The sequence below is a fragment of the Pongo abelii genome, chromosome 2 (genome assembly GCF_028885655.2).
Source record: "Pongo abelii isolate AG06213 chromosome 2, NHGRI_mPonAbe1-v2.0_pri, whole genome shotgun sequence".
NCBI lineage: Eukaryota > Metazoa > Chordata > Mammalia > Primates > Hominidae > Pongo > Pongo abelii.
Window position 1 is genome coordinate 160,160,063 of NC_085928.1, and position 60,277 is coordinate 160,220,339.

At 38.5% G+C, this 60,277-nt stretch overlaps 2 protein-coding genes across 4 annotated transcripts; one reads left to right on the forward strand and one right to left on the reverse strand.

Moving 5' to 3' along the window:
* Positions 1-1,477: 1,477 nt before the first annotated feature.
* Positions 1,478-5,569, reverse strand: SERP1 (stress associated endoplasmic reticulum protein 1). Its single transcript, NM_001131280.1, is given in 3 exon segments — positions 1,478-3,808; positions 5,005-5,080; positions 5,355-5,569. Coding segments are annotated over 3 exon segments (201 nt in total). The 5' UTR covers positions 5,439-5,569; the 3' UTR covers positions 1,478-3,767.
* EIF2A (eukaryotic translation initiation factor 2A) lies at positions 5,388-43,560 on the forward strand. Of its 3 annotated transcripts, none has more exons than XM_024244376.3 (14): positions 5,388-6,139; positions 11,694-11,763; positions 17,738-17,812; positions 21,944-22,062; positions 22,918-23,017; positions 23,700-23,782; positions 27,068-27,141; positions 27,278-27,422; positions 27,555-27,671; positions 31,364-31,935; positions 35,010-35,123; positions 40,986-41,114; positions 42,516-42,581; positions 43,162-43,560. In XM_024244376.3, the coding sequence occupies exons 1-14, from the start codon at positions 6,112-6,114 to the stop codon at positions 43,225-43,227; spliced, it is 1,758 nt and encodes a 585-aa protein (XP_024100144.3). In that variant the 5' UTR covers positions 5,388-6,111; the 3' UTR covers positions 43,228-43,560. The 3 variants fall into 3 exon arrangements, with proteins under 3 accessions (XP_024100144.3, XP_054406944.2, XP_054406943.2); XM_054550968.2 differs by lacking the exon at positions 5,388-6,139 and adding an exon at positions 12,764-12,845; XM_054550969.2 differs by lacking the exon at positions 21,944-22,062 and having other exon boundaries at positions 6,002-6,139.
* The last annotated feature ends 16,717 nt before the right edge of the window (positions 43,561-60,277 follow it).

Sequence of the window (60,277 nt, forward strand, 5' to 3'; positions counted from 1 at the left end):
CTGGCTCACTGCAACCTCCGCCTCCCAGGTTCAAGACATTCTCCTGCCTCAGCCTCCCAAGTAGCTGGGATCACAGGCATGCGCCATCACACCCAGCTAATTTTGTATTTTTAGTAGAGATTGGGTTTTGCCATGTTGGCCAGGCTGGTCTCGAACTCCTGACTTGAGGTGATCCACCCGCCTCGGCCTCCCAAAGTGCTGGGATTACAGGCATGAGCCACTGTGCCTGGCCCAGAAGAAAAATTATTAAACAAAACTCTAGCAAAATAATTTTTAAAAATGTAGTCTTGAATGTATCACAGTGGTAACATTACTAACCCTTGCATTTTTGTGCTGTACAGGGAGCACCAATAGTAAATTTGTCACTAGTTTTTTTTTTTTAAATGCACCCATAAAAGGACAGATTCCTTTTTCCTTCTTTGAATTGGCAATTAAAAAAAAAATTAAAGAACTTCTGTGAAAGCAGAAGCAAAGAGCTCGTGAAAACAGAAGTGTTCTAAGTGTAAGTTTTGCAATCATTCCTATTACCATAAAGTACAAGAAACTTTGGTTTGTTTCTGCTCTCCCCCAATTAGCTCTGTGATGGAAAAAAACAAAAAACAACAAAAAAAATTTATCTGTTTTTACTTGTCCTTTGAAATACTTATTACAATTGTAGTTATGCTTTCATTTTGTCTGTTCCTTCTCTACTGGTCTGAAAGATATTTCAGTGTCAGGACTATGTATTCACAGTTCCATACCTGGCATATGTTATTCATTGACTAAAATGCATGTTTTTGTTAATCTGCGAATTGAAGCAGTTGGATTAAATTTTCCATGTCCCTTCTTTGTTTCTGTGACATATATTTACTTTGAGTTACCTAAGCCTAGGCAGTTAATTTTTTCCCTTTATTTCTAGCCTTTTATTGCTCATTAATCCTCTTTCTAAATAAGGACAGGTGTCTTAATTCAATTTGAAAATAAAGTGGTACAAGTAGCTACTGTGGTACTAAGTTTAGACAGGAAATGCTTCTCTGAGGGAGTGCCATAGTTTGCTGTTGAAGCCAACCAACTCCTACCTCTTGAAGTTAGGGTTTGCATCGAAAAAATAAAAACTAAAAAGGCAAGTAAAGGCAAATCAAACTTAAGAATAATTTCTAAATGGAGAATCTGATGCTCTAAGTTTTACAAATAAAGCACAATAAAGTTTTGCTGGTGAACCTGCTACTAAGCCCAGGAACATAATCCAGCTCTACATGGTCGTCCTTTGTACCAAAAGAACTCCAGTAACCTCAGTGAGAAGAGTCATGGCCCTGCAGTTGACTATCCACATTTCTTTAATGTAAGTCAAAGCCCATTACAATGCATCCTGTTACAATGGAAATCTTATTTTTGGAAGTCCACTTAATTATTTTGAGCAACATTATATACAACCCAACAGATAAGATAATTGACAACTTGTTGAAATGTTAGAGCTAAACCACAAAGAGTAACTGAGTAATGTTGACAACCCCAATGTTTATTCTCATACTGTGCTCAACATTAGATGATCTATAAAATTCAACTGGCAAAGGGAGATCAAAGAATTGTGCTTTATCTTGAGCTTGAATTGGATGACAAGGAGATTAGGAAATCCTAAGTGGAAAAATATTCAAATCATTGTGCTTTCTATATATTTTTCTTACTACCTATTTCCAGTTATAAATCTTACATCTGTGCCTCTGCATACCATTTAAGTACAATACTAAACATTCTTTAAAATCATTTTCTACTAACTATAAAAGGTACACTCAGATAACTGTAAAATCATTTCCTCTTAGAAGAAAAGCATCAAATATTCAGGGAACTTTATTTTTAAAGAATAAATCAAATAAGACACAGCTTTCGTTTACCTAAACATGCATAATCCAACCTGAATATAAAATGCACTTAATTGGTAAATTGCACATGAAATACAAAGGGAATGCAATTTTACATATGTAAAATGATTGCTAGCTATAGCAATTTAACAGTCAAATTTATCAGAACATTGTACATTAAAAAACACAAACAACAACTTAAAGCCAAATATCTATAGTAAACCAAGAAAAATTCTGATATGGAATGGTTTGACTCAAAGCAAACAGTAAGGCACCTGCTATGAATTTAGCGCAACCATAAAACAAAATTAGTTAACCAAGACACTTGTTTCAAAAAGGGAAACAAGTACAGAGATTGATTAACTGGGTGAGAAAGGCAAGTAACAATTTAGTTAAAAACCTGCTGGCCCAAGGTCAGTTGATTCATTTCTTATTCCAGAATAGTTAAGTTCCTGAAAATCCTTAACCACTCCGCTCCGTTACTATTCTCCGTTTGAGGGTATCAGAAGCCCCCTATGAGGTTCACACTGTGTATAGACTAGGTAGCAGATTTCCCTTCTGTTCCTCTTAAAACAGCTTATTTTAAAAGAAATATCCTGAGGCAATTAACAAAGCAAACACAAGCAGCTTTCCAACGCATTAATACATAGACACTGCTCAGGTTTTTTTTCACCAAGTTATGGCTAAGTATACAAATAGCCAATACTTGCAGTTTTCAACAGTACTAGAAAACCCAAAACCTGCCCTATGACCCTCACCCTTACCATTAGTAAAATGTAAATTTGATCAATCATAACCTATAAAGTCATATAACAAAGGGAAGACTAAAGACTGATCATTATCAGTAAATCCATTCAATTCCAGATACCACTTTAGGCTGATGTGTCTAGTACCCTAATGATTAGGTACTACCTAATGACTGAAAAATCATTAATCTAGAAAAAGCATTTCCAAACTAAGGATAACTTCGTAGTTGATGTGCCTTTTTTTGCTATTAAAAGTGCTATTTAACATGCTAAAATGTCTTATGGCACATTGGACTCAACAGCATGTTCTGATGAGGCATCCATTTTTAGCAGTATTTTTCCCTAGAATTTTGTTTGGCATAGTAAACCCCTTTCATATATTAAAATAGTTCTGGTGAAATCAATGTAACATAAACAAACCTTCCCTGACTGAATTCACCCCACCACGGTAGTTTTTAGTGAAACCACAGTAACTGATTAAGTCAGAAAATGATCAAGTTTTTTTTATGGCATCTTGGGTTACTATACTCACTCATGAAAAATCCAAGGTAGTGTAATGGAAACAATATTGGTAAAATAGATGTTGTGGCTATAAGCATCTCCCTTTATATTAGACATTTAGAAGCTTTTAAAAATTTTTAGATGCTAAAGGTTGTGGCAAAACTAGGCTGTGTAGTTGTTCCATTTATAAGCACCTTATTACAGGACAGTTACATGAACCTATAAGGGAGTGTGCTTTCAGTTCAAAAGAGTAATAAAGTGCCTAGCTATATAAAAACCACAAGACTTCAAATTGTAATTTAAGCTAACTGCATTTATACATTAGGGTTAACAAAATCTAGACCCCGTCTATGCAGAGTCAGACTAATTGTTCATACTGTTTTAATAACCACATAAAAAAACTTACTCTTAATTGACTGAATAAGTAGGGTCCACTACTGTATCTTAACAATCAAATTTTATTGCTTTATTCATGTGGTGTTTTTTGCAAGGCACTGTGGTATGGACTAGAAAACTTGGAATGACTCATGAAGAAACCTTGGAATGACACATGAAGCATGATAGGAAAGTCATTCTGAGGCAGGATGCTTTACTGAATTGTTTTCAACCAGGGTATCAAACATCAGGAATGAGTTCAAGTTAAAATTCACAGGAGAATGGAAACATCTTAAGGTCAGTCACTTCACATGCCCATCCTGATACTTTGAATAATCTGGAAAATTGCTGTAAAAAGAAAGAGCAAATATTAAAATAAGCTTTGAATAAAACAGGTCTGGTGACTAACAAATATTTATTAAGGTAGCTGAAGAATCCAAAGGTACTCTTACATTTGCAAATGGTACATAACTTCAGTATAATAAGAAGTGAAGACAGGCCTATCTGAATAAATAATGAAATATCCCTGAGTTATTTTTTTATCTTAGCTTCGCTGAATTTTATGTCTAAGTATCCAAGAGAACTTGCAGTTAAGTAATCATTTTACAAAGAACTTAAAGCACCAAAGCCAACAGGTTTTCCCAGCATAGAATTATTTTGGTTTATAAGCATCCTTTTAAGGCCTGGCCTGTAACACATGCATGTTTCCTCATTCTCACAAAGCTGAAATTCAATCATCTTCAGGTTATATAAACTGCTTGGCTCTCATCCATTTATCAGGAAAGCTTCCAATTGGTAAGTGCAGAAGAAAGGCAAAGTGAAACGTTAAACAGAAATCTCAGTAATTTTAGAAATGTGGAAAACAAACATCTACTTCAATATTAACAGCTTGCATATTAAGATGATAAATGAAGAGAAGACAGACCTTTTTTTTGTAATCTATTTGCAAAGGCAAGTGTCTGTTACTCTTAACAGCAGGCTGCCCCGACACTTTTTTTTTAAACCATGTATCAAACGTTTCTTTTATTAACCTAAAAACATTTGACTCACACATTAAAATGCCCATCAGGTCCATCTCCTCTATAGTGAATCAATTCTTTGCACAAGCTTTATTTTATAAAATATAATCAATTTTGAATTAAGACATTAGATTCTGGTATATGTTAAATCAAGTTCTAACATCTATATGTACATATTTATAAGTTTCTTTGCAAAGACTGATAATGGACTTACAAAACATTCTAAATTCTCATTCCGTTAGGTTTTGTCCGGTCTTACATTTATTCCAACTGGATCATTACCAAGACCTGACCTCCTTTCTGATCTCCTGTGAGTACAAATTAAGCTGGGAGAAGTTTCTGGAGCACCACCCTCTGTGCATATGTGGAACAAGTAATTTGGTTCAGATGAAACAGAATTATGTGGAGTCCTCAGCAGGTGGGTTGAGAACTACGCAGGTAGGACTCACTACTGACCGGTCACCACGTCATCCCAAATCCTTTCAACCCAAGACTCTATCTGATGGGAGCCCCCAAGCCACTTACCAGAACCACAGACAACAAAAATGAAGAGAGCCAATAACCAGGGTCCTACAGACGCCTTCTCTTCGGGGGCATTTCTCTGCAAAAGCGAAAATCCACCATTTCAGATGCAGAGAAACCACTCGGACCCCAGGCTCCCACAGCCTGCACGCCGGTCGCCGGGGCCCTCACCTCACAGGTCTCCCCTTCCGTTCCCGAGCCCCCACAGTCTGGCGGCTCGCAGACTCGGGCCCCTACCCCTCCACGGCACCAGCCCACGGTCGGCCGGATCCGGGAGAAAACGCGACGCGGCCTCAGGGACCCGGACTCAGCTCCGGCTGCGGAACGCAGAGGGGCGCCCGCTCTTTCCTTACCGAGGTCTTGGCGACGTTGCCGCGCTGGGTGATGTTCTTGCTGTGCTTCTCGTTGGCCATACGGATCCTCTGTTTGGCGACCATCTTCGCGGCGCCACCACCTGCCCCGGCCACCCCTCGGACTCGCTCACTCTCCTGCCTCCTCTGGAGCCGCTGCGAGGCGAGGATCGTGGTGCCCGCGCCGCCGGAGCGCCGAGGTTCTCAGGCCAGACGCTAGCTACGGCCGCTGGGCCTGGGCGCCGCAAGCGCGGGGTCTGAGCACAAGCCGGGCGCCGGCCGCCGGCCGCTGACTGACTGACCGAGCGGGGCGGGTGCGTAGGAGGAAGAGAACTGGCCACCGGGTCGTTCTCGCGCCGCCGTCGCCGCCGCTCTGGCCGCCGCCGGGAGCGCGGAGTGAAAGAGGAAGGAAACGCAACGCAACAACGGGAATGTGCAGCCCGCCGCCTCGATCTACTTTGGGTTCGGCTGCCAACGTCAGCACTAGACGGGCTCCGCCCCGCGGAAGTGCGCGCCCCTCCCGCTGGAGAAAGAGGGCGAAAGCCCGCGCACCCTCCCAAGCTCTGTCAAGCGTCGCCCTAGATTTGCGCGTGCGCGTTCGGGCGCCTTCCCGCGTCACTCCGTAACCGGAAGTGAATTGGCCCCGAGGCTGATGGCCCCGGAAACACCAATTCGCTGTCTCCACGCATGAGGAGACGTGTAGGGGCCGGGTTCGGCCCCGGTGAACTCTCACCCGACCGGTTTCTTTTTCCGGGACAACATGGCGCCGTCCACGCCGCTCTTGACAGGTGAGTTCTGAAGAAGCGAGGGACTCCCTTTCTTCAGACTAGTTTCTTATTTTTGTCTTTGCCTTTGAGAACTACCTGAGGAGCCGGGGAGTCTGATCTGCCTTTTCTTGTGGCTTGCGGAAAGGCCAGACTGTTGGCTTTCTTGATATAGCGTGGCAGTCGGAAGTGAAGTCTCCGCCTCTGGGCTTTCGTATTCCCCCGCCCTTTCACCCATCCATCATTCTTGCCTGCGGATTCATCTTCTACAGAAATAGAAGAAAGGGGAGAAAAACAGAATGTGCTAGTTGAAATTTGTGACACATGGGTCTGCAATAGTGGTGTTACACGGGCCCTTGTGAAGTCATTTAGGTCTACAATAAGAACAAAGACAAACATATGAGTTAGTCCTCTAGAATGATCACGCACTTTAAATACACCTGGACTTAAGTAATTCCAGATTCTGGCCTTCCTGCCTTAATGAGGTTTGTAGGACTGAATAGGGAGAGTGGAGCTGTAATGCAGGTTTCAAATGATGAAGGTGTGGTTGGGAGAGGGTGTAGCAGTGAGCATGATAGAGATATTCTAGCAACATTTGATTTTGAAATGGTTATGAGCATATTAGAAGTAGAACATTAGAGGACTTGAAATTTTGAAGCTAAAGACAGAGTGTGTAGTGTTGGAGGAGATAATAAACTTAGGTTGGAAAATGCTGGGGAAGTTGCTTTACTAGGATGTGGCTAAGAGTCTTTGCATATGAATATTACGTAAGGAAAACAGAGTCGGGAAGGAGAAGAAGGCTTTGGTTAAGTTCTGATAACTATATAGAAGGAAAAAGTCATTAAGAGAAAGGTTGTCTGCATTTAAGGAGGGAGGCTATTCCCTCCCTTTCCCCCCACCCCTTGAAAGGAACCTTAAAACATTTTTGCACTTTTTGCCAGTCTACATTTATATTTTTACATTTTAAAATCTTTGTTATTAAGCACCATGCCCACTGATACTCTGTCTTCTGCAGTTTAGTCATCATTTATCAAACGCCGACTATAATCTGCTAGATAATATGCCAGGCAAAGACTGTTTAAAAGGCAAAGTTACATAATAAATTTTTTTTAGGTTCATAAAGGTAGCTTGTTATTCACAGTTTTTAATACTAAATGCTTATTTGAACTCTAATGAAAAAATTACATTTTAAAATCTGATAAATAACCCCTCCTTTAAAAATGCCTACAGTAGTTAGTTCCTCTCTGCTTACAGGGTAGATTCCATCCTATGTAGCATAGTTATGTAACCATTTATAATCCTTGAATTGCTCTTGAGACTCATTTATTTCCTTGCCATCCCATCTTATTTTGTGCTCCATCAATACTGAACTGCTTCTGAGTCCCTTTGAACAACCTGTTTCTTCAGTCTAGTACTATCCTATGCTTCTTCTTGATTTGGCAAACTTTTTCATCTGTTGAAATTAAAATTCATTTTAGATATCATTGCTCTGTGAAGCCTTTCGTCACTCTACCCAGATAGAGTCAGTCACTTCCTGGGCTATTTTTGTACCTTAAATATATTTGAAATTTTATTTCACTTACTAAGTAGGATAATTAGACATTCACTTGCCTTTCTCCCGTGCTAGACTGTGAGTCCTTCAGTGTCAGCGACAGGGTCTTATTCATATCTATCTTCTCAGTACTAGTGCAGTGCCTGGTAGACAATAGATACTCTAAATCAGGGGTCCCCAACCCCCCGGGCCGGACTGGTACCGAGCAAGCAATACCACTTGAGCTTCCCCTCCTGTCAGATCGAGGGTGGGGGGGGGCATTAGAGCCTCATAAGAGCGCAAACCCTATTTTGAACTGTGCATACGAGAGATCTAGATTAGATTTGTCTGTTTAGACTATCCTTTTAAATTAATGAAGGATAGCCACTTTATAGTAAATTAACCAAGGATGACAATTGTCTTACAGTGCTTAAAATCAGGGACTTTGTAAGAGCTTAAATGTTGCCTGTTCAGTCTACTCTTCATATTCTCATATTCTTAGAGGCCCAGAGAGATGAAGTGGTCGGATTCACACTGCAAATTGGCAGGATTAGGATTATACTTATTCAGATTGTTCGACTCCGTGGTCCATTTTTCTTTCAGTAGAACAAACTGTTTGATCTTTTAAACATTCTCAATGTACATATTTCATTCAACAATAGATTATTTTACTTCCAAAATCTTTTGTTAAATTTAGACTCATGGGATTTTAGAGCTGTGAATAATTTGCAGATTAGCCAGTAAATTTTGTTAACCCCAACTCTTAATTGGGAATGAGAAGCCAAAGCAGGTGAAAAAGGGATTTTTTTTTTAAACTCGTATAACCTAAAAGCCTCAGTACTGCTAGATCCAGATACTCACATGGCTTCAGAAATCTGTTTTTCTTTCTTTCTTTCTTTCTTTTTTTTTGAGACAGTTTCGCTCTCGTTGCCCAGGCTGGAGTGCAATGGCGCGATCTTAGCTCACTGCAACCTCCACCTCCCAAGTTCAAGCAATTCTTCTGCGTCAGCCTCCTGAGTAGCTGGGATTACAGGTGTACACCACCACGCCCAGCTAATTTTGTATTTTTAGTAGAGATGGGGTTTCACCATGTTGGTCAGGTTGGTCTTGAACTGCTGTCCTCGGGTGATCCACACGCCTCTGCCTCCCAAAGTGCTGGGATTACAGGTGTGAGCCACCACGCCTGGCCAGAAATCTGTTTTTCTTCATCTGTAGGCTCTTGCTTTCTTCCAGATTAAATTCATCTTTAAACTGACATTCAACCAAATGCCCAGCTCCAAAGGAAAGAACGCATTTTTGCCAGTAGTCTCAGCAAAAATCTCAAGGCTAGCTGCCTTTGACTTTGCTTGGCTCACCTTTGTATCAGTCAACTTTTAATCATGTAGTCAGGACTAAATTATATTCCCACTCCTGGATACTCCTCAAAAGAAAATGAGCGCCTCCTAAAGAAGAGGAGCTGGGTGCTAGGCACATAAAACAGCAATGTCCATTATGTGAAATTCAGATTGTCTAATCTGCTTGACCAGTTGAAGTCACAGATAATTTATTCAAAATTGAGTCATTTTCCTAAACTAATACGTAGTTCAGTGAATGTAAGAGTTGGGAAAAGTATTGTATTTTAAAGATGACTACACCCCTGCCATGGGATCCTTGTTTATTGAAGCCCTGTGTTTTTCTCTCTCTAACTCAGGCCTAGAGCAATAAATAGTATATGAGTGTCTAAAAAGGCTAGTAAGCTTGGAAAAGATTATGTAGATATTTAATGTATTTCACAAAGCTACTGTGTGAAACTGGCGTTTATTTGTTGTTTTAATGAAAAGAACTGCTTGCATTCTAGATTTTTCTTTCTGCTAGAACATACTGCCGATCCCATTTGATTGAAGAGGGAAATCACTAAAAACAGGGAATCACACAAACTCAGAATACACTATATTAAGCTAACTACACATTGTATTTAGTTTCACAGATACTTGTCACTAAAAAGAATTCCTTGTTAGAAAGTTACATGTAGAAAAAAATTGTTTCAGTATTGAGAAGTTTTTTAGTCCCTATTTATTTTTGCTTTTATTAGTTTAAAACAGTTTATGTTCTGTTATGGACCTGATTTTGTGTTTTTTCTAATAAACTTTGTATCACAGCTTATCAGGAGTAAATTGAACTATATATGCTTTTCTTAAATTTATTTAATAAAAAAACTAATTAAATCTAGCAAGGCATCTTAGAAGTACAAAATGTCAGTTTGGGCCAGGTGGCTTACAGCTGTAATACCAGCACTTTGGGAGGCTGAGGAAAGCAGATTGGATTGCTTGAGCTCAGGAGTTTAAGACCAGCCTAGGCAATATAGTGAAACCTCGTCTCTACAAGAAATATAAAACTTAACATGGCTTGGTGGTGGTTGACATGATCATGGTTCACTGTGGCCTTGACTTCCCAAGTCCAAGTGATCCTCCTGCCTCAGCCTCTCGAGTAGCTGGGACTATAGGCATGTGCCACCATGCCCAGCTAATTTTTGTAGAGACAGCATCTCCCTATGTTGCCCAGGCTGGTCTTGAATTCCTGGGCTCAAGCCATCTGCCTGCCTCGGCCTCCGAAAGTACTGGGATTACAGGTGTGAGCCACCATGCCTGGCCTGAGCCCTATTTTGTTTTCCAGCTTCATCATCCTCTAGCCACACAGGCCTTCTTTCCATCCCCTTGACGCTCTGTCGTTTTTCTTTCCACGGGGTTTTTACACTTGTTACTGTTCTCCTTGCTTGTTAACTGCCATTGATCCTTTACATCTCAGTATACAAAACACTTAAGGATGCTTTCCCTAACCTTCCATTTTTAGGTCAAAACTCTCTTTTATACCCTCAGTGGTACCATATACCTTTCCTTTGAAGCAAGAAACACAGGTATACGATTTCATATATTTGGCTAATTATTTGATTACTATTTGCAAAGTTCAATGAGGTCAGAGACAAGGCTGATTTTCTTTCCTATTATTTCGCCAGTGTTCAACACAGGGCCTAGGAGGTAGTTTGTTTGTTTTTTTCCCACTAAGCATTTGTTGACTAAATGAATCTATTTATTTGGTTCAGCTTTAGAAGCATTTAATTCAACCATTTAAAAAAGTATGGTCTGGGCTAGGCGCAGTGGCTCACACCTGTAATCTCAGCACTTTGGGAGGCTAAGGAGGGAGGATTGCCTTAGTCCAGGAGTTCGAGATCGGCCTGGGCAACAGTGAGACTCTGTCTCTACAAAAAAAAAAAAAAAATAGCCAAGCAGGGTGGCACATGCCTGTAGTCCCAGCTACTTGGGAGACTGAGCCAGGAGCATCACTTAAGTCCAGGAGTTTGAAGTTGCAGTGAGCCTTGATCGTGCCACTGTACTCCAGCCTAGGTGACAGCCTGGGTGACAGCAAGACCCTGTTGCAAAAAAATTAAATAAATAAATTTAAACATAGAAATAAGTATAGTCTAGTTCTGTAGATGACTATTTAATCTTGAACTTTGTTTCCACTTAATTTTTTAGGCTATTACTGTCATTGGGGCCTTAATAAATGAATATGTCTCATTCCACTTGTTCTCTTAGTTTGAGAAATTGTGAATATATTAATATTGCCTTATATTTCTAAAAACTTTAAACATGTACTTTTTTAAATTACTTTATATAAAGCATACAGCTATCCTGTGTTCTAATATTTCCATTTTACAGATTAGGTCACAGATTCAGAGGTGGTAACGTATCCAAGGTTCCACAGGCAGTTGTAAACTTAGGTCAGGCTGTGAACTCATGTCCTCTTTACCACAAGACAGCTGCCTTTCTTTCAGTGGTGACAAAGTTTTGAGTTTTTATTTAAAAAGTTATATATTTCTCAGCAATTATATGATTTTATGTAACAGAGTAAGAAAATACGCCCTTTTCTTGCTAATATTCTATAGTTCAATGAAGTATTTAATGATTTCATTAATATTTTGACTAAAGCTGTTTTTTTAAAAAAGACATTTGTGTTAACGGAGTCTTTATTAACAAAGTAATTGTGGTTCTTTTTATTTTACTTCTTTAGTCCGAGGATCAGAAGGACTGTACATGGTGAATGGACCACCACATTTTACAGAAAGCACAGTGTTTCCAAGGTATGATTTATTTTGTTAAGTAATGTTATAGGGAACATACAGTACAATCTAAAATGGTTTTGTTGGTGGTGTATTTTGAACAAGAAAGGAAAAGAACAGATGAATTCATTTTTATTGTATAATATTAACCGAAGATGAAAAGAATACATATTCTCTATCAAGGAAAATGATCTTCAGATCTGAAAATAGTAACTTAAGACTATTTATAAGGTAGGGGGAACAATGCTAAGAAAAAGTGTAGACACTAGTGTGATTGAATACAAGCCTTTATTTTACAAGAGTTTTATCTTAAGGAATGAGAAAAACTTGCAAATTTGATAGCCAAATCACGGCCAGTAATCTTAGTGAAATCATAATGAAAAAGATATTAAAAAGGGAGGACATATATATGCACATAGTATATAGCTAGCTAGATTAATTTTTTTTTCCCCAAAGAAACAATGGACAAGTAAACCAAAAACTAGTTAAAAATGCTTATCTATAGGGGGAGAGAGTTACAGGATGCAGGGGACACATCTGTGAAAGAGCTTTGGTATAGTTTTGACTTTGGACCATATAATTGTTTTAAATTTAAAATTTGAATTAAAGGCTGGGCCCAGTGGCTCACGCCTGTAATCCCAGCACTTTGGGAGGCTGAGGTAGGCCAGATCACCTGAGGTCAGGAGTTCAAGACCAGCCTGGCCAACATGGCGAAACCCCATCTTGGCTAAAAATACAAAAATTAGCCGGGTGTGGTGGCAGGCGCCTGTAATCCCAGCTACTCTACTTGGGAGGCTGATGCAGAAGAATCACTTGAAACCCGGAGGTGGAGGTTGCAGTGAGCCAAAATCATGCCACTGCACTCCAGCCTGGGCAAAAAGATGAGACTCCGTCTCAAGAAAAAAAAAAAAAAGGGAAACTAAAATAAGTGATTCTAGCTTTATATCAGGTTGGTGGCATAACCATATGAAGACCTGCAAAATTCTTTTTTTTGAGACTGAGTTTTGCCCTTGTTCCCCAGGCTAGAGTGCAGTGATGCAATCTCGGCTTAATGCAACCTCTGCCTCCCAGGTTCAAGTGATTCTTCTGCCTCAGCTTTCCAAGTAGGTGGGATTACAGGTGCCTGCCACCATGCCTGGCTAATTTTTTTGTATTTGTGGTAGTGACAGAGTTTCACCGTGTTGGCCAGGCTAGTCTTGAACTCCTGACCTCAGGTGATCCACCTGCCTCATCCTCTCAAAGTGCTGGGATTACAGGTGTGAGCCACCACACCCGGCCTAATAGTTTTCTTTTTAACTGAAAGTTGATATTGTCATTTGAGTCTACTATAGGATAGAGTAAATTAATTGTATTAATGTTGTTAGGCACCAAGATTTTTCAGCATTAGGGTGAAAAGATAGACTTGCCTATATCAGTATGAACTCATGATTTCTTTTCATAAAACATTTGCATTTCCTAGTTCTGGCCAATGAAAAGGCCTGGAAGCAGCAATAACACAGTAGCAGTGAATACCCCATCCTCACAGATTGTGATCTTTAAATACAGTTCTTCACTAAAAGGAACCACTTCCTTGGAGAAGTGGTCAACTCTAGGTCTGGGACAGAAAATGTACAAGTTGAGGTAGCGACTTTTGTGCCAGAAAGCAAAGCTGTAAAAGACTAATGAGATTTTGTTAAAGGGTCGTAGGAAGCAACTTGAAGAGATTCACACCAACCTAAGATGGGAACATTAAGAATTATGAATAGAAAGATAAAGCATGTCAAATATATAAATGCTCCCCCGAAAAATCCCCCCTCCATTTAAACCTTACTGGTCAGCATTGGTGGTTGATGGAGTCCTCACTCATTACTTTGAAAATTGATAAATAAAGGGAAGGAGTCAAGCATTTATCTCGCCTTTCTTATACAAACTGTTTCTCAGAGTAACCAAGTGGTTGATGAGAAAAAGAATTTTATAGACGAATTCCAGTTAATAAATGGAGAATGGATGCTGGATCAGACAATTACCATTTTGTAATCCTCAAGAAATGTATCTAGGCCAGTGGTTCTCAAACTTTACCAAGCATCAGAATCGTCTGAAAAGCTCGTTAAAATCCAGATTGCAGCTCTCTTTCCAAATGTTCAGATTCATTAGATTGGTGGTAGGGCCCAATAATTTGCGTTTTTAACAAATTCCCCAGTGATACTGATGCTGCAAATCTGGGGACCCCCCTTTAAGAACCACTGATCTATGCACATGATCCTCAAAAGATGCTGAAACCTTTAGCTGAACTGTTTGATGACTGTTAATGGGGAACTTTATAATCAGGCTGTTGTCATCTGACTCTACTGACCAATTTTTATTAGGCCCAGTTCTCTAGAACCTTGCTACAGGAAGCATGGGCCCAACCAAGACCAACTATATTGGCATCACTCTTGAGCCAGTACAGAAATGCATCTCAGGCCCTACCCAACTTACTGAATCAGAATCTGTATTTTAGCTAGATCTTCAGATGATTTATATGCACTTTTTTTTTTTTTTTCCAGAGTCTTGCTCTGCCGCCCAGGCTAGAATGGAGTGGTGTAATCATGGCCCACTGCAGCCTCAACCTCCCAGGCTCAAACAATACTCCTGCCTCAGTATCCCAAGTAGCTGGGACTATAGGCACATGCCACCATGCCTGGCTAATTTTTGTATGTTTTGTAGAGATGGGGGTCTCACTATGTTGCCCAGGCTGCTCTCCAACTCCTGGGCTCAAGAGATCCAACCGCCTTGGCCTCCCAAAGTGCTGGGATTACAGGCCTCAGCCACCATGCCTGGCCTGTATGCACATTATTTATTTACTTATTTATTTATTTATTTTTTTTTTATGGAGTTTCACTCTTGTTGCCCAAGCTGGAGTGCAATGGTACAATCTTGGCTCACTGCAACCTCTGCTTCCTGGGTTCAAGCGATTCTCCTGCCTCAGCCTCCCAAGTAGCTGGGATTATAGGCGCCTGCTACCACACCTGGCTAATGTTTTTATTTTTAGTAGAGACGTGGTTTCACCGTGTTGGCCAGGCTGGTCTCGAACTTCTGACCTTAGGTGATCCACCCTCCTTGGCCTCCCAAAGTGCTGGGATTACAGGCGTGAGCCACCACACCCGGCCCTGTATGCACATTAATGTTTGAGAAGCACTACTCTAGAAAACCCGGTCTGGCTGGGCGTGGTGGCTCATGCGTGTAATCCCAGCACTTTGGGAGGCCAAGGTGGGTGGATCACTTGAGCCCAGGAGTTCAAGATGAGCCTGGGCAGTATGGCAAAACCCCATATCTATTTAAAAAACAACAAAAACTATGGCAAAGTTATGTGCTACACTTCATTAGGGTATGCATTCCCAGGGCTGCAGGAGTAGGGGAGAAAGGGAAATGAGACAGGGAAGGAGTTAAAGCAAATATGATGGGATATACTGAGCTGACCACAAATCCACAAAATATAGCCAACTTGCTTGGTCATGTGTGCAAAATGTCTCCAGAAAGGCTGTATGGAACATTTGTACTTCAGAACAGTTTGTTGTGTGGAGACGGGGTAAGAAGTTTACTGCAGCCTCTTAGCCTGTTTGGGTTGAATCTGAGTGCCAGAGCTCCTCTGTGTGCTGCTGCAGTGCATGGTGGAAGCCATGTGGAAGTATGGCCCTTAACTCTGCAGACTCCAAGACAACCAGTGGCGTTAGGAGATGAGGTCTCTTCATTGAATAGTTGAGGCGTGGCAGCAGGAAGAGTTAGGTAGATACAAGGAGGCACATGACTGAATCCAGTACAATCTCAGTATCACTAAGAGTAGAACAGAGAGATAGTTATGTGTCTCCTGGTGAGTTATTATACAGTAGGAACTGTACTGTACATATCTTCTACGAAAGTTAAAAAAACTTCAGACTCAGAATTTAGTCGGTCTTTTACATGAGTAGTTCTCAAATGTGGTTGCACGATAGAATGACCTAGGGAGCTTTTAAAAAACCCAGTATTAAATCCAAGTATTGGGTATTAAATGATATTAAGAAGTTAATTTTGTGAGATGAAGTGGCATGGTGGTGATTATGTTTTTAAAAAAATATACTCACTGGTTAGAGATGCATAATCAAGTATAGAATAATATGATGATGACATCTAGTTTTTGCGTTGGAATGTTGTGGCATGAAAGATAAAAGTGGGGAATAGATAAACAAAATTGGCTCTGAGTTAATAGTTACTTAAGCTTGATGATGAGTGCATAGGTGGATTATCATACTTTTTCTCTATTTTTTGTGTATGTTTGAAATTTTTCATTCAAAAAATTACACCAGAAGGAAAGAGACAAAATTTCCCAATTGCCAAGACCAAGAAAATAATTGAATTCTGGATTCTGTAGTTTAGTAAGCTTGTCTTCAGTCTGAAACATGGCTCTAGAATGAGCTACTAAAAGGACAGTTTATAATCATTGAGATAAGGGAGTGTTTATTAAGTCAAAATGAGCTTCCTAAGAACAAATTGTTTCAAGCTTATCTCGTTTCCTTTCTGGGTAGAATTTCCAGACAGAATAATAGAATACACATTAGAATAACAGAACTGTAAACATAATTTTGGCAAAATATCTGAGAAATGAGAAAGTCTTTGGGTTGCATGATGATGACAGAATTGTCATTGGTTAAGATCAGTAAAGTCAGCTGATTAATGAGTTAGTTTTAATTTGAGGGAAGGACTGTTGGTGAGCCACAGGATCTTGTTCAGAGCTCACTGAACAGTCTTGTAAATAATTTAGATGATAGCATAGTAACAGCTTTATAATTTATACATTACATACTTTTGTATGTAATGTAAGGACTAACTAATGTTTTAAAAGAGAAAATCAAGATTTAAGTAGGCCTCAGTAGGCTAGAATGATAGGCCAAAACCTGGGTGGAATTTAATGAAGATAATTTTAAAATTCTGCCGTAAGGTTCAGAAATGAGTTGTAAGTGTAGGGTAGTATAGGATGGGGAACATCTTGATCATAGCTGTTTATGTGGGAAAGATTTTTTTTATTTTTATTTTTTTGTGTGGTGGAGTCTCACTCTTTCGCTCAGGCTGGACAGTGGCGTAAGGGCTTACTGCAACCTCTGCCTTCTGGATTGAAGCAATTCTCCTGCCTCAGCGTCCTGAGTAGCTGGGACTACAGGCGCCCACCACCACACCTGGCTAATTTTTGTATTTTTATTAGAGACAGGGTTTCGCCATGTTGCCCAGCTGGTCTCGAACTCCTGACCTCAGGTGATCTGCCTGCCTCGGCCTCCCAGACTGCTGGGATTACAGGCGTGAGCCATTGCACCATGAGAAAGAGATTTTAAAAATGTTTTATTATCTATAAACTGAGTGTAAGCCGTCATTATTGTGTGATTGCAGAAGCACAAATGTCATCTTCATTTGTGCAGATGAATTAATGCAAAGATAGTATAAGGGATGTATCAGTCAGTTCTCAATGCTTTTGTTGTTATTTAGCAATTCAAATTATTTTTTAGCCAGGAAGTTCTCATCTCATGTTGTGACTACACTAATGTACATCTACATGTGCACAGATACAAGTTTCTATTTGGGTATTCATTATCACTGGGTGATGTATTCATAGTAAACATCTTCAGTTCGGAGATACAGTACTTAGAGTTTTGATTACTTGATAGACTATTCCCAAGTAGTTAAGTGAGGAGTCTCTTATTTTTGTTATACTTTCTATCTCTACACATGAGAAATTGATGGAAGGCCTACCACACAAACTTATTCACCCAAAAGGGCTCTATTTTTCTCTTAAAATCCATCTGTTAGTATGAAATCATTTTCCAGCTTACTTTACAGTGATAGCATTGCATTTTAAAGTATTTTGGCAGATGAAAGCATTTTGGAATTTTCTGAAATTTGTGCAAGTTCTTAGTTATTAAATTGATAGTGAAATGGTTGATTTTATAATCAGATTTTTTTGAAAAGTATTAATGCTTATTCATTTAAACCTTTTTTTTGTCATTTTCAGAGAATCTGGGAAGAATTGCAAAGTCTATACCTTTAGTAAGGATGGGACCTTGTTTGCCTGGGGCAATGGAGAAAAGTTAGTGTTCATTTACATAACATATTTTGTGTATCATGAATATAAACACAACTGGCATTATTTGAATAACAGATATTTGAGTGTCATTAATAAAATCCATCTTTTAATGTCATGATGTAGTGAGATATTACCTCTCGTTACACAGAATACCTTCAAAGTTGTTCATTTCTATGTATATGCCATGACTTGTTTGAGTTATCTAGTTACTTAGAATTAAAAATTAATGTATGAAAAATATAATTTAATGCTAAAGAAGTTGAGTTGTTTTAAATAGTGCTCTAAGTTATTGGTTGGAGTTTCTTAAATCTGCACTAACACTGCGAAAATAATTCTCTTTACTCATTTAATCCTAGATGTAGATACTTTTTTATCTTTGCTGTTAAATTACTAACAACTGCTTGCAGTTATTATTATTAGTCTTATGTATATAAAAGTGTATGTTATTCAAAAGAACGTTTAGTATAATATATGTTACATAAAATACCAGTTTACAAAATTGGTTGTGCACAAAAAATTATGTTGATTAAATGCTTATATTTTATTAAGAAAACCAGTCCTTTTTAATTTTTCAAGAGTTACTACAACATTTTATTTCATAGACCATGCAAATGCCCAAATATTTGTTGCTCGGCTTAAAGTTATTTACATTGTTTTAAACCACATATAATACTGTTAGGTTTTTCAAAAGGGAGAAAATGCATGCATTAGTTTGAAAAGTAAATTTTAAACGTTGTTCTTTACAATGGTAATGTATTCAGAAGTCTTTCAACTCCCCGGTGAGATTGGATTAATACTTGCTTTTTAAAAATTGACTACTAAAGAGAACATGTTGAATTAGTTGATTCACCTTTTATGACTATAAGTAGCTGGCAGAATTAGCTTTTATAATTTAAAAAAATTGGTCTTTTGTTCTTTTTCTTTTTTCTTTTTTTTTTTTTTTTCAATTTTAATAGAGACAGGGTCTTGTTATGTTGATCAGGTTAGGTTCAAACTCCTGGCCCCAAGCAGTCCTCCTGCCTTGGCCTCCCAAAGTGTTGTGATTATAGGTGTTAGCCACTATGCCCAGCCGTTTTTTTTTTTTTTTTTTTTGAGACAGGGTCTCACTCTGTCACCCAGGCTGGAGTGGTGCGGTGGCATGATCTCAGCTCACAGCAACCTCCGCCTCCCAGGTTCAAGCGATTCTCCTGCCTCAGCCTCCCCAGTAGCTGAGACTACAGGCGGACAACACCACGTCTGGCTAATTTTTGTATTTTTAATAGAGGTGGTGTTTCACCATGTTGGTCAGGCTGGTCTCTAACTTGTGACCTCAAGTGATCCACCTGCTTCATTCAGCCTCCCAAAGTGCTAGGATTACAGGCATGAGCCACCTCACCCAGCCTGAATCTACTACTCTCAAATCATTAATAATATAATTATAATGAGTCTTATCTACAATGTTAACAGTTTTAATCTCAGCCTCAAAAAATAGGATGTGATCTCAAAATTTCTTACTCTTTTTTGTGTAACCTATTGTGGGTACTTAAATTTTATTTTTTAATCCATATTTTAGTTTGTATTATTTCAGTAATGAGTCAATAGAAATTTACTAACTAATGGGCTATACTATACTTCTTTTCATTGTCTTTTTTTGTTTGTTTTTGAAGTATTCCTTGTTCTTCTAGCTTAGAGTTTGTTGAATAAGTCTGTTTTTACCTTGGCAGTTATTGTTAATGGTTCACTCATATCCACACTTAACCTTCTATGGGATTCAACTCGGAATCTTTTTAGTATGTCCCCATATGTCATGTCCATGATTTTAATAGATATCTTCTATATTAAGTTCTAGCATTTATTTCATTAAAGTGCTGTGACCACAATGGTACTTATTGTTCTGGGGCAAGAGAACTAGATTTCATGTATTGATTGTGGTCTTTGTTCAGTTTCCGGTTAACTAAGTCAGAAACCGTTACTGATTCTTCCTTAAATATGTTTTTTCTTAATTAAAATAAACATCCTTCATTAAACTAAGAATAACTCTTAAAGACCATCAATTCTGAGTAGGCTCTGGTTGCAAAGCAAAGAAAAAAATAAAGGTTAACAATAGCAACAAGAAGAAAACAAGAAAGCATCTTGTAATTCTAAAATAGGTTATTTGCAGCAGGTTGTAAAGATCTCCATGTAGGTGTATGTGTGTTTAAATACTATGTGGTAATTTTTCATTCTTTTCAGTGACTGCTTATCTTAACCTCAGTTATCTTCCTCAAACCTTAGTAGAACAAAGTTACTTATAGCAACTTCTGGAATAAGATGGAGAGTCTTTTTTTTTTTTAAACACCCCAGAGTGTTTAGTACATAAAAGTGAGTCAGGCCAAACTGATTTCAAAGCTTGGTTGTGGCATTTATCAATTGTATGATCTTGAGCAAATTGTCAAATCATTTTATTTTTCTAAGCCTAAATTTAAGCACTTGTAAAACAGAAATGATGACATTTGTAAGATTGTTGTAAGGATTAAATGAGAAAATGTACATAAAGTGGTTAGATACATAGAAAAAATCCCAAAATGGAACTGCTTTTATCATACAATTATTGTCATTTTTGTCATTGTACCATAATAATTCTTAGAATCATATCTTTTAGAGATTGCTCTTGAGATTGTAGTAGACATCAAATGTCTCCTTACTGATTTCCTTAGCTGCTATAGCTTCTATTTATTTAAAAAAAAATTTTTTTTAATTGAGATGGGATCTTGCTATGTTGCCCGGGCTGGTTTTGAACTCCTGGGCTCAAGCAGTCCTCCCACCTCAGCCTCCCAACGTGCTGGGATTACAGGCATGAGCCACTGCACCTGGCCCATTTATTCAAATTTAAAAGTATACTTTTGCGGGCCAGACACGGTGGCTCATACCTGTAATCCCAGCACTTTGGAAGGCCAAGGTGGGTGGATCATCTGAGGTCAGGAGTTCAAGACCAGCCTGGCCAACATGGTGAAACCCCATCTCTACCAAAAATACAAAAATTAGCCAGGCGTGGTGACATGCGCCTGTAGTCCCAGCTACTCGGGAGGCTTAGGCAGCAGAATCACTTAAACCCAGGAGGTGGAGGTTGCTGTGAGCCAAGACTGTGCCACTGCACTCCAGCCTGGGTGACAGAGTGAGACTCCATCTCAAATAAAAAATAAAACAAAAGTATACTTTTGCCATTTTCTCTAGCACCTCTGCCTTTCCTTTGGTTTGATAGACCTCAGCTTCTCTATAGATTAGTTTTGTGTTCACTTAAAGGTGTTTTTTTCCTTTTCATCTGAAGGTGGAATCATCCATGTGTCTTCTATTTGATATCATTTCCCAGCACTAGCCTTATATAGGAGCCTTTTGGTAAAATATACATTTTTTTTTTTTTTTTTTTTTTTTGAGACGGAGTCTCACTCTGTCACCCAGGCTGGAGTGCAGTGGCACGATCTCAGCCGACTGCAGCCTCTGCCTCCCGAGTAGCTGGGATTACAGGTGCCCACTGCCGTGCCCGGCTAATTTTTGTAGTGTTAGTAGAGACAGAGGTTCTCCATGTTGGCCAGGCTGGTCTCGAACTCCTGATCTCAGGTGATCCACCCACCTCGACCTCCCAAAGTGCTGGGATTACAGGTGTGAGCCACTGCACCTGGCCATTTTTTTTTTTTTGAAGTTAAGGTATTTCCTGCATATTTTCTAGAACCAACTTAAAGTTGATTTTTATGAAAAATGAACATTTTGGGCTGGGCATGGTGGCTCACGCCTGTAATCGCAGCACTTTGGGAGGCCGAGGCGGGCGGATCACGAGGTCAGGAGATCAAGACCATCCTCACTAACACGGTGAAACCCCATCTCTACTAAAAATACAAAAAATTAGCCGGGCGTGGTGGCGGTCGCCTGTAGTCCCAGCTACTTGGGAGGCTGAGGCAGGAGAATGGCATGAACCCGGGAGGTGGGGCTTGCAGTGAGCCGAGATCGCGCCACTGCACTCCAGCCTGGGAGACAGCGAGACTCTGTCTCAAAAAAAAAAAAAAGGAAAAGTGAACATTTTGGAGTGATCTGTATTTGAAAAGAGGTATGAATGTTTTGGTTAGTGTTGACTACTATAAAACAGTATTTCATTGCTGAAATAATTTCTTTTGAAACCAGAGTAAATATTATCAGTGTCACTAACAAGGGACTACTGCACTCCTTCGACCTCCCAAAGGCAGTTTGCCTTGAATTCTCACCCAAAAATACTATCCTGGCAACGTGGCAGCCTTATACTAGTAAGTATTTTCTCAGTGTAAAAATACTCTGACAGGATCAATTATGTTTAGTGGGGGGAAAAGTTATAAAGTTCATAACCTCATACAAAAGTAATTAGTCTTTCTGATAGTAAATAGTGTTTGTGAATATTTATGATCAACAGTGAATCTTGTACTCTCCAAATAAACAATGTATTGAAAGTAATTTCAAGGTATATGGTAAGTTTGTAAAGAGCCATTATGAGCTAAAGGAAAAGAAAAAGCTCAAGGGAAAATTCAGGAAGTAAATAACTGCTGGATAGAGATTTCTGAAGATTAAGAATAACAATGACTTTTAAAATCAATACTTTTAAATAATTATTATGTGAAAGGAAGTACAGTAGACAAAACATCTAAGGGATGTGTATGGGATAACAGATTAGAAAATGTTGTGCCATTTTCCAATATATTTAAAGAGATACCTAATGATAATACATTATATGAACATTTTATATAGCTGTGTTTCATGTAATAAAATAGTTATAGGGGCTTATTTTAAGAAACATTTTCTAATAATGTTGATATTGTTGAATAAGTAAATGATAATAGGTCATTATTGGCTTACAGACCTTCAGAGTTTTTGTTCTTTCAAGAGGTATGAACTCTAATGAATCTTATTTTTCCAAGTAAATGAAAGAGATACTGAGAATCAGTTGAGAATCATGAGTGGGTTATGTAACCTTTTATTTATTTATTTATTTATTTTGGTAACACAGAGGCAAGCTTTCATGATTTAACCCATTTGATAGTAATCCATGTCAAACTTAATAAATAAGAAAAATAATCCTTTTACAAATGTTACAAGGCAATTAGTGAAAAAAAGAATTTTTATTGCAGCTTCTAAAGATGGCACAGCTGGGATTCCCAACCTACAACTTTATGATGTGAAAACTGGGACATGTTTGAAATCTTTCATCCAGAAAAAAATGCAAAATTGGTAAATAAATGGTTTAAAATACTAATTTTTTACATGGTATTTTTAATGTCATCACTGTATAATATTTGTTTTCCTGATATTGATTTAAAAAATAACTTATCAGACAAAAATCTACATTTTTAAGGATTTTGTATGTAGGAATGTAATAGAGCAAAAACTTGATCTTTCTTTCCTTTAGTATTAAGTGGAAAGGAACAATGTTTCTTTTTTTTGTTTGTTTGAGACGGAGTCTCACTCTGTCGCCCAGGCTGGAGTGCAGTGGCCTGATTTTGGCTCACAGCAACCTCCGCCTCCTAGGTTCAAGCAATTTCACCTGCCTCAGCCTCCCAAGTAGCTGGGACTACAGGCACGTGCCACCTTGCCTGGCTAATTTTTGTATTTTTAGTAGAGATGGGGTTTCACCATGTTGGCCAGGCTGGTCTTGAACTCCTGACCTCAGGTGATCCATCTGCCTCGGCCTCCCAAAGTGCTGGGATTGCAGGTGTGAGCCACCACACCTGGCCTTTTCTATTAACATATATTGACTAAAACTATTAGTAACTGACTTAATATCATATTTATAAGTGTTTATAAGTGTTTTTCCTTAAATGGTAACCAATATCATAAATTACTTTAACATGTTAATGTGATGTTACAGTCCGTCTGAATATTTTTTATACTTTTTTTTTTTTTATTGACATAGGTGTCCATCCTGGTCAGAAGATGAAACTCTCTGTGCCCGCAATGTTAACAATGAAGTTCACTTCTTTGAAAACAACAATTTTAGTATGGAAAGATTTATGACATAATTTTATTACTTACTGTAATCGTACACAGTTTTCATTAACTTTTATGACATCATAGGGTTTTCCTAAATACTGTTAATTTATTAATCAATAATTACTGTTACATTCATTTGCATAATTCTTTATAAGTCTGAATTCAGTGAAAATCTGTAACACAAAGGTTTTCTTTTACAGTAACTTTTTATTATCTGGTAATTGCTATTAAGACATTTGAATATCTTCCTGAATTTAATTGCTATTGAAATTCTGTGACACAAATTTTTTAGATATTTTATCGTGTAGAATTTTAAACTTCAGACACTAGTTCTAGTAACCATCAGCTTGTGGCCAATCTTATCTCATCCATACATCTCTCCAGCTACCATCTCTCTTACTAAGTGAAAGCAAATCCCAGATATGGTATACTTTTATATACTTGTTAAATATGTAATTGTAAATATTTCAGGGTAGATTTCTGAAGATTGGGGCCTTTCATTTTTTAAACTTAGCCACAACACCATTATCACAAATTATTAAATATGTGTTCAAATTTCTACTAATTGCAAATGTTACAATTTTTTTTAAAACTCAGGATCCAAATAAGGTACTGCACATTGTGGTTGATTGATATATCTTTTATGTTTCTTTTGGTCCTATAAGTTCCCACTCCATCTTTTATTTTATTCTTCATAATTTATTGTTTAAGAAACAAGGTTATTTGTCTTTCATGTTTTCCCATAGTTTGAATTTTGCTTTTGTATCCCATGGTATAATTTAACATGTTCATCTGTCCCCTATAAATTGCAAGTTGGCTCTAGAGTTGGTCAGCTTCAGGTTCTTTTTTAGGTAAGTAAGGGTAAGACTACATTATAAGGTGGTGTTCACTTCTTTTATCAAGAAGCACATAATGTCTGGTTGTCTTTAATTTTGTAGGCTTAGCTGACATTAATGTTTCATGCCTGGATGCATTATTTCATCAGTGGTTGCAAATTGTTGATACTCTGGTTTTTTCTCCCTCACTTATTTTTCAGCTGTACTGCTTCTATAAAGAAAAATTTCCCCTTCTATTATTTGGTTACCTAGTGCTGCATTTATATAGAAAAGGCGGGATAAATATTCTTGCTTTTATCAGTTTTAATATAATGTATTCTATCTCTAGCAACCTTCATTGTAACCAATTAGCTTTTTCCCCATTCTTGTTTTTCAAGAGTGGGCCTCATTCTTTTGTCCAAGCTGAGTGCAATCATGGCTCAGTGCAATCATGGCTCGCTGCAACCTCGACTTCCTGGGCTCAAGCAATTCTGACTCAGCCTCCCAAGTAGCTGGGACTACAGGCTTGCACCACCATGCCCGGCTAATTTTTGATTATTTGTAGAGACAGGATCTCATTATGTTGCCCAGGCTGTTTTTTAGTTCCATTCTTTTTTTTTTTTTCCGAGATGGAGTTTCACTGTTGTTGCCTGGGCTAGAGTGCAATGGTGCGATCTCGGCTTACCGCAGCCTCCGCCTCTCAGGTTCAAGTGATTCTCCTGCCTCAGCCTCCTGAGTAGCTGAGATTACAGGCTTGTGCCACCATGCCCGGCCAATTTTGTATTTTTAGTAGAGATGGGGTTTTGCCATGTTGGTCAGTCTGGTCTCGAGCTCCTGACCTCAGGTGATCCACCTGCCTCAGCCTCCCAAAGTGCTGGCATTACAGGCGTGAGCCACCGCGCCTGGCCTTTTTAGTCTCATTCTTAATGAGCTGTGGATTTAAAAGGTATGTGTTTCAGTCCATTGTAGTTATTTTTCTTATTGATGCTCAAATTGTCTCATCTTTGACCAACTAGTCTTTAGTGACTTCTTTGCTATATGGTAAGACAATTGTACATTTCTAACCATTACACCTAGAACTGGCTAATTTTTCAGGAAACCCTGTCTCCTTTTTGGTGTGCTACTTTTGAATAGCTATTGATCTCTGAAATTGAACAAAGAAAAAGTATTAGCTCTTGATCTCATTGAAGGAAACATTAGAAGGAAATAGGGTTTCTTGAAAAATTGGCTGAGTCTAGCAAAAAAAATGGTATTTAGGTTCTAGGGATTCTTATTTGCTGTTGCATTGATCATTGTTTCTAGGCCCTTTTTTTTCTATTTAAAAGATGTAACAATCATAATTTTATTTAAATTAAAGTTTTAAATGTATAGTTTTATTTCAATTAAAGACTACAAGGTTTTTATTTAACTTCTTCTATCTTATTGTCACCACCAAGAATCTTGTTACTCTGGAATACCAGGGATGATAATTTGAGAATATCACATTCACATAAGTATTCATTTGGTTTCTTCCACATTGTCCACAGGGTATTCTTAGAATCTTAATACTAAAAAGTAACACTATTACTGAAAATAATTTTTTAAAAAGGGTTTGCAGTTATTTTTGTCTTTAGAGCATCCCATTACTGATTGTACAGTTTTGAGTATATCATAGTTAGAATAGGAATTGGTAACTTTGTTCACACATACCAAAGATGGCATGTAGGCTGATTTTGAGCAGCATCCAATCAGTATAGTTATGCATTTTATTTTCCTGTGTTTGAGGCGCACTGTCACCTCACTGTTTCTGGGTTAGCTTGTTTTCTTGTCTTATTCTCCTCTTTGTGAGCATGTCAAATGAAGAGGGATCACCACTTTGACAGTTTGGTGTGCTGCTTTTGAAAAGCCATTGATCTCTGAAATTGAACAAAGAAAGTATATTAGCTCTTGATCTAATTAACTAGGGTAGCAGTTTTATTAATAATAGCATGGTTCAGACTGCCTGGAATAGAGTAAGCTCTTAATATCAGCCGTTGTTACTGTGGTTGTGATCATCATTATCATGCATCTGTTTATCACATTAAGTTACAGAATTTCCGTATCCACATTCTGCAGTAGCAGGCCAAGGTTGATCTTTTCCTTCTAATAGTCTCTAAGACCACTTTATTTCAGCGATTGAAGAGAGGATAACTGACATTTATCAAATACCTACCATGTGCCTGGCACTGTTCTCTTAAAACCAATTACTGAGAGTTGGGTGGTATAATCCCATTACTTGCCTAAGCTCACACTGCAAGTAAATGACTGAGTAGAAATTGAAGCCTACATTTGTCTTGTTCCTACCCCATGCTTTTTCCACTGTGTTATTGTGTCTCACCAGGAGGAGACTATAGTGAGTAGTATTAGTGTGTAGTTATAGTGATCTTTTATAATGTATTCAGAGTTTAACCTGTTCCTTTTAGGTTCTCTCATCAATCTGATTTACTCTTTTTTTTAGACACCATTACAAATAAATTGCATTTGCAAAAAATTAATGATTTTGTATTATCACCTGGACCCCAACCATACAAGGTAATTGCTGTTTTTGTTTATGTGTAATATTATGTGTTTAAACCTTTTCCTAGTTTTTTTGTGATTGTAAAAACATGTCCATCTCAGTTTTTATTCTTCAAAAAATTAAGTAATGATTTATGTCTATGTATCTTAGGTGGCTGTCTATGTTCCAGGAAGTAAAGGTGCACCTTCATTTGTTAGATTATATCAGTACCCCAACTTTGCTGGACCTCATGCAGCTTTAGCTAATAAAAGTTTCTTTAAGGCAGATAAAGTTACAATGCTGTGGAATAAAAAAGGTATGCTAAGTATTTTATCCCTCCTTTTGTTTATCAGTTGTTAATTTAGGCTGTATTCCTATGTGTATAACAGAAGAATCAATGCCCATTTAATTTGTGTTTTAAATCTAATTAAAGTTTTTACTGTTATAGCTACTGCTGTGTTGGTAATAGCTAGCACAGATGTTGACAAGACAGGAGCTTCCTACTATGGAGAACAAACTCTACACTACATTGCAACAAATGGAGAAAGTGCTGTAGTGCAATTACGTGAGTATTCCAGCAGTCTTCCTTTGATTAGAAACAATGATAGTAAAAAATACTATGCCATAAAGATGATATAATCTAAATTCTTGATCAAAAGATAGACTTCATATACCTTAATAACCTTTAAGATAAAATTCTTCTTAATTAAGAAACTTAAAAATCATCCTCAAACATACCTTATGTTGGCAGAATACAATTAGTTATTTGAGTTACGCCAGCGTTTTAGAAGTGAACTTCCTGAGTGAGGTAATTTCATTGTAGTAGCTCTTTTGGAACTTACTTAGCTAATTATGACAGCAAATTGTTTAATACTGTCTTTAGAATTGTTAGTAATATCCAAGAGGCCAGGCATGGTGGCTCGTGCTTGTAATTCCAACACATTTTGGGAGGCTGAGATGGGAGGATCATTTGAGCCCAGGAGTTCAAGACCAGCCTGATCAACATAGAGAGACCCTACCTCTACAAAAAATAGAAAAAGTTAGCCAGGCATGGTGGCGTATGTCTGTAGTCCCAGCTCCTCAGGAGACTGAGGCAGGAGGATCACTTGAGCCCAGAAGTTCAAGGCTGCAGTGAGCTATGATAATGTCACTGTACTTCAGCCTGGGTGAAAGAGCGAGACCCTGTCTCAGAATAATAATATCCAAGAATGTTACCACTTCACTTGTTGTTTTAATGAACTAAAACTTTAAAATAATAGTTTTAAAATACTGATAGCGTCCTAATTTTCTCATTTTGAATTGAACATGTGTAAGTAGGGTAATCTATCTTTTAAAAAAACTATTTCCATTGAAGTCAGAGAAAAAACAAGGATGGCTCCCCTTTTCACTTTATTTTAATAACATTCTGAAATACCTAGTCACTATAATCAGCAGAAGTAAAATATATACAGTTTTGAAAGAAAGCAAAATCATCTCTGCTCATGTAGATGAAGTCACACTATAACAGCTACTTTAAAAAAATGAAAGATTCCATATACAGCAAAAAATAATAAGAACAAATATATAGGGCCAATGAGAAGAAAACTTTAAAACTCTTCAGAGAGACAAACTATGACCTTTACTAAGAAGAATTATTTTTATAAAGATGTCATTTCTCTCCTGTCAGTCTAAAACTAAATTTAAATGCTAACTGATTTTTTTTTTAACTAAATAAACTGGCTGTAAGGTTGGTGTTGAAAAATGAACACACAAGAATATTTTGGAAACTTGTGTAAAAGAAGAGCAGGGCAGGGGAAGTTATCTGGAGTTCTGACACTACCAGATATTAAAATGTACCCAGCACTTTGGGAGGTTGAGGCGGGCGGATCATGAGGTCAGGAGATCAAGACCATCCTGGCTAACATGGTGAAACCCCGTCTTTACTAAAAATACAAAAATTAGTTGGGTGTGGTGGCACATGCCTGTAATCCTAGCTACTCAGGAGGCTGAGGCATGAGAATTGCTTGAACCCAGGAGCGGGAGGTTGCAATGAGCCAAGATCGTGCCACCGCACTCCAGCCTGCTGACAGGGTGAGACTCTGTCACAAAAAAAAAAAAAAAAAAGTAAGCCAATTGTAATTAAGACAGTTTGGTTGTGGTATGTGGATATACTGGTAAAACTGATAAATCAGTGGAAGAGAACAGAGTCCAGAAATAGATCCATACTTTTGTAGACATTAATATATAATAAAGTCAGCATTTGAATCAATGGAGGAGAAAATATTGATCATTTAATATATGGTTTGGGATAACTGGCTAGCCATTTGAAACAAAAGGTTATTATCTTCTTCACAAAATAAATTCTGGTTGGGTCAAAAACTTATACATAAGACTGCAGAGGAATTAGAAGAATATATGGGAGAATTTTTTTTCTAATCTTAAGAGTAGAAAAAGACTTTTTAAACAAAACAGAAGTACTAAGGGGAAAAAATAATGAATTTGACCATAGAGGAATAATGGATTATTACAATGAGAGAAGAAAAGAGTCCATAAATTAAACAAAATGAACAAAAAGTTGGGGAAAATATATTTTTTAAATAGTCAAGTGATGAGTATGAGGAAGGGCAAATTTTCTTAATATATCAAGTAAGCCAAGTAAAAGCCCAATAATTGGAGAAAACTAAAATAGGCATAGGATAGTAAAAATTAGTCCTCAGAGCCGGTGTGGTGGCTCATGCATATAATCCCAACTATCTAGGAGGCTGAGGTGGGAGGATTGTATGAGCCAAGAAATTTGAGGCTGCAGTGAGCTAAGATCCCACGGCTGTACTCCAGCCTTGGTGACAGAATGAGACCATCTCTTTAAAAAAAAAAAAAAAAAGAAGAAAAAAATCAGCCCATAGAAAAAGAAATAAAATTACTTATATTAAAAGATGCTTAACTTATAATTTAAAAAATAGAAATGAAAACAAGATAGACATTTTCACTTAGTAGGCTGATGAAGATAAAAATAGGAAACTACACAGTATGGTTGAAGTATAGTGAGGGGGAAGCCTGCATCATCAAAAACTGCTGATAGAGGCTGGGCACGGTGGCTCATGCCTGTAATCAGTCCCAGCACTTTGGGAGGCTGAGGCAGGTGGATCACCTGACATTAGGAGTTCAAAACCAGCCTGACCAACATGGCGAAACCCGATCTCTACTAAAAATACAAAATTAGCCCGGCATGGTGGCTCATGCCTGTAATCCCAGCTACTCAGGAGGCTGAGGCAGGAGAATTGTTTGAACCTGGGAGGCAGAGGTTGCATTGAGCCGAGACCGTGCCACTGCACTCCAGACCGGGCAACGAGAGTGAAACTCCATCTCAAAAACAAAAAAAAACTCTGAAAGGATATCCAAGAAATATAACAGAGGGTTGCCTTTGTGTAAAGTGACGTGTGTTTGTGGCTTTTTTTTTGAGATGGAGTCTTGCTCTGTTGCCGAGGCTGGAGTGCAGTGGCATGATCTTAGCTCACTGCAACCTCTGCCTCCCAGGTTCAAGCACTTCTCCTGCCTCAGCCTCCCGAGCTGGGATTACAGGTGCATGCCACTGTGCCCAACTAATTTTTCTAGTTTTAGTAGAGATGGGGGGTTTCACCATGTTGGCCAGGCTGGTCTCAAACTCTTGACCTCAGGTGATCTGCCCACCTCGGCCTCCCAAAGTCCTGGGATTATAGGCGTGAGCCATCGCACCTGGTCTTTTGTGGCATTTTAAAAAATATAGGGCACACTGGCTTATGCCTATAATCCTAGCACTTTGGAATGCCAAGGCAGGAGGATCCCTTGAGCCCAGGAAGTCGAGGCAGCAGTAAGCTGTGATCATGCCACTGCACTCCAGCCTGGGCCACAAAGTAAGATCCCATTTCTATAAATAAATAAATAAATAGATAAATAAATAAATAAATAAATAAAATAGTTTGTATTTTGATTATCATCTGCACGTATTACCCCTTCCAAAAAAAAAAATTTGTTTATTAATAGTAACAAACTATTACTATAAGGCCATATTACCAAAATGTTTAAAAGAAATTAAGATTCAGTAGGGGTTCTTAAATAAATTTATGATTATACATTAATCCCCCTAGTATATAATGTAAGAGTATTTATTTTAATGTTAACATTCTTTGAAATTTTTTTATCTGTTTGACATGTTTGTGAGTACTATATGATGGTAACTTTTGCTAACAAATATTTATATAGTTCTTTATTGCTAATTTGGGCTTTATATTCTTTTTCTAGCAAAAAATGGCCCCATTTATGATGTAGTTTGGAATTCTAGTTCTACTGAGTTTTGTGCTGTATATGGTTTTATGCCTGCCAAAGCGACAATTTTCAACTTGAAATGTGATCCTGTATTTGACTTTGGAACTGGTCCTCGTAATGCAGCCTACTATAGCCCTCATGGACATATATTAGTATTAGCTGGATTTGGAAATCTGAGGGGACAAATGGAAGTGTGGGATGTGAAAAACTACAAACTTATTTCTAAACCGGTGGCTTCTGATTCTACATATTTTGCTTGGTGCCCGGATGGTGAGCATATTTTAACAGCTACATGTGCTCCCAGGTTACGGGTTAATAATGGATACAAAATTTGGCATTATACTGGCTCTATCTTGCACAAGTATGATGTGCCATCAAATGCAGAATTATGGCAGGTTTCTTGGCAGCCATTTTTGGATGGAATATTTCCAGCAAAAACAATAACTTACCAAGCAGTTCCAAGTGAAGTACCCAATGAGGAACCTAAAGTTGCAACAGCTTATAGACCCCCAGCTTTAAGAAATAAACCAATCACCAATTCCAAATTGGTAAGTAAAGTTTTACTACTTTTATAGAAAAAAAGTTTATTTTGGGCCAGGAGTGGTGGTTCACACCTGTAATCCCAGCACTTTGGGAGGCTGAGGCGGGAGGATCACTTGAGGTCAGGAGTTTGAGACCAGACTGGCCAACATGTTGAAACCCTGTCTCTACTAAAAATAACAAAAATTAGCTGGGCATGGTGGCGCATGCCCGTAGTCCCAGCTACTCGGGAAGCTGAGGCAGGAGAATCACTTGAACCCGGGAGGTGGAGGTTGCAGTGAGCCGAGATCGCACCACTGCACTCCAGCCCGAGCAACAGAGTGAGACTCCGTCTCAAAAAGAAAAAAAAAAAACCAGCCTTTCTCTTGGACTAAACAAAATGTATGACTGGTCTGAAACTTCTTAATTTCCATCGAAATGTTCTATTTAAGCAGTATTGTTTTATTTATGTAAAATTATATAAAGACATATGATATTTATTTGTATTTATCATATTTATTTAGATTTAAAAAGAAAGTATACAGTAGACTTCGGATTTTTCCTATTTCTGTATCGGAATTTTCCTTACCTCAGATAAAAACAAAAGTAACTCCAACCCATCCTGCTTTCTGAATCTGTGCATGATGGCACAATTCTTTGATCCATAAAAGTAGTAGGTTTATTTTGGTGAGGGGGACAAATTGATACAGAAAATAATACTTTGAAAATGGTGATGAAATTAGGTAAGAACTTAAAATCAGGATTTTTTTTTTGAGACAGAGTCTCACTCTGTCATCGAGGCTAGAGTGCAGTGGCGCGATCTCTGCTCACTGCAGCCTCCGCCTCCTGGGTTCAAGCAATTCTCCTGCCTCAGCCTTTTGAGTAGTTGGGATTACAGTGCCTGCCACCACGTCCAGCTAATTTTTTTATTTTTAGTAGAGACGGGGTTTTGCCCTGTTGGCCAGGCTGGTCTGGAACTCCCGACCTTAGGTGATCCACCCTTCTTGCCCTCCCAAAGTGCTAGAATTACAGGCGTGAGCCACTGTACCCAGCCAGGATTTTTTTGTTAACATTTAAGATTTCTACTAAATTTTTGCTTTTTTATGTGGCATGATGATTGTGTGGTCCTGTCAAATCATTTTAGTTGAAGTAGCTATATGCCCAGTAATTAGAAATGTTTACGTGTATCTAATTCCAGAAACGAGCTAAATTACAAAGAAAATACTGTCAAGAAATTACTAGAAACAAAGACAGTGTAGTAGATAACTTCACAAAGGAGGAGGGTTACACAGCAGTAGGGGGAAAAAGTGTTGGGGTTCATCCCCCACAGAAAAAAGTTTTTTATAAGTAAAAATTTATATATAAATTGTACTTAAAGAATATTTATTAGCTTTCCAAAAAGACCTTCACCTTTTAAGATGTGTTCGTTGGTCCGGCGTGGGGGTTTCCATCTGTAATCTCAGCACTTTGGGAGACCGAAAGTTGGGTCTCCCAACTTTCGTTGGGAGACCGAATAGTTGGGCATGGTGGTGTCTGCCTGTGATCCCAGCAACTTGGGGGTGTTGATGTGGGAAATTCATTTGAGCCCAGGAGGAGGAGGTTGCAGTGAGCTGAGAAATTAAAATGTGTTCATCAAAAACAGGCCCATAATAATTGATATAACTGAATAAACAAAGTTTATTAATAAGAATGAAATTATGCATAATGAGCACATAGTACCAAAACCAGAAAAAACTCATGATTTATAGGAGTTGTGTGGATTTTTTTAATCTCAAGTGGAAGGCTCTCAGTGGCTACATGATGCTCATAAGTGTGGAAGAGACTTGTAACTTATCTCTTCTTCCTGCATCATTTTTCATCAAAGTTCTCCTGAGCAGAAACTTTTCAGCCAAAGCAAACTACTACAGAAGAGCCCACTATTGAAAGAATTTTCATATTATGTATAAAACAAATGTTCAGCAAATATTGTATAACTTAAGTAGCATTTTATGCAACATGGATACAAATGAAATGAAAGAGCCTTGCACTCCAAATTTGTCTGCTGTTCTACAAATGTGGGTTCTCATACTATTCAGTTTGTTTCAAGTAGAATATGAACATACCCAGAACTTTGATGACCTGAAATAGTTAATGCATTTGCTAAGATAAGGTCACTTTATGGTTTCTTATTTATTACTCTGCATCTTAAGTGTTTGAGCTCTGCTCATTTCCATATAGGACTTATAAGTAAAATGCAGATCTGAGACCTAATACTCAGGAAACTTCATGGAGAGCTGGTACTTTTGATGTGCTGAGTTATGATAGAGTCTGAGAGACAGTTAACATTAAAATAATAGCAATATAGATAGAAATCAGTAAGTACATGAATCTGATAGAGAGTTGTAGTGCCATCACTTATACTGTATGTCGTCTAAAACTGTTCTGGAGATACATTGAACCTATAATTCACCATCTTTTCTATTGTGGAATATAGTTGTTACATGGTTACATGAATATCTGATGTTGGAAATGATTGTCTTCATTGTATAATCTGACAAACCATGTAATTTTTTTTTGGTCTCTTCATATGTCAATCCCAGGTTTGTAATTATCTAGTTAATTACTCCTTTCTATTTCATTTATTTTCTTATAATCTATTCTTGTTTTTTCATTTGCTTTTATTTTTAATCTTCTAATTTCTGATTTTACAAATAAAGATCTAGCAAGTAATTCTTTGTGTGAAGAAAACAAGCGAGGCAACTGGGTTTCTGTTGACAATAGTTAGAACCAAAAAGGCCTCAGAAGAAGCTGTTGTTGGGATCTAGTTTTTATAAGAATCATGTGTCTGTAGCAGTGCTAAGAAAAATTCTGTTTGAACAAAACTAAAGTGAATTTTGCCAGCTCTGATATGATTGAAAGATATAGCAACTAATAGGAAGACCCCAATTAAATCCATCCTGACAGTTGGGAGTGTGCCGCTAGCAATGAGTTTCGAAATAATCTTTGCTAATGATCTTAAATTTGATAAAATAAGTTTATCCTATATTAGCAGAAGTGTATAATTTGTTGTTGTAGGTGTTTACAACATGGACTCCATTTCAAAATTATTTTACATTTTCCATAGCATGAAGAGGAGCCACCTCAGAATATGAAACCACAATCGGGAAACGATAAGCCATTATCAAAAACAGCTCTTAAAAATCAAAGGAAGCATGAAGCTAAGAAAGCTGCAAAGCAGGTATTTGGGGCACTAATCTCATAACAAAACAAATAGTCAGTTATGGCTGGGCGCAGTGGCTCACGCCTGTAATCCCAGCACTTTGGGAGGCTGAGGCGAGTGGATCACTTGAGGTTAGGAGTTCAAGACCAGACTGGCCAACATGGTGAAACCCTGTCTCTACTAAAAATTCAAAAATTAGTTGGCCATGGCTTATAATCTCAGCTACTCAGGAGGCTGAGGCAGGAGAATTACTTGAACCTGGGAGGTGGAGGTTGCAGTGAGCCATGGTTGCGTCACTGCACTCTAGCCTTCCAGCCTGTGTGACAGAGAGAGACTCCATCTCCAAAAAAAAAAGGCAGTTAAGTTAGCTTTAAGCCTTAAAGTTTAAAGAATTGTCCTAAATACTTGACTGTGACCAGGTGTGGTGGCTCATGCCTGTAACCCAACACTTTGGGAGGCCAATGTGGGAGAATTGCTTGAGCCCAGGAGTTCGAGACCAGCCTGGGCAACATAGTGAGACCCCCGTCTCTACGAAAAATTTTTTGCTGGGCATGATGGCATGTACCCCGTAGTCCCAGCTACTTGGGAAGCTGAGATGGTAGGATCACTTGAGCTTGGGAGGTTGAGGCTGCAGTGAGCTGTGATTGTACCACTCCAGCCTGAGTAACAGAGCAAGACCATGACTCGGAAAAAAAAAAAGAAAAAGAAAAAAAGCACAAAAAACCTTGGCTCTTACATTATAAAATGTAGTTGGAGTTAGACTTAAATAGGCAGAATATCTTTCTTTTGTGTTTGCCTATGAATTTCTAAGTAATCCTGTCTGTATGATGAGTGACAAAAGAAACTGGACTTGACATCATAACCTGAGATACTAATGGTATTATATAAGCATGTTACTTGCTGTAGACCCTTTTGGTGGCACTTGTGTGAAGTGCTGTAGTTTGCTTTCCTTGAAGTATGTATTTACTAAGAGAAGCTGGAAATTACATGACTTAAGCCATTTGGGCACTCAGTATTATAGTACTATATGAAATTATTTATCTGGGAATCGAAATACCAGAAGTACCCAAATAATGGGATATTTCCAAAATAGTTTCTTATTTGATTATGTAGTTGAAAAGCCACACCAGTGTAAATAATTGACAAATTGTGATATTGTATAGCTCAGTGTAAATAATTGACAAATTGTGATAATGTGATTGGCTGGGCTGGGGATATCTGGTTAGTGAAGTTATGGTGCTCACATTTTTGCAATTCAGGTAGAGTACATGTCTCAATCCATTCAGGCTGTTACCTTATACTAGGTAATTTATAAACAAATTTATTGCTCACAGTTCTAGAAGCTGGGGCGCTGGCAGATTTGGTATCTGGTGAGAACCCGTTCGTCATAGATGGCACCTTCTTTGTGTGTCCTGCCATGGTGGAAGGGACAGTGGAGCTCTCTTTGGTCTCTTTTATTAAGCTACTAATCTCATTCTTGAGTGTGGAATCCTCATGACTTAATCATTTTCCAAATGCCCCACCTTTTAATACTATTACATTGGGTATTAGGTCCCAAACTATGAATTTGAGGGAAACACCAATATGTCAGACCGTAGCAGTGGGGTAGGGTTTTTGGATTTTTTGTTTTTGTTTTTTTTGAGACACTCTCTGTCTCACTCTGTTATCTAGGCTGGAGTGCAGAGGCATGATCACGGCTCACTGCAACCCCAAACCCTGAGCTCAAGTAATCCTGCCTCAGCTTCCCAAGTAACTAGGACCGTACATGTACACCACCATTCCCAACTAATTTTTTTATTTTGTAAAGATAGGTTATCGCTATGTTTTTCAGGCTGGAAATGGGGGTAGGTTTTTTTGGTTTTGTTTTGTTTTGGTTTTTGTTTTTTGAGACTGAGTTTTGCCATGTTGCCCAGGCTAGTCTCAAACTCCTGAGCTCAAGCAGTCCGTCCACCTCAGCCTCCCAAAGTGCTTGGATTACAGGCGTGAGCCACTGTGCCCATCCTAGAAAGGGCAGATTTTTAACAGCTGGTTGCTATATCACCAGTACAGTCTTGCTGATAATTCTTGAATTTTGACAGGTCTAGGCTGGTTATGTTTTGGGAGGCAGTTACTATTTTAAGGTGTAGAATTGTATTATGCAACCATATTCTGCTAAAATCTGGACTTTTAGAAAAACCATTCTGCTCATTTGTAGTTAATATGTTTCATCCCCAGAAGTATCTTTTAACTGGTCAGCTTTAGGTTATTCCAAGTAAAAATGATCTATTCCCTGCATTTGATATTAGATTTGTATAAAAGCAAGTCTTGTCCCTTCATCAGTACAAGTAGGGACCTCTACTGGCCCTGGATATTACAACTCATTAGTAGTATCCTTACAACTTGATAACTAAGATGCCCTTTGAGTTTTAGGGCCTCTCTGAAATGCACTCAACTTAGAATTCTATTTTTATAAGCAAAGTTTCTTCCACTTTATCAAAAGATATTTTTAATATGACCATTGGTGATACTGGACTAAGATTCCTTTATACTTATTATATAAATAATTACTTACATAATTACATATGATTATAATTAATAATTATAACCATTAATATACTAAATCATAATTGTATTAATTATATAAATAATATACAAATTCTATTAGTTTATACATTTTATAATATAAATTGATAATTATTTCACATTTAATATAATGAAATTATTATTGTAAATAATGGTTATTTATAACTCTCAGTTATAAATGTGTAACTCTTTATAGCTCATGGTAATAGTGTGATCAGCTGGGCTGATCAGTTATAAATTTACAACTCTCAGTTATATGTTTATACCTGTCAGTTTTTTTTAAAAGAGCCAATACAGTCATCAAGCACCTACGCACGTTTTTTACTAAAGATGATACCAAAGGTGATACCAGTAATCCCTCATTGTGGAGTTGCTTTTTGAATTGTTTTTCCAGTAATAGCAAAGGTTTTCAACTTGCAAGATAAACTATTCAGTATGTATTTTGGGGACGACTGGCTGAAGTTAGTAAAAGTTGTGGCTGTGTGATGGAACAAAGCTAAATGGCCCTTGACAGAATCTCACCTTATCCAGGCCTTCTTAGTCCTGACTCTGAAGTAAATAGTCAAAGATAGAGCAGTCAGATGTATATAATCTAACTAGTATTTTTATAAACTGGTGATAATTTTATAAGTTTGTTGACTTTACCAAAAAAGAGTTGAAACATAAGAATTTAATCTTACTATATATACGGCCTTTCTAGAGAATGGCTAGAACTTAAGTATAATAATGCAGACATTTCAACTTGTTCTTGGTTAGTTTGTGGGGAAAAATAAATTTTATATATCACTTAATTTTAATGGTTTTTCACATGTATAACATTAACCTTTCTTCCTAGAGAGTTATATTCTTAGCTCATTACAAACAACTAAAATTTTATATTTTTAAAATCTGATATCAAAAGTGAATTTTGATAGGCAGAATATCCCCTTTTCTTTTATTGAATCTTCTACTTTAATTTTATATTGTGAAAAATATAAAACTGCCTGTTACCAGAACTTACAGGCTCCTTAAGAGGAGAAACTTAATATTTTCTTTCGAATTCTCAAAGTGCCCAATAATTTGTTTTCGTGTAGAAGGTAAAGAATTGTTTATTAAAGAGTACCAAAAAGTGAAACCAACATGACTTTAAAAAGAAAAATTGGCTGGGCGCAGTGGCTCACACCTGTAATCCCAGCACTTTGGGAGGCTGAGGTGGGCGGATCACCTGAGGTCTGGAATTCGAGATCAGCCTGGCTAACATGGTGAAACCCCATCTCTACTAAAAATACAAAATTAGCTGGGTGTGGTAGCAGGTGCCTGTAATCCCATCTACTTGGGAGGCTGAGGCAGGAAAATCGTTTGAACCCGGGAGGTGGAGGTTGCAATGAGCTGGAGTCACGCCACTGCACTCCAGCCTGGACTCTGTCTCCAAAAAAAAAAAAAAGAGAAAAATTGACTTCAATTCTGTATTTTCTAAAAACTCTTAGGCAGACTTTTAGAGTTGAAGATCTAGAAGTGATACCCTATTCTATGTTCCCTGAGGATGCTTTAGAAGTTCAGAGTATCCTACCCAGCACTCTGAGTAAAAGGTTATGGAGACCTGGAGCATTATATATATATTCCACTGGAAATTCTATAAGAAGTAGAAACCCTACCTTGGAGCCAATAAATACTTACATAACTTTTTTCCCCTCTTACCAAAATATATATCTTGTCATAATTATAAAGGAAGAGTCATTCCTTTACTTTTTTATTTATTTAGCCTGTGCAACGAAGCAAGTATTATGCTAGGGGCTCAGTTCTAATGGGGAATGGTAGAATATGGTGTTACCATAGGGAAAAATACTGGGCATTATGAGAGCCTGGGAAAGGTGCGACTATCCAGTCTTAAGGTGGGGAGATTTTCCAGAAGACTTAAAGGATAAGTAGGGTTCAGCCAGGTGACTTGTGGGGGGAAGGTGTTCTAGGCACAAGGAACAATATATAGTAGTCTCCCTTTATCCTGGAGGGGCAGAGCTATGCCTGAAACCACAGATAGTACCGAACCCTATAGAGACTGTGATACACAGTAAGAGATTAACAGTAACTCATAAGAAAATAGAGCAATTATAATAATATACTGTAATAAAAGATATGTGAATATGGTCTCTCAAAATATCTAATTGTGTTGTATTCACCCTTTTTGCGACAATGTGAGATGGTACAATGCCTGTGTGGTAAGATGAATGACCATGGCTATAACATGCAGTTCGAGGTGCAGCTGCAAAACTAGCACTAATCTCTTTTTTCTTCTTCCCAAGTTCATGGATAGGTTTAATCTTACTGTAAATCATAGCAAATCAGCATACAATATTTTTTATTCCTTATTAAGAACTTTCACCTTTTCACTTAAAGGGAGCACTTTACGGCTTCTCTTTGGCATATCCGAGTTGCCAGCATCACTACTCTGCACTTTGGGACCATTATTAAGTAAAATAAGGGTTACTTAGACACAAGTACTGTTGATACCATGACAGTTGATCTGATAACCAAGACAGCTACTAGTGAAAAATAGGTGGGGAGCGAATACACTGTGGATACACTGGATAAAAGAATGATTCTCGTTCTAGGCAGGATGCTGAGAGATTTCATCACACAGCTTAAAACTTATGAATTGTTTATTTCTGGGATTTTCCATGTAATATTTTTGGGCTGCAGTTGACCTTTGGGTACTGAAACCATGGTTAAGGGAGACTGCTGTACACAAAGGCCAGGGGCAAGAGTATACAGCACCTTAGCGGAAATAAAAGTCATTCAGAATCAGTGAGGAGGGACAAGAAAAGTTATCAGAGGTCTGATCATATTGGAAGCATTATGGTATCCCTTTAAGGGGAAAAAAGTTTTGTGGTACTTTGTTGCAGAGCTGAATTGATCTGATTATAAATTAATATCTGTAGGATTCTTATTCTTGTAGCATAATCCATTACAGGTACTTGATCGTACATATTCTTCATAGTTTTGGAGAGAGCCTTGTGAGAGTGAAACTTTAAACACCTTAAATAGAAAAGCCCTCTCATATGTTCAAACCATCTATCTACTGGCACATCTCAGAATATGCAAAAGTTTGGAATGCTTGTTGGCTGGTACAGAAACCTCCTGGTTTACTCTGATAAGGTCATTTTATTTCTAATATGGGAGTATGTAGCATACTTCATGAGACCTTTAATTCAGATTCTTTATATAAAATGTAGATAAAATCACATATTTAGTTTCTGTATTTCATATGCCAAAGCTATGTTGATTTAAATACTGTAATGTTTTTGGTTTTTAAAATTGAATTTAAAAAAATATTTCCTGCAGGAAGCAAGAAGTGACAAGAGTCCAGATTTGGCACCTACTCCTGCCCCACAGAGCACACCACGAAACACTGTCTCTCAGCCAATTTCTGGGGACCCTGAGATAGACAAAAAAATCAAGAACCTAAAGAAGGTGAGAGACTTAAATGAAAAACAGACATGCAAATTGAAAGGTATACATGAAAATTATATAAGTAAGGGAGTACTTAGATGCCTAAAGACAGGTATCTAAGAAGTTGGTATCAGCAGTTCTCATTGTTGTTTTCTCCCTATGAAGCACTGTTCACTTAGGAATGGTATTGATTTTAGTTCTATTCACAAATGTCTGAAGACTCTTAGTACTTTGATTTTTGGAATAATAAAATTCAGTGTGCATCAGCATAGAAATATACTGAACACTCTTTTTTTTTTTTTTTGACACGGAGTCTCGCCCTGTTGCCCAGGCTGGAGTGCAGTGGCACAACCTCGGCTTACTGCAACCTCCGCCTCCCAGGTTCAAGTGATTCTCTTGCCTCAGCCTCCCGAGTAGCTGGGACTACAGGTGTGCGCCACCACGCCTGGCTAATTTTTATATTTTTAGTAGAGACAGGGTTTCACCATGTTGGCCAGGCTAGTCTCAAACTCCTGACCTCAGGTAATCCACCCGCCTCAACCTCCCAAAGTGCTGAGATTTGTGAGCCTCCTCGCCTGGCCACTGAACACTTTTTTATTTTATTTTATTTTTTTTGAGACGGAGTCTTGCTCTGTCGATCAGGTTGGAATGCAGTGGCGCAATCTCGGCTCACTGCAAGCTCCGCCTCCCAGGTTCACGCCATTCTCCTGCCTCAGCCTCCCAAGTAGAGATGGGGTTTCACTGTGTTAGCCAGGATGGTTTCGATCTCCTGACCTCGTGATCTGCCTGCCTTGGCCTCCCAAAGTGCTGGGATTACAGGCGTGAGCCACTGCACCCAGCCACTCAACACTTTTATACTCAGTATTTCATCAGATACCTTGTGATAATTAGGGGCAGATATTTATCCTAGTTTTGAAGATGAAGAGACAGAGACAAAAAAGAAGTGTATTGAGTTGTGATATTGCAGCCAGTGTGCTGGGGTGGCCCTGGGGATAAAAAAAGGTCTCTAGAGCCCTTCACAGCTGCATTATGAGGTTTCTCTTTCATTCACTTTTTATCGGGCAGGACTTTGGACCAACAATCTTTCAGAATGCTCTCATTGAGATTTCTCTCAAAGCCAGAAACATCACCCAGGTCCAATGGGGGCATTGAAATGTGCCATTACTGATGCATTTATATATACACATGCATACATGATAACATTAATTAAAAGCCTGAGAAAAATATTTTGCCAAATCTCATGTTTTTAACATTTACAATTTTGCATTTAACTTTAAAAAAGTTTATCCTAGCATTTTAACAGACCATTGTTGATACAAATCTAAGATAATCTCCTTACTTGAGTTTCACATTCTTAATAAGGAAATTTGCATTTGAAGTGACTTTTCTTCCTTGCTCTTGACTCATATTTGATGTTTGCAGAAACTGAAAGCAATCGAACAACTGAAAGAACAAGCAGCAACTGGAAAACAGCTAGAAAAAAATCAGGTACTTTCTGCATTTTTCATTTAGGCTTGTGGTGACCACCAGCCTTCCCCCTTTTATTATAAACAAGTATTTAGTCAGGTAAAAGAGCACATGGAGTTTAAAAACTTATTTTGAAAACCATATGCCATATTCTTTTTAATGTTTTTACTTTTAAATAGCTTTACTCTTAAATAGAAGAGATATGGTATTGATCATGTGAATGAAAAAGTCAATATTCCTAAGAGGCATACTATGCTATTACTGCTGAAAATAATAGCAATTTGTTATATTTGACAAATATAAGATTCTCTCAAGTTGTACTGCCCTGTTCGCCTTTTCCCTCCTCCTTTCAACATTTTTAAGCCCAAATATAGAACTGAAAATTTTGGGGGCCCAAAGGGATGCAGTAAGACAGTGTCTGTTCTTTTCACCCTCGATTCATACCAGATAATAAATCAGAATTTGTTTCTAACCTGTATTTTAAAATCTGTGTTTACTAGTGAACATGATAAATTGTCAGAAATACCATTTTTTCTGTATTATTTTGGTTACATATCCAGTAATTATTTCATAATAACTTCATTGTTTCAAACTTTTCTAGTTGGAGAAAATTCAGAAAGAAACAGCCCTTCTCCAGGAGCTGGAAGATTTGGAATTGGGTATTTAAAGATTCACGGAAAGCAAGTTGATGACCAGAAATCAGTGCAAACACATCTTCTGTTAAACCCATTGGTATACACAGAATATTCCTGTGCCCACACCTAATGTCAATCTATAATTTTAACCATTTATCCAAGATTCTACATAAGTGTAAAATTATTTAATAGTGTCTATTAAATTGATATTTATATCTTGCATCCTATATCATGTCAATATGTGATATAGAAAAGAGATACGTGAATTTTTTAGCTAAGCTTGACAGATTGAAAGACAAGTGTAATTTTTTTTTTGTAGAGGATGATATATACCATACAAATGAATAAAGACATTTTAAATTTAATCACTGTTTTTATTGTAAGTTCCTTAGTTCAGATATCCTTTATTAATTTATAAGACATTTGTAAAACTACTTAATTCTCACAAGACTCTATGAAGTAATTCTTATAATCTCTTTTATAAATGAAAAAACTAAGGCCATAAAATTAAGAAATTTGTCAGTGTCTCAAAGCTAGGAAATGGCCATCTAATCCCAGAGCCTATGCTTTAGGTCACTATGATATACTACTCCTGTATCCTCAGGTAATGTATCATTTAATAACACTAAGCACCCTGCTTAGTTTTCATGGATACTGCCAAATTGCCCTATCTCAAGCTTTATACTTGCACCATTTAAAGTTTTCCACACTGTTGTCAATATCAGAAGTGATAAGGCTTTGAAATGTTCGCCACGTTGATAAAGAGGAAATGATAGTTCATTACTGTTATATACATGTATTTTTATTAGAGATGGGTTATGTACTTTTCCACGTTTGATAGTTGGTTGTATTTCTTTAGTGAATTGATTTTTCTTTTCCTTTGCCCATTTCTCTGGATGTTTGACTTTCTTCTTAATTTGTAAGAGTATCCTATGTAGTAACAAAATCCTTTTTTAAAAAATTTTAAAGAAAAAGTATACACACAGGACTTTTTTTTTTTTGATTCAAAAAATACAAAGGCATGCAATGAAAATTAAGTCTGTTCCACTACCACATTTTCCAGTTTTTTGTGTATCTTTCTAATGATAGATACCATATGAGTATTCAAATATACATATACATACACTTAAAAAAAAAAAAGATGGCATATACTCACTGTTCTGTTTGGGGCTTTTTGGTGGTGGTGTTTGTTTGTTTTTAGAGACAGGGTCTCACTCTGCCTCCCAGGTTGGAGTGCACCTTGAACTCCTGGACTCAAGTGATCCTTCACCTCAGCCTCTCAAGTGTCTGACACTACAGGCTTACATCACTATGCCCAGCTTATACTCACTGTAGTGGTTCTGTACTCCCTTAAAATATTTTGGAGGCCAGGCATGCTGGCTCACACCTGTAATCCCAGCACCTTGGGAGGCCAAGGTGGGTGGATCACCTGAGGTCAGGAGTTCAAGACCAGCCTGACCAACATGGTGAAACCCCATCTCTACTAAGAATACAAAAGTATCCGGGCGTGGTGGCACATACCTGTAATCCCAGCTACTTGGGAAGCTGAGGTAGGAGAATTGTTTGAACCCAGCAGGCAGAGGTTGCAGTGAGCCGAGATCGCGCCATTGCACTCCAAGCCTGGGCAACAAGAGCGAAACCGTCTCACAAAAAAAAAAAAAATATTTTGGAGCTCCTTCTGTATGAGTCTCTCTCTCTCTCTCTCTATATATATATATATCTCGGGGCGTGTGTGTGTGTTTGTTTCTCTGGAAAACCCTGACTAATACAGATTAGTTATGTATTAGGTAATACATAATGCCTAATACATAACTAATATATGGACAGGAAGTTAATAGACTGACTGTGCCACCTTAAAACTCATATGTTGAAGCCCTAACCTCCAACGTGATGGTATTGGGAGATAGGCCTTTTGGAAGGTAAGTGTGTTTAAATGAGGTGAAGAGGTTGGGGACTTCGTGATGGGATTAGTGTCCTTACAAGAAAAGACACCAGACAGCTTGTTCTGTCTCTTTGGGCCATGTGAAGACAGGGTGAGAAAGCAGCCGGCTGTAAGCCAGAGAGTCCTCACCAGAACCTAACCATGCTGGTGATATCCTCATCTCAGACTTCTAACCTCCAGAACTGTGAGAAAATAAACTTCCTTTGTTTAAACCACCTAGTCTGGTATTTTGTTATGGCAGCCTGAGCAGACCAATATAGATTGTATAAATTTCAGTTTGTTTAAAAGTAAAGGACAGGCCGGGCACGGTGGCTCACGCCTGTAATCCCAGCACTTTGGGAGGCAGAGGTGGGTGGATCACAAGGTCAGGAGATCGAGACCATCCTGGCTAACACAGTGAAACCCTGTCTCTACTAAAAATACAAAAAATTAGCTGGGCGTGGTGGCGGGCACCTGTAGTCCCAGCTACTCGGGAGGCTGAGGCAGGAGAATGGCCTGAACCTGGGAGGCGGAGCTTGCAGTGAGCCGAGATCGTGCCACTGCACTCCAGCCTGGGCAACAGAGCAAGACTCTGTCTCAAGAAAAAAAAAAAAAAAAGTAAAGGACAACTAATGAATCAAGGAAGACTTTATGGGAAAAACTAAGATTTAACATGCTCTAAATAGAAAAATGGCTTGCTTTTTTTTTAAGGTTTAACGTGTTTATCATGGTTGGCAGCTAAGTAGAGGAAGAGCCAAGTCCAGAATCTAACATTTGGACTTCCCCTCATTTAAACAGTGGCGTTTTGCCATGTTGCCCAGACTGGTCTCAAACTCCTCAGCTCAAACAATCTGCCCACCTCGGCCTCCCAAAATGCTGGGGATTACAGTCATGAGCCACTGCAGCCAGGCTACATTTTTAAATGGTTGGAAAATCAAAAGATTATTTGATTACATGTGAAAATGGTATAAAACTATGTGAAATCTATTGTCCATAAGTGAAGTTTTCTTTGAACACAGCCATGCTCACTCATTAACTTACTTTCCATGGCTGCTTTCATGCTGCAACTGCAGAGTTGAATATTTCCAACAGGTCATGTTTTTGCAATGCCTAAAACATTTACTCTCTGGCATTTTACAGAAAAATATTGCTAATTCCTTTGTATTCTGTAGAAGAATACAAAATAACATGGAAATAACCACATAATTATGTTGCTTCTTGTATTCTGCACTATATAAACTCCTAGAAGTGGAATTCTTGAGTCATGTCACATTAGAAAATTTAGGCCAGGCGCTAATTTAGGCTCATGCCTGTAATCCCAGCACTTTATAAGACTGAGGCTGGAGGATCACTTGAGCCCAGAAGATTGCGGCTGCAGTGAGCCATAATCATGCCACTGCACTCCAGCCTGGGTGACAGAGAAAGACCCTGCCTCCAAAACAACAAAATGTAAATACTTTTTGTTACTATTATCATCATCTTTATTTTACTTGCTGATTTTCTCCTTCACTATGTTTGGGGTTTTTTTACTCAATTTATTTTCACATTTGGTACTGTTATTACTCTGAGACTGTTGTTTTTATTTAGTGGAAGCATAATCAAGTTAAGTGAATCAGATGTGACTCCGCAACTGGCATCTTAACATCTAATTTTGAGACAGAGTCTTGCTCTGTTACCCAGGCTGGAGTGCAGTGGCTCGATCTCAGCTCACTGCAACCTCTGCCTCCTGGGCTCAAGCAATTCTCACGCCTCAGCCTCCGAGTAGCTGAGATTATGGGCGCGCACCACCACACCTGGCTAATTTTTGTATTTTTAGTAGTAGAGACGGGATTTTGCCATGTTAGCCAGGCTGGTCTCCAACTTCTGGCCTCAAGTGATCTGCCTACCTTGGCCTCCCAAGCTTTGGTATTACAGGCATGAGTCACTGCTCCTGGCCTTAAACTTTGTTTAAAAAAAGAAATAAAGCAATGGGCCCAATTGGTTTTGACACAGATTGAACAATTTAAACATTTATTGCTCAAAAGATTAATGAAGATCATGGGCCACTAATCTGCTTCAGACAAACAAACCAGTTTTTAAAAAACTAAATTGAACATTTTCTAAATTTATACCCCTTGCCAAGTAAAAAATAATACACATACATTCCAAAATAAATTTAATATCAGAAATTCTGTGATGTTTATGTTGCAATCCAAAAAGGTGAAAAGGTAAGATGTTGAGTTTTCCAAAAGTAAATTATAAGGTGAGCATTTTATCCTTGGCTTTTCAGCTCTCTATGGAAAGACACAATCCATTAATAGTCATAGACCTGCTCACTGTCTGTAACCCCTGCATCAGATCAGTGGTAAGTCGTAGGCCCAGTCATAAGATTACACCTCTTCAGGGACAGCTTAGCCCTGTAGAGTCGATGAGGTTAAGTGGCAGGCATGGACACGGCGGCAGTTGTAAAGAGCTGCTTACACCAAAGGCTTGCCCTGAATGCAGGGCTGATTGCCTGCTCACCGTTGGTCTTGTGACTGGCAAGTGTCCTGTTAGTGTGGTTGTAAGATGACAGGGGCCTCACAATTTCTAAAAAAAATTATTCTGTAGGGGAGGAGCATTCTTCTACTCTTCAGGACTTTGAGGAGGCCTACATCATCTGAGGCTCAGTACTGTCTTTGGAAAGCAGTTTGCAGGACTGCGACCAGAAGAAATGCTTCAACCATTTGTTCTCTGCACCTGGGGGAAGAAAGTCTTTGCCCTGAAGTGTGGTAGCCAGTGATCTAATCAGCTACAGTTATGTGCCACATAAAGACGTTTTTGTCACTGACAAACTGCAAATATGATAGTGGTCCCATAAGCTTATAATGGAGCCGAAAAATTCCTATCTCCCAGTGGCATGATAGCCTTGTAATGCCCTAGCACAACACATTACTCACTTGTTTGTAGTGATGCTGTTTGTAAACAAACCTGTGCTGCCAGTCCTATAAAAGTCTAGCACATACAATTATGTATAGTACATAATACTGGATAATTATAAATGACTGTTACTGGTTTATGTATTTACTATACTATACTTGTTATTTTAGAGTGTACCCCTACTTTAGAAAGTTAACTGTAAAACAGCCTCAGGCATGCCCTTCAGGAGGAGTTCCAGAAGGCACTGTTACTGTAGGATATGACAGCTCCATGTGTGTTATTGCCCCTGAACACCTTCCAGTGAGACAAGATGTGGAAGTGAAGACAATGATATTGATGATCCTGATCAACAGACCCTACATGGCTGGGGCTAATGTATGGGTTTGTGTCTTTAAAAGTTAAAAAAAAATTAAATAGAGGAAAGCTTTTAGAGCAAGGGTATAAAGAAAAAATATTTTTGTACAGCTGTACAATGCGTGTGAATGTGTTTTTTGGTTTTTGTTTTGAAACAGGGTCTCATTCTGTCACCCAGACTGGAGTGCAGTGGCACAATCTTGGCTCACTGCAACCTCTGCCTCCCAAGCTCAAGTGATCCTCCCAACTCAGGCTCCCAAGTACCTGGGACTACAGGCATGCACCACCGCACTCAGCTAATTTTTTTACTTTTTGTAGAGACGAGGTCTCACTATGTTGCTCAGGCTGGTCTTGAACTCCTGGGCTCAAGGGATCATCCCACCTCACCCTCCCAAAATGTTGGGATTATAGGCTTGTTCTGGCCAATGTGTGTTTTAAGCTAAGTGATATTGTGAGTCAAAAAGTTATATAAAATTAAAAGTTTATAAATTTAAAAAGTTACAGTAAGCTAAGGTTAATTATTAAAACAAGAAAAATATTTTTAGCATAGCCTAAGTGTACAGTGTTTATAAAGTCCATAGTAGTGTACACTAATGCCCCTGGCCTTTATGTTCACTCACCACTCACTCATTGACTTGCCCAGAGCAACTTCCAGTCCCACAAACTCCATTCAAGTACCCTATATGGGTGTACCATTTTTTATCTTTTATGCCATATTTTTACTGTACCTTTTCTACGTTTACATATGTTTAGATAGATAAATACTTACCATTGCTTACAGTACCAATACAGTAACATATTGTACAGGTTTGTGGCTTAGGAGCATTAGGCTATACCATCTAAGTTTATGTAAGTACACTGTATGTTCACACAGTGAGGAAATCGCCTGGTGACACGTTTTCTCAGAACCTATCCCTGTTAAGTGACACATGGCTGTTCTTGAGCTGCTGCTTCATAGGCCACTCCCTCCCTCTATAATGCTCTGTTTTGTTCTTGGAATCTCTCGAGTACTTCACCATCTCCAAACTTCATTTCACCGCTGGTATGTTGTGGAAATTATAGGTAAACCAATTAGTATGAATCCATCTACTTTCTGTTTTCTAGAGTTTTTAATACAGTTTCTGGAACCACTGGTCCCTCTTTCCTGGAGGTATTGCAGTTTCTGGACCACTGGTCCTTCTTTCTTTTCAGTGGTGCCACAAAATTATTGCTTGTACCACTTTCCTGTCATGTCACTCAGATCCTAAGAAGAGGGAGGCAGATGCATGTGCTTAGTCTGTTGTCTTAAATTGGAAGTCAGACAAGCATACTTCTAAAGGTTTTTTGTATTTGATAATGTATGTATACATTTTGAGACAGGGTCTTGCCTTGTTGCCTAGGCTGGAGTGCAGTGACATGATCACAGCTCACTGCTCAAGTGATCCCCCACCTCAGCCTCCCCAATAGCTGGGACTACAGGCATGCACCACCATGCCCAGCTAATTTTTGTATTTTTTGTAGAGACAGGATTTCGCCATGTTGCCCAAGCTGGTGTCAAACTCCTGGGCTCAAGCAATCTACCGATCTCAGCCTCCTGAAGTGCTAGGAGTACAGGCATGAGTCACTACATCCAGCATATATATATATACATATATATGTGTGTGTATATATATATATGTATATGTATATATGTATATATATGTATATGTATATATGTATATATATGTATATGTATATATGTGTATATATGTATATATATGTATGTGTATATATGTATATATATGTATATGTATATATGTGTATATATGTATACGTATATATGTATATATGTGTATGTATATGTGTGTATATATATATTAAAAACATGAATGTAAAAATTAAAAGCATTTTACTTGGTTCACCTAAACCAATTCCTCATATGGACACTAGAGGGTTCTAAGGATCTGGAGTATGGGGAAATTAATGAGGAATTCAAAATTTTAGAACATAACTGGAAAATATGTTCACTCACTTAAAACTTGCCATTTTAGTAGCCTGGATTATTGCTATTTATTTATTTATTTAGAGACAGAGTCTTACTCTGTTGTCTAGTCTTTCTTTTCTCATTGTCAAACTTAACCCTCTTTAGCCTTTTGCCATCAGACTTATTCCCACTCACCTGCTAAACTTGTTCTGTAATAGTGGTCTCTTACTGGTGCAAATGAATCATGTTCCAACAGTTTGTTTAGAAGTCAACTATTTGCAGAGACGACTATGTTTTCCCATTGAAAGAATATTATAAATTGTCATTGGTGTTGAGGTAAGCCTGTGAAAACCTTAAATGCAAAAACTGGGTATAGGCTCATTAAAAAAAAAAAGTTTAAAATCACTTAAATTTTCAAGAGAATAAGAAGCCACAGAAAATATTTGCAAAAGATGTATCTGATAAAGAGGTATTATCCAAAATATACAAAGAAATCTTAAAACTCCACAGTAAGCAAACAACTTTGTATATTAAAGTTGAAAATTCATTTAAAAATATATAAAAGTTGTTTAATATATAAAGTTTGATTAAAAAATAGGCCAAAGACCTTAACAGACATCTCATCAAAGATGATATACAGATGGAAAATAACCACATGAAAAGATACTCCGCATCATACATCATCAGGGAAATGCAAATTAAAACGATAGTCAAATACCTCTTTACGCCTATTAGAATGACCAAAAACACTGACAACATCAAATGCTAATGAGGATGGGGAGCAACAGGAACTCTCATTTATTGCTGGTGGGAATGCAAAATGGTACAGCCACTTTGGAAGGCAGTTTGGCAGTTTCTTACTAAACTAAGTATAGTTTATTACTATACTTTTAACATACAATCCAGCATGTCACTCCTTGGTATTTACCTAACGGAGTGGAAAACTTAAGTCTACACAAAAACCTGCATACATCGATAGCAAACTTATTTATAATTGCCAAAACTTGGAAGCAACCAAGATGTCCTTCAATGAGTGAATAAACTGTGATACATCCAGACAATGGAATATATATAGGACTAAAAAGAAATGCACTAACAAGCCATGAAAAGACAGAAGAAACTGAAATACATATTACTAACTGAAAGAAGCCAATCTGAAAAGGCTTCATACTGTATGATTTCAACTACATAATATTCTCAAAAAGACAAAACTATGGAGACAATGAAAAGATCAGTAGCTGCCAGGTATTAGTGGGGAGGGTAAATATTTAAAACAGGGAAAATATTCTGTATGATGCTGTAATGATGGATACATGTCATTAAACATGTTTCCAAATCCACAGGCTATACAACACCAAGAGTGAACCCTAATGTAACTTATGGACTTTGATTATGATGTGTCAAGGCCGGTTCATCCTTTATAACAAATGACACATGCTGGTGAGGGATATTGATAGTAAGGGAGGCTATGCATGCAGGGGGTATGTGTGAAATGTGTAATTTCCGCTCAATTTTGCTGTGAACCTACAACTCCCAAAAAATTGTCTTTAAAAAATTATTTAATATTTAAGAATTAATGCCACGATAAGAAATAAGAAAATAGAATGAAAATTGTTGTTGAAAGTTTGAACACTTTTTTATTTTAGAAAAACCAGATTAAAATGAAGGAAAAAGTATGGGAAAATAATTTGTAGGAGATTCTCAAGGATGCTTTTTGTGCTTTAGATACTGATTCTTTAGGACAAACATATAAGTTTATCTTCTCTTTTCCCTGGTATAAATTTCACCATTCTCAAGCTTAACCATGATTGAGGTAATCCAGCGTTTACAAACAAAATGACGGAAGGGAAAGAAAGAAAACAGATTTTTCTAAGATCATTAAGCAAAAATTGGAAATGAGGAGAGAAAGAAAGGCATTATGGAGAAAGAGATATACATAAGAAGGACAGAGAAAGAGAGAAGAAAAGGGGGCAGTGAGGGAGAGATAATGCAATTAAGTGGGAGCCATCACCCAGGACACCACCTCAGTTCTTGTTTGAGGATTTAATGGGAGAGCTGGGAATGAGTACTCTTGGAAGTGAGAGGAACCGGTAACCAGGAATGGGTAACCCAGGGATTTACCCTAGAAGTAGTTTCAAATCAGGCACTATACGATTGGGAATACATCCACAAACCTTCTAGGACTTAAATTCCTTTTTAAAGTAAAGTCAGCTGTATTTTTTTAGAGTCTCAGGCCTGGCAAAGCAGAGGTTTTTGCCTTTACACTATTGGGCAAAATTACTTCCAGGCACAGTTTTGTTTGACTATGTTCATTGAAACTAAAGAGCAAATCCTAGAATTGTGATTTAACTGGAGAGAATCTTTGTGCCCACTCTGTTTTGTTTTTGCATCTTCTTCCCTCTTCCCAGCGGGACATCTAGTCCCCATTTAGGGAAACTGAAGTCCCTAGCTTGTGGCGCTTCTCTCACTCCCCTAGTCATATCTGAGACAATACATTCATACTTTTTTTTTGAAACAGGGTCTTAGTTTGTCATCCAGGCTAGAGTACAGTGACATGATCATGGCTCACTACAGCCTCAACCTCCTGAGTTCAAGCGATTCTCCCACCTCAGCGTCCTGAGTAGCTGGAACTACAAGTACATGCCACCATGCCTGGCTAAATTAAAAAAAAACACAAAAACATTGTATGCCGGGTGTGGTGGCTCATGCCTGTAATCCCAGCATTTTGTGAGGCCGGGGGAGATGAATCACTTGAGGCCAGCAGTTGGAGACCAGCTTGGCCAACATGGCGAAACTCTCTCTCTCCTACAAAACACAAAAAAAAATAGCTAGGCATGGTGGTGCGGATCTGTAATCCCAGCTATTTGGGAGGCTGAGGCAGGAAAATCACTTCAACCTAGGAAGCAGAGGTTGCAGTGAGCCAAGATCGTGCCACTGCACTCTGCCCTGGGCAACGAGCAAGACTGTCACAAAAAATAACTTTGTTTTGTTGTTGTTGTTGTTGTTGTTTGTAGACACAGGGTCTCATCATGTTGCCCAGGCTGCTCTTAAACTCCTTGCCTCAAGTGATCCTCCCTTCTCTGGCTCCCAAAGTGCTGGGATTACAGGTGTGAGCCACCATGCCTGGCTTATAGTTTATTGATTGAAATAATACATTTAGATCACAAAGTTCAAGCAGACATTTGGATTTTAAACACTGGCAGTGAAAAACTTTTTCAAGGAATTTCAAATGGACAGTTTGGTAATATTAACGGTGATAGAGAAGCGATCAGCCTTGGGCATAGAAGTAGGACCGGCTTCATAATTTGCAGCGCCCAGTGCAAAATGAAAATGTGAAGTTCTTTATTTAAATTAAGAATTTCAAAGCTGTGACAACAGAGCATTAAACCAACTACAGGGTCCTGTGTGACTGCATAGGTCACATACCCAAAAAGCCAACCCTGCATAGAAGCTACTGAAACTCCACCTCCCTCTGACCTATAAGAAGTTCTTTAGTTTGTTTCTGGACATCCCCCTGTTCCCTAGAAGAGGAAGAGGTAGTGGCCAATCACACCAAGACTGCTGGCTCTGGATTGGGAGCCGCTAAGAACTGAGGAGATTTTTGGTTTCTACTTCTCTATTTTTTCTTTGCAAATTTTTATTTATTTATTATTTTTTAAAATTCGTGGGTTTTGTTGTTGTTGTTGTTGTTGTTTTTGAGACAGGGTCTTGCGCTGTCACCCAGGCTGGAGTGTAGTGGTGTGATCATAGCTCACTGCAGCTTCGAACTCCCTGACTCAAACGATCCTCCTGCCTCAACCTCCTCAGTAGCTAGGATTACAGGTGTGCACCACCATGCCTGAATAATTTTCGTATTTTTTGTAGAGGCAGGGTTTCATCATGTTGCCCGAGCTGGTCTTGAACTCCTGGACTCAAGTGATCCTCCCCTCCTCGGTATCCCAAAGCGCTGGGATTACAGGCATGAGCTATCGCGCCTGGCCTATTTGGTATTTTTTTTAAAGATGAGGTCTTTCTCCGTCACTCAGGCTTAAGTGCAGTGGTAGTCATGACTCACTGTGGCCTCAACCACCTGGGCTCAAGCAATCCTCCCACCTCAGCCTCCCGAGTAGCTGAGACCACAGGTGCGTGCCACCATGCTCAGCTATCTTTTTTTTCTTATTACCAAAATAACATATGTTTAATAGGAAATATATCCAAGCAAAACATTTTGATCCATATCTTCCTTTTTATGTACTTTAAAAAATACATAAATAATAATGTGATAACACTTTACTGTTTCAAAATCCAATTTTTTTAACATTCTATGTTGAGCACTTTATTTTTCATTGAATTCTAAAACATGTATTTACTTTTTGAATAAGTATTACATGACAACAGCACACAATTTTAAAATACAAAAGTTACTTATGCAATAAGAATAACTTCTCTCCCATCTTTGTTCCCTAGCCACTCTGTTCCCTGTTCTCCTCTCAGGAATCAACCACTTTTTGGTTCCTTGTATATTATTCTTTTTTTCTGAAACAGAGTCTCACTCTATCGTCCAGGCTGGAGTGCAGTGGTGCAATCTCAGCTCACTGCAACCTCTGCCTCCCAGGTTCAAGGGATTCTGCATGTAACTTATACACATATAAAAATTTATAAGTCATTTTTAATGGTTGTTAAAATGCCACTAAATTAATATACCATGATTTATTTAATGCAGTGTTGGACACTGAAATTGTTTCTGATTTATAAATTTATAAAATAACATTGTGATGAATATTTTTGTAATTAAAATCTTTAGCTATACATTATTATTTCTCTAGGTTAGATTTAGAAGTGGAATTGCTGGGTCAAGGTTCATGTACATTTTAAGGCTTTGGGTTTATGTTGACAGATTGTAGTTCCAAAAAACTGGACTTACTTATTTTCCCAAGTTAGTACAACAGAGTGCCCATTTTCCCACAAAATCACAAAAACTGAGTATAGTTTTTTTTTTCCTGTCCCACAATTATTACAACTTGATAAATGAATATATTTCGTTTTCCTGATCAGCTTCTTCCAAGGCCCTAGGCTCACCAGGTCCTCCTCTATCCTGTACTCCCTGAACTCCTCCCACGCCCTCTGTTTCAGTGGTCCCACGACCCAAGTCCAGTGATTAGGCAGAAAGACTCACAAGATGGAATAGCAAGTAATATTCATGGTAAGGCTTACTACAGCAAAGGTTACAGAGCAGAAGCAGTGGGAAAAAGATATGCCTCAAGGGAGTTCAGAGAGGCCAGGCACAGGCTTCCTAAGCATTTCCCGTTGGGGACTACATAGGAGTTCCCTCACTCTCTCACTGTCTCTCCGGCAGTGAATTTGGGATATGTCTCTGCCCAGGGAAGCCCCTTTGAGTTTCAGGATCTGAGACTTTTATGGAGGGGCTGGTGACTTAAGCATATCCTACTACCCCTCCAGCACAGTAACCAAAACTTAAAACCCCAAAAATAAAACCAGGTATATACATCATTAGTCTTTTTTATTTTGATTTTTAGTAAGTTGAAAACAATATCATACATCATTAGTTTTTATGCTTGTGCAAAGCAACCTGATGATAGTTATGATTCTGTTTGTTCTTACATTTGAACCCTGTGTTTTTTAGATAACTAGACTTCAAAAGTCCTTGTTTCAGAATTTTATCATAGCCCTCTTACTCTAGCCCCTTCCTCATACAGAGGTCTGGCCCTTGCTTTTTAAGCTTGCTGGCCTAAACAACTTGCTGGCTATGGTTCTTGCCTCCGTGTAATGGCCTCCCAGACATGGACAGTCTACTATCTGAACTTGCAAGTACTGCCTTGTCTATAATTCTGTTTAGGAGTTGGAGGTGGAAATGGCAACAGTTAGAAAACCTAAGAAAGGCTGGGCACGGCGGCTCACGCCTATAATTTCAGCACTTTGGGAGGCTGAGGTGGGTGGATCACTTGAGATCAGGAGTTCAAGACCACCCTGGGCAACATGGTGAAACCCAGTCTCTACTAAAAATACAAAAATTAGCTGGTCACGGTGGCACGTGCCTGTGGTCCCAGGTACTTGGGAGGCTGAGGCAGGAGGATTGCTTGATCCCAGGAGGCAGAAGTTGCAGTGAGCTGAGATCATGCCACTGTACTCCAGCCTGGGCAACAGAGCGATACTCTGTCTCCAAAAAAAAAAAAAAAACAAAACCCTAAGCAAGACTCAAAGAAGGAAAGATAAAGATAATACAGGGCTCTAAGTTAGGGTTCTTGGTTTGCAAACAAAATGTGTGGTAACTCATAGAGTCAAAGGAAAAGATGAAGAATGAGGCCCTGGAGAAGACAATACCCAGAGTAGTCTGGGGTCTAGAACTTTCCTTAGGGTTCTTCTATTAGAATTAATCAGCTTCATTACCTTTTGGCTTTGGACACAGGCACACCTCTAGTGGGAATGTTTTCAGTACCTCAAGTAGTAGTCCCAAGACTGTGTGCAATAGGGTCTTTCTGGTCTCCTGAAGAGAAACTGAGGTACTATTACCAGAAGAAGGAACAGATGCTGAGAAAAACATGTATCCACTTTTTTATTATTATTATTTTATTTTTATTATGAGGAAGCCACCACAAGATAATTGAGCTTGCTAATCAATTTTTGTATGGGGTATTTTATTTCTCACTTTTGATATTGAAATGGATACACTCGGCCTCCCAAAGTACTGGGTTTACAGGCATAAGCCACCGCTCCCAGCCACTTTCACTACTTTCTGACTTGTTGAATTCCTTCCCGAGATGGTATCAAGAGCCTGGAGACCAGCCAGGGTCAGGGTCCCACCAAGCATTTGGAGATCTTCCCTAGCTCACCAGTATCAATACTACCATGCCATCTTAGTGCCAGAGTTTTGCTTTTTGTTTATAATCATGTTGGTACCAATTTACCATCCGTTATTTGCAAGGGTTATGTTAAATGGCAATAATCTTTCTGTGTCTGTTCTTTTACTCATGTCTAATTTTTAAAATAAATTATGAAGATAAAACACCTTTTTTATAGTCTTGCTGGAAGAATTAAACTTAAAAGTGTCCAGTCCTCTAGCTGTAACTACTAATTTACAGAGAACACACAGGACAGAGGTATATATTAAAGTACACCCTGGCAGGGCACAGTGGCTCATGCCTGTATTCCTAGAACTTTGGGAGGCCAAGGTGGGAGGCTCACTTGAGACCAAGAATTTGAGAACAGCCTGAGCTACATATTGAGACTCCATCTCTATCTAAAAAAAAAAAAAGGCAGGCCATGGTGGTCCCAGCTACTTGGGTGGCTAAGGTGGGAGAATCGCTTGAGCCCAGGTGGTAGAGGTTGCAGTGAGCCAAGATGGTGCCACTGCACTCTAGCCTGGGCAACAGAGCAAGACCCTGTCTCAGAAAAAAAAAGGACGGTATATGGGTTTGTAATCAGCAGCAAAACCCACAAACACATGGTTTCTTCAGCAGATAAGTCGCAAGGGAAAAAGAGACAAAGAGGCAGGGCAGGTTGGGAGATATATAAATAAAATAAATTGCAAAAGAAAAAAAAGATATTTAATTTTGTTTAAGCACAGACCAAAAAAAGGTCACTGAGCTACTCACAAAACACCAAACATTCCTTTCCTTGGCCACGAAGAGGGACTGCTGCTGCTTTAACAATTAGACCTGAGGAAAGGAAAACAGCTGAGTAGCCTGAGCTATATCAGGTATGCAAATTTTTTTTTTTTTTTTTTTTTTTTTAGAGACAGAGTCTCACTCTGTCGCCCAGGCTGGAGTGCAGTAGCACAATCTCCGCTCACTGCAAGCTCCGCCTCCCGGGTTCACGTCATTCTCCTGCCTCAGCCTCCTGGGACTATAGGCGCCCGCCATCACACCTGGCTAATTTTCTGTATTTTTAGTAGAGATGGGGTTTCACCGTGTTAGCCCGGATGGTCTCGATTTCCTGACCTCGTGATCCGCGCGCCTTGGCCTCCCAAGTACTGGGATTACAGGCCTGAGCCACTGTGCCTGGCAATGTGTGCAAAATTTATCAGGTCTAGGGAAACAGGAGTATGGAACTTTAGTGGCACCACCCCTCATGCCTGGGGGCAATTGTTTAAAGACGTTTTATGGCTAGCTGTATCACCCATTATCTTATTTTTTTTGAGACGAGGTCTCACTGTCACTCAGGCTGGAGTGCAGTGGCACCATCAGGGCTCACTGCAGCCTCGACCTTCCTGGCTCAGGTGATCCTCCCACCTCAGTCTCCTGAGTAACTGGGACTACACGTGTGTGCCACCATGCCTAGCTAATTTTAAAATTTTTTGTAGAGGCAGGGTTTCATCAGTTGCCCAGGCTGGTCTCCTAGGCAGAGTGAGACTATGCCTCAAAAAAAAAAAAAAAAAAAAAAAAATCTAATTTTACTGGAAAGGGGTTCTGATCCAGACCCCAAGAGACAATTTTTGGATCTCACTCAAGAAAGGACTGGGGGCAAGTCCATGGAGTAAAGTGAAAGCAAGTTGATTAAGAAAGTAAAGGAATAAAAGAATGGCTACTGCATATACAGAGCAGCCCTGAGGGCTGCTGGTTGGCTATTTTTATGGTTATTTCTTGATTATATGCCAAACAAGGGGTGAATTATTCATGAGTTTTCTGGGGAAAAGGAGTTCCTCTTTCTTTTCAACCATATAGGGTAGTTTCCAGATGTTGCCATGGCATTTGTAAACTTTCACTGCGCTGGTGGGGGTGTCCTTTAGCATGCTAGTGTATTAAATTAGCATACAATAAGTAAAGGAGATAGCATGCGAATATATTATAATTAGCAAAAGGTCACTTCTGTCGCTATCTTGGTTTTGGCTTCTGTACGGCATCCTGTTTTATCAGCTGGGTCTTTGTGACCTGAATCTTGTGCTGACTTCCTATCTCATCCTGTGACTAAGAATGCCTAACCTCCTGGGAATGCAGCCCAGGTCTCCAACTCATTTTACTCAGTCCCTACTCAAGATGAAGTCACTCTGGTTTGAACATCTCTGATAATAGAACCGCTCAGCACCCCAGCTCCATTTTCCAAATCATCCAATCAAGCCCCAGATCCTAACACCTCCTAATTGAGTCTTCTCATGGTTTCCCATGGTGTGCGTTCCCCCGTCTTAGTCCATCTTGGGCTGCTATAACAGAATAACTGAGATTGGGTAATTAATAAAGACAGAGATTTATTTCTTACAGTTCTGGAGGCTGAACATTCCAAGATCAAGGGCTCCACATCTTATGGGGGCTTTGTGTCCTGTCATCCAGTGGAGGAAGGTAAATGTGCAGGAGAGTGCAAGAGTGAAAGAGCAACAGATAGAAATCGAAGCCTTAAGCCCTTTCATAATTGGCATTAATCCATTCATGAGGGTGGAGCCCTCCCATTAGGCCCCATCTCCCAACACTCTTACATTGGGCATTAAGTTTCCAACACATGCTTTTTGGGGGACATATTCAAACCATAGCATCCCTCTTACTGCAATTAATAATAAACAAAATTGTTCAATTACTGGTGTGTTCCTGGTCTTAAAAGTCTTTGACTTGTCCTAAAAGACACATCAACCAATGACAATGTATAAATTTCATTTTGATTCTGATTTTAACAAACGAACAGTAGGAAAATAAGTAGTTATTGAGACCACAGGATATTTGAACACTGACTAATATTACGCAATTACTATTTTTTAAAGGTGAGATAATGATACTGTGTGTCAGCCCTCTGAGCAAGGCCGCTTTACTTCCAAAGGAAGTGGAGTCTCACTGCAACAGCCATCACAAGGCATCAGATCTCATCGCTCAGGGCAACGCTTATGCTGATAAGGTAGCTAAAAACCAACTTCTATCCCTCAGGGCAGTTTTTCTCCTTCTCGTTTGGTCACTCCCACCTACTGCCCCACTGAAACTTCCACCTATCAATCTCTTCCCACACAAGGCAAATGGTTCTTGGACCAGGGAAAATACCTCCTTCCAGC

Coding starts and splice junctions, on each gene's coding strand:
- EIF2A (XM_024244376.3), top strand. CDS start 6,112: ATGGCGCCGTCCACGCCGCTCTTGACAG. Junction 11,764..17,737: donor GAAAGCACAGTGTTTCCAAG/GTATGATTTATT, acceptor TGTCATTTTCAG/AGAATCTGGGAAGAATTGCA. Junction 27,142..27,277: donor CTGGACCCCAACCATACAAG/GTAATTGCTGTT, acceptor TATGTATCTTAG/GTGGCTGTCTATGTTCCAGG.